The sequence below is a fragment of the Gallinula chloropus genome, assembly GCF_964237585.1.
Source record: "Gallinula chloropus genome assembly, chromosome: 3".
In the NCBI taxonomy this organism is placed as follows: Eukaryota; Metazoa; Chordata; class Aves; order Gruiformes; family Rallidae; genus Gallinula; species Gallinula chloropus.
The window spans coordinates 81,880,637-81,941,584 of record NC_140087.1 but is presented as its reverse complement, the minus strand read 5'-3'; the positions used below and the strand labels follow the sequence as shown (position 1 = coordinate 81,941,584).

Below are 60,948 nucleotides of genomic sequence, written 5' to 3'. Positions count from 1 at the left end.
GCCAGCAGGTCCAGGGATGTGATTGTGCCCCTGTTCTCAGCATTGATGAGGCCAATAGCACTGTGTTCAGTTTTGGGCCCCTCACTACAAGAAGGACATAAAGGCCCTGGAGTGTGTCCAGAGAAGGGCAACCAGGCTGGTGAAGGAGCTGGAGAGCAAACCCTATGAGGAGCAGCTGAGGGAGCTGGGGTTGTTCAGCCTGGAGAAGAGGAGGCTGAGGGGGCAGACCTTATCCCTGCCTATAATTACCTGAAAGGAGGTTGTAAAGAGGTGGGTGTTGGTCTCTTTGCCCAAGTGACAGGTGATAGGAAAAGCGAGAATGGACTCAAGCTGTGCCAGGGCAGGGTCAGATGAGATGTTAGGAAAAGGTTCTTCACTGAAAAGGTTGTCAGGACCTGGAACAGGCTGCCCAAGGAGGGGGTTGGGTCACTGACCCTGGATGTATTTAAAAGATGGGTAGATGAGGTGCTTAGAGATATGGTTTAGGATGAGGATGAGTATGGTTGGACTCAATGATCTTAAAGGTCTCTTCCAACTTAGTGATGCCGTGATAATTTGCCAATTAAGGGTTGGTGATAAGAGAGAGGTTATTGTAATTGCATAATGTTGAACTGGGCATAACACGCTGTCCTCCCCCTGGATGTTGCAAGAAGTGTGACTGGATTGAAGACAAAAACTGGAAGCACCGTTGGGTATTTCTCACCCTGGGTTGGAGGCTTGATGTTACATATCAGTTAAATCCCTTAAAAGGTGGTTTACAGTGTTGCAAGACATGTATGCAACACTGCAGTGTTACTCCAGTGACTCCTGGATTCTGATAAACCTGTGACAACTTGTATGGAAATAATAGTAGGCCATCTCTTAAGTGAAATTCATTGTGGTTCTGTAGCAGATGTGAAGCTTTCTGAAAAGAAAAAACTTGCTGTCCAGTGAGTAATACCTCTGTAGTGTCAATCTCTATGACATGACCAATTCTACAGGCAGATGCTGTCATGAAGCTGTATTTTAATTTGTAACTAATAGTTATGAAGAAAATCTTTTCCTGACTTGACCAGTGGAAAATTGCCTCTGTGGAATGTATAAATGATGGTTCTATGAGACACATTGGATTTTATTATTGTTGTTATTATGAAAATCTGTATTGATCTTCTGCTATTTCTATTTTAATTGAAAACAAACTGCACTCTTTCTGCTCAGAAGAATCCAAAGGGGGAGAAAAAAAGGAGTTACTTGAAAATCCAAATGGAAGAAAGGTAAAGACAATAAGTTCTTAGCATTAAACAAATCATAATTGAACTGTGGTTGGTAATATGCTTTGTGTTCCAAGAAGCAGCAAGCAGGGACGTGCACCTACACGCTGCTTGTGCTGCATTTGAAGAGTGTCATTCTGTGCCTTCACACTGCTATTTCTGACTCTTACTGCTACAGGCTGAAACTTAGAAATGCTCTGTAAGACCAAGGTAAACTTGTGGCTGCCTGTCAGTCATGAGGAGCAAGACTGTATAGAAAAATCAACTTGACTCTGTTGGTGGAGCTTAATTTTATTTTGTTTGGCCTCTCTGGGCCATCTGTTATGAAAATCCTAGTGCTCCCCTCCTCTTCAAAAATGAGAGGCTTGTCCTTTTTTGGTTTTGTACATGTCATCTGTGGAAGATGCTGACTTTTTTGGAGCAGCTGATAGTGACTAGCAGGCAGAGAAGGAAAGGGGGAAGTCCTGTCTTATGAACTGTTTTCCCTGTGGACTATTTTCAGGGGAGCTTTGGACGTGTTCTCTAATGCCTTTTTGCAATATATAGGCCTTTGCAGTTTTGTGGCTCTAATGCTCAGCCAGAAAGGAGGCATTTTAAACACTTGTGTTGCCAGGAGAGGGGGGAATTCACTTTCTGGCATGTGAGCTTTTTCTCTCCATTAGACTATTGCATTATTTTCTTTTTTCAAGAATTCAGGAGACAATCATAGTGTGATGGTGCAGGGATCCTGTCAACGGTGTGCTGAAATGAGTGGAGCTGCACACATGCACCCCTGCTTCTGGGTGAATCGATGTTAATGGAAGGTTAGGAAGGCTGAAGAGATGTTTTCAAAAGCATATTGGTGATTGCAGACTGCAAGCCTGCAGACTACAAGTCTTCTAAATGCTTTAAAAACTCTACCCTGACTTTTGTTCCCAATTAAGCTATGGATTTGCTGTATAGATTGTGGATCTACGTGCTGCAGAAACCATGTGGCTTCCAAGTCTGTTACATGAAAGGAAAAGAAAGATTTTTGTTTTTTCTGCTGTCCTGAGAAGGCTTCTTTAGAGAAACAGGATTGCTAGCTCTAGGTGATTTTGGTGTTTACAAGTTCTACTATTGAAAGTACTAGAGAGAGTAAACCAGAAAACAAATCCAAGTGAGTTGCCCACTTCAAAGATCCCCTCAGAAGGATCCACTGCTGAAGCACTTCAAGGTTCAGACTGTCTGAGGTGTAAGGAGGATAGAAGGATCCAGAACAAGTGTAAGAAATCTTTTTCAGTCCAAAGGAAAAGAAGAGTCCTTGCAGAGAAGGATTGTGGAACTAGAAGCTGAACTGAAAAGATCCAAAACGTGAGACACCTTCAGACTGAGAGAATGAAGAGGTTTGCTTTCCTCTGGTAAGTCTTCTGCCTTTCAGCTGTAGAAGGTTGTGCTTTTCTTAATTTCCTGTGCTCGCTGTCAGTGTACATTAGAGTGCTTTATGGCACAGAAGTGGCTATATGAAGTTCTATATTCACACCTTCTATATGCAATCATCCCCTCTCTGTGGACTTTATGGATGGAGAAACCAGAAAGCCACTGTCTTGCCACTCACCAGAGAGTCAGAGAGAGAAGACTGAATCCTGTTTGCTTGCTGAATAGATTCTGTCAGTTGAGTAGTCTCTGTACTTGGTACTTGAAGCTTTGCATGCCAGTCGCCTGTTCATTATAAAGGAGATTCCCAACTCTTTAAAGTGCCTGTTCTTTTCCCCTTAGCTGTTAGATGCACTCTTGAGAAGGAAAGAACAAAAGAAGGAAATATTTTAAATCTTAAACCAGTCTTAATGTCTGGCATTTAGACAATATTAATTATACATGTATCTGTGTATTTAGAAACCCCATAAAACTCTCTTTTATTTCTCCCTGAACCAGAACAGCTCATTCTGTAAAAGATATTTTCTAACTGTAGACAGGTACCAATTCCTTTATTGACTGAATTGATTCCTTCCTCTGCTAATGCATCTACTATCCTGCACCCCCTGATGAGGTGACTCTAACGTCCAGCTTTACATCTTCAACAGAGGGGATGAAGAAAACTGGTTTTGTTCAGGGCTGTCCACGTACAGCCACTGCACATTGGTGTTTTGAAACAACCAGTTGTTATCACTGTCCTAAAATTTCCATGCTATCTGCTTCCTCAAGTAGCACAGCACTCCATAGCCTAATTTTCCATGGGCCAAGGATATGATGAGAATGATGTCTGTGTGTCTTGGATACCCACCAATGTTCTTTTTGCCTCTGACCACAAGTTTAATTTGTTGAAAGGCTGCTGAGTTTTATGTCCCTGTGGTGACCCACACACCAGAACCAACACTGGGCTCTCCTCGGCTTGGAAATGTTTGCCAGAACTGATAATGCCTTTAAGGAGCTCTGAGGAATTCAAGTGCAGGTGAACTCAACAGGAATATCAAGACTGAAGGGAGTGGTTTGACTGAGAGTAAAGTCATCCTTGGGATTTTAAACATAGGTTTACAAGTTTTTATTTTGAAAGAATTCTTTGTTTTGAAGATGGTTTTAAATTATTGCAGCGGGAAGATGTAGCATCCCATTCTTAAGATGAGACAGGAAATGAGTATTTTTCTTGGCCAGAGTATTCCCCTATGGTGCTGAGGGATGGGGAAGTTGGGAAGGAATCCTAATGGTGAGACAGCAAGAGAGCTAGTGAAACCTCCTGTGGCTTGCAGTTGAGAGATGTAGAGGGCCTTGGGCATGAAACTTTCCTGTGTGTCTGGAGAAAGAGAGGAGAGGTCTCTCCTGTGTTCTGCCCAGCTGCCTTCTTCAGAAAGTCATTAGCTTCAGACTCAGATCCAGGGTTGGGGAAATGTATACATGATTTAATTAATATTAATGGACTTGCTAAAGAAGAGTTCCACATGTTGACAGGATAATGCACAGCTTTAATACAGCAAATGTTTGAGCTGGCTGGGATTCTGCTGTCTTCCTTATGGAAGATACCCAGCCATAACATTTATTGTTATTTAAAATGACTCTGGAGGGAGATGTCGATGAAATCCTGGTCCCAGTTTTGTTCAGAGCACCTGCTTCTCTTACTAGGGCCTGGCCTTCCACCTCACATTTCCAAACATGTGCTCAGGCTCTTGAGGCTGAGCAGAGAACATTTCAGTTGTTCAAAAGGATCATGGAGCATGTTGTGTCGTACCCTCTACCCAGGGCATTTTGTTGGCTAAAATGGAGAGCTCAAGGGCCTGTCTGGAAGGAACTCGGGATGGCAAGGTGGAGCAAAGCCAGAGGGCCAACATGAAGCACAGCAAGCTGGTTTTTGAAATGGAAGAGCTAAAGCCCATGTTCAGAAGGACAAAGGAAGGGAGAAAGGAAAAAATCTTGCTTCTGGAAAATGAGAAGGTACTTAGAGTAAATGTGGATGTGATGATATGGGCATGCCAGCATACAGCAGCATTCTTTCCAGTTCCTGTGCTTACTCTGAAGTGGTCAAACTTTTGAAATATGTAAAAAAGGTGGCTTGTTGCCTGTTTCCTATCTTGGGAGAGATGAAGAAAGAAGAGGGGACAGGTTCTCTTTGATAGTGAAGACGTATTGTTCTGGGCAGAACACCAGGGAAAGCAGTTAATACCCTAATGCAATTCCATGTTCTCCAGAGCTGTGAGTCTGCATGTCACGATGCTGCTCTAAGGCAAACAGGGTAAATATCTTTAAATCCTGAGAACCAAATTCCTGCAGTTCCTGTGAAGTCAGAGATAGGGATATTGCTGGAAATAAGAGTGCTGGGATATGTGTTGCTGAATGCTTTTCTGCCATGTACCCCTCTTTCTATCAAGCTACAATCCAGGCCTGGTCAGCAGTTGGGCGCTGAGCCTGCCCCATTGCAAAACAAATTACTCTAGGAAAACAAAACCATACCCCCTGAAAGAGCTGCTGTAGCCTCTAGCAAGTCCCTTGAAATCCATGCTGCAGTCCCAGATGTACAGTGCAAAGCAGGAGTGGCTGTAGTACACTTATGCTGGGGTTTCCTGGCTCTAAGGGCAGTGAGATACAGCCTAAAATAGGCATTGATATAACAATGCCAGGGTAAAAGTCATGTTCGTGTTATTTCCTTTGGAAAGAAAAGAGTTCTATTTTTAATTTTTTCCTTAATCTTTCTATTTCATTCTACCAGTGTTTATAGTGCAGAGAACAACTATTCTTGTTACAATTGTTCTTTATGTGGCTGGGACACATACAGACGTTCTGCAGTGAAATGTCTGGGAAGCAGAATCCAAAGAGCTTGTGTGGCAGGAAATTCTAAAAAAAGTCCCCCACAATCCCCTCCTACCTACCCCCACAAAAAACCAACCCACAAACCCAAACAAAATACCCCTAAGACTGTCATAGTTTCCCTGTGGAAAATTAAAATATCCTTTGCAATGTAGCTTTTGTATCTGTTCTGGTAGGCCTGTCTGGACTCCTATCTGTCATCTGCCCTAGGGAACCTGCTTTGGCAGGGGGGTTGGACTCGATCTCTTGAGGTCCCTTCCAACCCCTACTAATTCTGTGAATCTGTGATTCTTTTTAAAGCGATACTTTCTTTTTGGAAAATCAGATTTGCTCCATAACGGTGGGTATTGATGTTCTGATTGCTACAAGAAGTCTGCCTTTGGCAATGTTTTTGCTGCTTTGGTGTTGAGTGGTTGGAGGGGTTTCTGTTTCAATCAGTTCTCCTGCTCTCTTGGACAGCCAGAAGACCCAAACAGACCCCTGTGACTGCACGGTGTCGATGTCTTCAGGGAGGCTCAGCGTTAGGCTGGTGTTACTGCTGAAGAGGTTGGGGTTTTTTCCCCTCTTTACTGCTGTTTTCTTTTCTCCCTTGCAATGGCACAAGTAGCATGGCTGGCCAAGGGAATGGATCAGGAAACTAAACCCAATGAAGATTTGTAATATTTAAAAGAATTAAACTGAGTTGAGAAGTGGGGAGAAATAGAAAATCTTTCATTCCCTGCCTGCTTTCCCCCAACTTTTTGGGGAGCAAGAGTTTGAGGAGAGCAGGTAGGTGTTGTGTCCTCCTCTCTATGTTTCAAAGGGCTCCAGCCAGTGCTAGAGGGGAAGCTGGGCTGCTTTCTTGCACCCCAAAAATAGCTTCATCCAAGGCTCTATGGCAGGATAATGTGAGGAGTTTGCAGTCCTACAATAGCAGATGAGATCATGTCCTGTAGATGTTGCAGAGGGACAAATATTGTCTGTTCAGCCTCTTTTGTGTGTACTAAGGCTGCATCCAGATGAGGAATTCCAGAGGCATGCTAGGTTTGCTGCAACATACCCTGTGGCTACTGGCAAAATTGCATTTCACACTAGTTAAAAGGAAAAGAAAAAAGAATACTGTGTGAGAAACAGATCATATTTTGGCCCACACCTCCCAGCTCTCATACATATGGGGAAAAGTAGTGGGTACCAAACGGGGGATTTTCAAAGTGACTGTGAAAAAATTATGTGCCAGACTTACATCAGAGGTGTAGGGAAAACAATACTCAGATCCTTTGGTGTATGAGAATGATTGTTTTATTTTTTTATAGTAAAAAAACTGAGAAATGTCCTTATGTGTCGCAGCTGAGATAAATTAACAGCTCACCGTGTAGTTGTTTACTTCCTCTGCCTTTACTAGGAGTTACCTGATCTTCTCTCCCCTTGTGCTTGCACCGATGCTCACCAGAATGGTGAGAAAGGGCTTTTGTTGTGGCATGGAATGTTTTCCTGAGATGCTGTCTACTGTTTTAACAAGTTGAATACCAGATGCTCAGAAGGACTTCTGGATCTGGACTTTGCAAGCCATGGACCCCGTTCAAGAGTAAGTGGGCAGGAGAGAGGAAAGGGACTGCTCTCTTTCACCTGAGGCAAACTTCATTCATTTCCAACTGTTCTGTGAAACCCTGGGTTGGTTAAGGGAGGAATTTCACAAGTACTTTAACAAGTATGTGATGCTGCTTCAGCCCTTTGTTTTCATTGATGGCGAGTGAATGGTATCTGAAGATGCCTATGCACAAACAAATGATTTATCAAGCTTACAGGGTACCTGCCTGAGGAAAATAGCAGAACTGAAGGACTGTTGAATGGATAATGTGTGAAGGGGTTGTTGGTGGTTGTGAACTTGGTTGGAATACAAGACAGCAGGAAAGGGAAGCTTATTTTCTATGGTATCTAGGTGATGTGTGTATTGAAGTTTGATTAATGAAAAGAAATAACGATCTTGCCACATCATGGAATCTATTTCTTTTCCTGCAAGGTGACTGCTGAATGTAGATGAAAAATTCTTTTGTGCTCCCCTAGGAGAAAGGGTTAGGAATCTCATCTACAGCCTGACTGCCATGAAGACAGACTTGGCTTTTTTTTCCTACTATTCAGCCCTTCCAGAATTTCTACTGCCTTTAGGAATTCCAGGCTTTTTTGCAGGTATGGTAGGAGTTTCCTGTGTCCAGACACACAGGCCTTGTGGGGATGGTGTGGAAAGTGCTTGTAGGCTGCATGGTGGAAGACCCTTGGTGTACGTGGACATTCCCCAGTTGGGTTTCCTTGCCCCTTTAGCCACCAGCCATAGCAGGGGATGGAAATCCCTTTGGGATGTGGCAGCTCTGTCCTGAAGAGAGAGGAGTTATGCAGAAACTAATTTCACAGAAACATCTTCCAGGGCAGATTTTCTTTTCATTTAGTGTAAAATTAAGTGTGTTTTTCAGGTACACAGCGCTGAGTTCAGCTGTGGGGCAGACACCAGCATCTGACCTGCATTTTAGACTTGCTGGCTCTGTATTGGGGTGAGCAGGGCAGGCAGTAGGCTTGTGAGTTGTCAAAAATATTTATATCGAAGTATTTTGTGAGTTGTTTAAAATAGTTAGCTGTTGACTTTCCCAGTTATTTGGTATTCAAAATATAACCCAGTATATTTAGTGCTTTGCCAGTGATCAGTGTGTTGATGCCTGTTAGTATTGGCCAGCTAATCCATCTGGAAACAACGTCTCCAGCCAATGCAAAGTGGAGTATGATTGTGCAATATCCCCATGCTCTTTAAGTAACTTCAGAAACAACAAGCTTGGTGGATAGTGCTTTCCTTAATGTGCTAAAGTATTAGTGCTTCTGTTTTGATAGGTGAATGAAGAGCTACAAGAACCCCTTGAAAAAGTCTCTGTCCTGTAGCTTGGCCCCATCTGCTCCTAAGAATGCAGCGAGGCTACTGACTTCCCAGCATGGACCAGTGGATGTTGGGTCAGGTATGCAAATTGTAGAGACATCATCACCTGTGTTCAGAAACATGTGTGGTCACTGAGATGGCTTTATTCTTCCCCAGACCGAAAACTGATGGCACGTGGTTAGTGATTATTCCCTTCTGAAAGGGAACAGTACCTCTTGGCTGCCTCAGGCTTTTAAACCTTGCTCTTATTTTATGCACATGGACATATATATTATCCAGAGAGGAATGAGTGTACCCAATAGTTCTAGCTATTATCAGCAATTAGAAAAGGGCAGACACTCCTTTCAGAAGGCTCTCAGTGAAGTTGCATGGCTGTTTTGAAGCTGAAGGCTGTTTCTTGGGCAACATCGAGCTGCCTTTCAGTGGGAAACGGAGGAAAGGGAGCTGTGGGAACTGGAGGGCTTGTGCTACAAGGGCAGCATGCTAGTTCTCAGGGTTAGAACCAAGCTGGAGCAGGCAAATGGGTACCTAACCAGCTGTGTGAGGAGAGTTAAGTTCAGCCTCAGCTTGCTAGGCCTGAATCAAATTTGCATTAGCAGAAGTAAGATTTTGCCCAGGAATAAATTCTGAATCTAGTTAACAAACAGGGAAATACCCTCCAGGGTATTAGATCTGAGAGCTCCTGGCTTGACTAGCCGTGGTGGACTGCGTGCTGGCAATGCCAATACCTCCAGGGATAAAGCTGTTGTGGGACTGAGCTCCTCAGAGCAGAACTTAACCAGAAAGAAACACCCATTAACAGCTCTCAAGGCTGACTTTCTATTATTTGCTTTTATCCCTTACACAAGTTACACTTGTAGTATCTTTTATCTGTTTTGGAAAACGTAGACTGCCATGAGCTATATGTGTTCAAGTCTAGCAAGGTAATGGAAGCCTTTCCCGAGGACCATGTGCAACTCTAAGTGTGGAAGGTTATGTCTGAGAACAGAGTAATGATCTGAGTAATGTGGTAACGGGGTTTGTAACAGTTCGTTATGCTGGCAACTAGAATTTCCTAGCAGTGTTAGTAATGTGGTTACTGTTAATCAGTAACCTGCTTAATCTTACTAACCTTCTTATTGTTAACCTGCCTAACTATTGTTAGTAATCAGCTTTTTGTTAGTAAGCCCTAACTATTAGTAGCATGTTTTGAGCTGTGCCAAGTGCAGATACACTTGGTTTTGGTCCTCTGGCTTCTACAGTACCATTTATGTTTGTGAAATTAAATAGAGTCTCATTTACAGTCTTAATTATCAGAAAATTAGGATATTTCTTGCTGGTAAACATCTGTCTTCTCTGCATAACAACCCTTTAAGCATTTGGGGGATTTATATGGCTAATCCCAGGTTGCAGTCCTGCAAGACACCAATTGTAACTGGACTGCACTAAAATGGTGAAGTCCTACTTGTCCCTCATCTAACCTCATCCCCTACTGGTGCCTGGGCTGTTTCAGTGAGTTAACTTGACTCAATGAATGGGTCTCAAAAATGAGGGGGGAAAGAAAGGACAAGGGAGGAGACAGCTTGTGCTTTTTGGGCACAAGCAAGCTGGTTTAGATGCTCAGCTGTCTATGAAGGGATTTACTCTGTGAGTAAACATGATATATGCTGACTGCCCAGTAAGACAGAGTTGGGGATTGATTTCTGTGTGCTTGTGCACACTTAGCACAGAGGGACCCTCTTAGTACCCACACCAGCATGTTGTGTCCTGCGACTTTCCATCTGTCTGTGCAGTTTGCCTTACTTGTATGATCTCGGCTTTCTCTGCTGCTCCATCTGACTTCTTGGTGGACTTAGTATACAATAGGGAAGGGAATTTTGCTGCTACTATTGTAAGTCCTAGTTCTGATGGGGCATTCCTCAAATACCTGTAGTTCCTCCTGCAGAAAGAAGCAGCTTTGAGTTTTGCTGGAGAGTGCAAGGGCTCTTTCTTCTCAATTTTTTCCCTGAAGCCAAGTAATAATCAAAATACTATACAACCAGAGATGTAAGACTGAAATTCCACTAAAGGAATTAAATTTGTGGCCAACTATATAAGATGTACTTTTACAAAGAATGTTTAATATATATTCTTGAATCTTTAGAGTGCCTATTATCTGCTAAGCTCAGGCAAATATTTCACTTTCTGCCATTCCGGAAGCCTGAGGATACTAAATGAGACTCTAATTAAACAATTTCAAAATAGTGATGACTAAACACTTTCTTCAAAAAGTCAAATTCTTTGGTTGTTCTCTTAATTTGGAGCAGCTGGGGAAGGTAATGAGGTAATAATTTTTTCCTCAAAGGAAAAGAGAAGGTAACCTCCTCCTTGATGTTACGGTAACTACGTACGCGAGAAGCCGTTTGAGGAAGTGGTATATAAACCAGGAATGCTTGAGAAATGCAGGTAAACATAGAAGGCAAACCAAAAAATAGAAACTCCCTTTGAAGAGGGGTGGTTTGTCTGCCCAAAGCTTGAGGTGTCCTGTAACTGTGCACAGTAGCAAATCTTGCTCCCGTACCCGCACTAGAATCCAGCAAGGTATTATGTGTTTGGAGCCTGTTTTCAGAGTCAGAGGCTTTGTTTTTAAGTGTGCTCGCTGTTTTAAAGGTCTTCAGTGGTGCTTTCATGTTAGCTTTCAAAACTGGGATATGCCTTTTCCTGTGGAATTTGCTACTGCAAGTAACATGTCACTTCTGATGTCTCTCCTTCAGCAAGTGCAGTCAGCTTATTACAGTGTGCAGGTCCTATGGCCATTTTCAGCCTGGGCTTGACAGGTATCAGTATTTTTCCATAACAAACACACTACATGTGAGCAATAAATCTCCAGAATCTGCACTCCTTCCTTGGGATGTATATCCCCTACAAATTATACACACTTGCAAGCCAGTGCCTTGCAGTCAAGTGATAACACTGCCTGTAACATCAGCCTTCTTTGGCTTGGTGCACATGGCCACAGCTTTTCAGTGAAACTGGTGGCAGGTGTGAGCAGATACACAGCAGTGGAAGTTTTATTCAGAATTTCCAACCAAGGCTGTCTCTTGTATTGAGTATCACAAGAATCACTTAGAACCCTAGCATGGGATCTGCAGGGTTTGTGGACTTGCAGGTACCCTTCTTCCAACTCTGCTGGTAATACCATGCCTGGCACATCCTTCAAGTCAGTCTCTCTTATTTTCAGTTCAATATTTGTGGCTCAACTTGCCTGGGTCTCCTTGCAGCTTCAGGTGATAAATTCCCATTAAAGAAATGTAATTCTTGCACTTTAACTTCTTATTAATTCTACAGTCTGTATGCAAAGCTAGCCTCTTCTTCCCAGGCAGTTTTTTTGATCCATTTTTTTTTTTTTTTGGATACACCTTTCTAATTTTCTTTGCAAATTTTGGAACATGTTTCTACTTTTGTGCTTTGGCCATTAATTAAAATATTAAAGCCAGAATATTCAATACTCTGTGAGAAACTTTTCTATTCCTCTCCCTGCTGCTGGGGTAGCTTCTCTGAAAGTGCAACTGCTCATGGCTTCTCCTTTAACGAGCTGCTCACCTTAAAATGCTTTTATTATATGATATTTTGTGAATCACTTTCTTTTTCCTTCATATTAATGGCACCAGAATGTTTCTGTTCTCCTTCCTCATGGCACTGCTCTGTGTCTTGGTAATTCACTGAATCATTTCACTTGGATTTGGGTTTTCATGTTGAGATTATTTGGGTTATTTTTTCTTTAAATACAGGAAGTTTCATTTCTGGGCCATCACACCATTAGTTTCTGCCTGTTTTGCCCACATTTTAAATCATCCTAACAAAAAAAAAACCTGACTTGTTTTTTAGGCCAGTGTGGTGTTCATCTCATGACAGTGTGGTTTGTGTGCCTTACCCTTTGTTTGAAGGTGTTTTTTTTCACTCCTGTACTCTGCTTCATGAGCTTTAATTCATCCTGACCTGTTTCTCCCCAAACTTTTGTGATATTTTTTTTTGCTATTTATTTTTAATTCCTTATTAGATCTTACCACTTTCTTGTTTGCAATCTGATTTCTGATCAAGGTGGGGTTTTTTTGACTTAAATGTCATGATTCTTGTACTTGGAAAACCTGTGCTGCTCCAAGTGATTTCCATAACTGGCTCCTTCAATATCTCAAAATTCCATCGCACCTTTTTTTCAAATTAAAGAATCCTAGTATATATTGTCCTGTGAAAGCCAAACTACCTTCTGGTCATATGAAAACCATTCTTTATCTTTGATCATTCTTGTTGCCATCTTTCACTTACATAATAAATCCCTTTTAAGACAGAAGGACCAAGACTGCACACACCAGCCAACATGGAATGTCTTTTTATTTCCCTGGTGTAAAGTACTGTCTAGTCTAGCAATACTTTTTCAGCTTCACATATATTTATTTACCATTATTAAAACTGTTCTGTTCTGTCATGGTCATAAGATCCTTCAGCATGTTCTTTGCAGTCTGAATTTCTTTTCATAGCCTGGAATAACTCCATGGCCTCAGCAGACTCTTTGGAATGGATACTGCAGATCCCTTCTGAGGATGCTGAAGTTTTTGTCTCATTGACTGTCAATAACTAAACTTACAGTTTGAGAATTGACTTTTTTCTTCGCTCAACTTTTCATTGGTTATTAATTCCTGAAGACCTTTCTTTTCCTACAATAAGGTTGGTTTCTTTAAGACCCTCTGACAGCAAACCGTGCCAAATGCTTCCTGGAAATCTAGGTAAAGCATATCAATTGGATCCCCTCAGCCCACATGATTCTGCTTGACTTTCAGCAATGCTTAAAAAAAGTGGAGGCATAACCTCCAAAAGCTCTACTTAACTCCTCCCTCTTATATCACATTTATCTGTGTTCATTTATTGTGTTATATAGTAAAAATACAGTGGAAAACTCAAAGTTACACACAAGTCCTCAACTCTTCCCTCTAAAACCTTAAAAAAAAGGGGTTTTTTGCTGCCTTCTTCCTCTTCAAGGGACTTGTAACATTTTTAGTCTTGGTCTTAATAATTCAACAATTACATATTTACATTCTTTTATAACAGTTGAGTGCTACTAAGACTTAAAACCAGATTTTTTTCTGATCTGAATAACCTTTGAGAACCATAATTTAGAGCTCCACTGCTGCCTGTTTAATAAAAATTGATTTACTAGACAAAAATATCAGTCATGGGTGACCATGAACTCAGTGACACTGTACAACTCCTGAGAATTACAGAATGCTGACAAGCACAAGCAAACCAACCTCAGGTTTGTATTGTGGGGTTGTCTAACTAGAGATTGTAAACTCTTTTTTTTTTTTTTTCCTTGTGAAGTAATGATTAATATTTTTGCATATGACATATATAAAAGGGCCATTTTATTTAACTGAAAAAGTTTTAAATTAATATTAGTTATACTCACCCTTCAAAAATAAATAAAAGTAATAATGATAAAAATCTTCCCAACAGTGTTACTGGTTTTTAAAGCCAATAGGAGGAAATATAAGATTTAGTACCCTTCGATGCAGCATGGCAAGAAATTGATTTTAAAAAGTCAAACAATCCTTATTATTGTTAGTCCTTGCAGATGCTTTTGCAAAGTTGGTACTTTTAACAAATGTATTTACTATTCACTGAAGGTGTTTTTAGCACCTGTGTGATGTCAGGCTGCACTCTGTCCTGATAAAGCTTGCTAGAAATCCCTGCTTGTGCTGGGAAGACTTAAGCCAAGAGCTTTAAATTCACAGTTCTGTATTGGGTGCAAAAAGCCAAGTTTTCCTTTGGTTTCTACTTCATGGCCAGAGATGCAATAGGTTCCTGAGCCCCAGGAGGTAGTGTCTGCCTTCCTCTCAGTCATCTTCACTGCTGGGTTTCTCTTCTGAATCATCATTTTCATATTCTTCATTCTCATACCCGGAGGCACCCGCAGCTTCAGGGTCAGACTGCTCCTCCTCTTCATGCTCCTGCAACTGGGCACAACCAGAGCTGGGTCTTGATTGATCATCAGCCTCCTCTTCCTCGTCCTCTTCCTCCTCCTCCCCTTCCTGGGAACAACCAAGTGGCAGACCTGCCTTTCCTTCCTCTTCCTCATCCTCCTCACGGTCCTGGTCAGAGGATGGGCTGGACTCAGCCTCCCCTGCATGGCAAGGCTGATGAGCAGGAGGGCTGGCTCTTGGCTTTTCCTCATCCTCCAGCTCACTGGACTGGCCATCCCACAGGGCGGTTTTGACACCTTTTCTCTCCTCTCCTTCCTCCTCCTCCTCCTCCTCCTCCTCCTCACCAGACTGCTCGGACCCAGGACTGCCATCAGCTGCTTCCTCAAAGGATTCTCTCTGTTTCACATGATCCTTGATGACTCTGAAAAGACAATTTGGGGTGTGAGGTTATTTTCAGGCAGGTTGCTTTCCAGGAGGCATTACACTACCTTCAGGTAATCCAGGACAAATCCTGGTAGGCTTGGCTGGGGTAGAACAGGGGAAGGAGAAAGGAAGGGGGCACACTAGTCTCCCCTTTTATGTTAGAAAGTAACTCAACAGTATTGCTTAAAGGTATATTTTTCCATTTTTGCTAACTTTTAAACCAAGATATAAAATGGATACTAAAAACTATTTTTATAAGCCTTATTTTAAAAGTTGTGTAAAGGCAGGATAGGATGAAGAGACTTAGTAACAACCTCCCAGAATTTTTGGTGGAAAGAACAAATAAACCCCCCATTTTTCTTCATTTTTCTTTGAAATCCATTACATAACACATCCCCTGCTCTCCTCTGTTTTATCAAACAAGATTTAATTCAGGAAAAGCAATAAAAAAGACATACTAATGCTAAGGCTAGTAAAGCTAATTGCATAGTGAACACTTACCTGGGAAATACTACAAATAATACATTAAAAAAAACCCAACCCAAACCTACACATCTAAAATTACTTTCTAATTACTAGGTATGTAGTGGCAAAGCTCTACCTTTCTCTGGCATCACTGGAGTTAATAAAATCTTCAGCCCTGGAGCGTTGTAGCAATTTAGTAGTTTCTCCTTTCTTTGAAACAAACTCTGGGCATATCCCCAGTGCTCTCAGTCTGTCACAATAATGCTTTTCTGCAGCTATCCTGGCATTTTTCTGTAGGAAAACCACAATGGTTATGTTATCTAAATAGATTGTCTGTCTTGTGATGCTTCTGCTTATATTGATGCTTATTCACTGCAGGTAAGAAAGGCAAAACAATACTTGAAACCTTTACACCAGGTTTCACTTTTCTGTGCTAGTTTAAATCCAGCTTGTTCCCTGCTTCTCCTTTATTCCCTCTCTGGGAGCTGCTGCCCTCAAAAAAAAGTAGTGTTGGGTCTCCTTCTTAGAGTGCTATTTAACAATTACAGAGAGATGCATCTCTCTGGGAAACTGAGGGTGTAAATTCTGCTCCTTCAGGTAGTATCTGAGCAAGGAGGACTTCTCCAGGCTACATCGATGCTCCTGCCCCACAGTGATGGCAGACAGGAAACCCACACAGACTGAAGGGACGAGGGAACCAGTGATCTACAGCTTGCTGCTTCTCTGGGTTTGGAAAGAGGTCAAAGATCACACTACCAGCACCCAGTTGTACTGAAATGGAGATAAAATGTATGCTGCCCCTGAGCTTTACAGTAGGCATTAAGAATGCCTGACACTTCTCATCACTTCTTTCCCAACTTAAACCCCTTACATTCTCACTGTGGGTTTTTTGTTCTGCTTAGAGATCCTCATGTTGTGACTGAATTGGACAACAAATTTACAACAGTGATATTAGTTCCCTGTGCAAGTGTGCCATGAATGCTTAGTGACAAAAATTGGCACTGTTTCTGTGGAGGTGTAGCAACAGATTAACCCAGACAAATTCTGGTCTCATATCAGGTATCTGATGTTTGGCTGCCCATGTCTTATGTGGTGTTTGAAGGGTAAGAATACAGAAGCAAGATAACCTGAGCGACTCTTTCCAAAAGCAACGGCTTTTGTTTTACTCTTTCTTCCATTTCTTGCAACTCCTGCAAATATTCTTGCATTCTCTGCTTCTCATAGTCCCTAAGGGAAAATAGAGTACAGGAGAAATTATTATTCATTTATAATACAAGTAGTAATTTTCTATAGCAGCTAAATTGCTTCTAACAAACTACACACACTGTCCTACTTTAAGATATGTATAAGGTAAATGATTTTATGGTGGTTATGGGGCCTGATTGTGGGTTGTCACAGCAGTTGCTTGTTTGTAAGTCCCGAACTCTTTGTGGAGTAGTTGCTTTGGGTAAGAGGTCCTGGCTATTGAGGTGAAGTAGGGGCTGAATTTGGACTCATGGGGGGGTGGGGGGGGGTGGGGCTTTGGATACATTTTAAAAATTACAATTTTGTACAGATATCTTAGTTGTTTCAAGCAAAACTTAACAGAATACACCATAGGAAATTAGCATTATTAAAGAGAAATCAGTATGTTGATGTTCAGTGATGAGAATCTTGCTACTTTAGTGCTGTATCTCACAGGAGAGGCAGCCACTTTCTGCATCACAGGAGGCTTTTTCTCCTAGTTGCCTAGTTAATATACCAGGATGATGAAACTGTTGATTCATCAACTGAAATGGTATCTCAGGTCATAGCAAGCACTAGATAATCCAGGTAGTAATCCCTGGTGTGTGACACAGACACCTCTTTGTGATGTTGCCTCTGTGCCGGGCCAGCTCTAGCAGTGTGAAGTCAGACACTTAAGGGCATGGACAAGACCTAGGGGCTTTTATGCTTCTGTCTCCAGCCTCTTTCCCTTGCCATCCTCTGACTGTCTGGGATATGGCTCTGTCTTAAGGCAGTTATTCACCATTTTGAGGGAGCAAGGTTCATTGTTGCTGCTTGCTCAGTCTCTCAGGCGGCTTTCTACAACCCTAATTAGCTGTTAGGAGAGCGCTTCCATTAATGCACCTTATTACCCAGCCGATGCTGAAATAAGCATTATCAAGTTAAGCACTCATACCAACCTTAATGCATCAGCACTAGCAAAGTAATTGTGCTTTGCCAGAGCTTAATTTTATGTGCAGACAAGGATTAAGCAGGAGTGTTTTACAACACTCCTAAAATCTGATTAAGCTCAATACTGTAATGCCGAGTTTGCTGCTGAACGAGCTCAAATCAAATCTGTAAACACTTCCACTGTTTGATTTCTCTGCCTGGGTTCTGTAACTCAGATTGTTTTCTGCTTCTGTCCTGGAGCCAGCAGATCATCTGCCCAAGGATGCTTATGTTATAAAGCTCCTGTTCTTAACAGTAGCTGCTGGTCCTGTTGTGAAAGTGATCCTGCTTGAGCTCTGACTCTGGCAAAATACTTTGAAAGGACTACTGCACCACTGTGCCTCTGCTCTCCAGGATCTCATGTGGGCCCTGCTTACCCTAGACCACTGCTGTGCTTCCTGCATGTGCTTTGGCTTCCCCCCCTCCCCCCATCATCTTTCTGGGGGGTGACAGGTGGGCCTAAATGTACAGGGCATAGTCAGGGACTGCCCGCACGGCCGAGCAAAATGCTTGTTGCAGTGCTGCTTTGGGCATACCCTGGCTTATACTGCTGAGCCCCACTGTGCTTTGTGCTTTCGCTGTGTGGGGAGTGCACATGCTTTAGCTTCTGCATTCTCTCTTCCAGGTTGCTGTGCAGCAGCAGTGTTGGCAGTGAGGAGCCATTACAAAGTTTGCAAGGTGTGGTATTGTCTATCTGCACTATTTCATCAGACTGCCTTAGGACAGACCAAAGTTAAAGCCTATTAAGAACAAATCTACATCTTTCCATTTTAGCTGTAAAGGAGAGACCCATGTAAAGCAAAAAGAATGATGAAACCTCATTTATTAGGTCTTAACTCCCAGCCCTACCTTCCACCCTCATCTCACAAAGATCTCTGTCCTGGACCATATTCTAAACACCTCCCTCAAACTTTCTGAGGGTAACTTGAAAGCTGCTAGTCCAAGCTGTGAATCTTGTAATCAGGTGTAGCTCTGGTCATCCACCCTGGTACTGTTTTGCCCTACTAGTGTCAGTTTCTGGCAGCCTGCCTGGCTACAGGAAATGGGGATTCACAATCGCTGCCCAGGAATCCTGCCTATGTGAGAAGCAATGGGGCAGAGCAGTTGGTACCTCCCACTGTCTCCAAGTAATGGTTCCTTAATGGATGATCCTGCAGCAGGGCCATCGTGCCAGGAGGTTAAAAACCTCACCCAAACAGGACTGATTTTTTTTGTTTTAGGGTTAAAAAGAACCAGAAGCAGAACTGCTTACATCAGCCACAAACACAAGGCCAAGCACCAGTTTTAGAGTTAAATTGGCATCAGAGATTCTGGAGCCAGCTGGATTGAGAAGGCAGATGATGTCTTTATGTACTACTTTGCTCAGTGGCTAGAAAGAGGGTTGGAATTTGTATCTCTACTAAAGGTAACTTTGAATCCTGTTCCTCCTAAGGGCCAGCAACTTCCTCCTTAGCTGCTGGTACAGCTGCTCAATTAAATTTATATTCCTGATCCCATTTTCCCCTCTTAAGTGGGGAATTGGTGGGATGAAGAGGTGAATTGTGAAATGTTTGCTACTTGAGGACTAGCACCAAAGTAGTACCAGCACCCATCAATCCAGCAGTGCAAGGATAGCCTGCATAATTACACTGTTCCTTTTCCTTCTGTGTTTGAACATTTCCTCTTTAGTTGAGAGAAAACAAGCTAACCTACTATACTATGAGGTGGAATATATAGATCAAAATAATCAGAACAGGCAACAGTTTCCCAGTTGAGATACTAAATTTGGCCACTTTTAGCCTATACTGTAAAGTGAGGGGTTCAGGGGGTGCAAGAAAATACCTGAATGTTTTTAATTTGGATTTAGACATCTGAGCAAGGCTCTGATGTGGGTCATTGGCCTCAGCCCGAGCTGTTACAATTTTCTGGAATTTTTTCATTCTTTGTTTCTTCTTTGTCCTGTTCCTTTTCTGTTGTTCTTCCAGCTTTCTCTTTTCCTCAAGTGAATTCCTGGGTGGAAAAATAAACTTAAGGCTGAATCAATTTTAAACTGAAAACAAGACTTCAAAGGAAGCTTTGGCAAAGGAGATTCAAGGGAGAGAAACAGGGTGGAAGTAGGGATGGTGTAAGAGGACAGGCGGTATGTGCTGGTTTTAGGGAGTCAGGCATGTCCTTGGAAACAACAGTTGTTTGTCCCTTTCCTGTGGATGTTCTGAGAACAATGCAGTACTGTGTTATAACAATCATAAATGCTAATTAAGTTCTATAGTTAAAAATTTTGAGCTTTCAATTGTAATTAAGTCTTTATATTAATACATTCAAGTCCCATATTCACTTCATGGAAGGATTAACTACATACATAGGAATGCACCAGAATTCTACCCTTAGTGAAGCTCTACACCTTCTGTCTGCACTCTACAGTGGTCACCTTACAGCTTGTAGCCGTCGTCTGGTGGATTCTGTGATTCTTGGTGATTTAGATCCTCCAGGTTCTGAGAGATGGGAAGTTGCACTTGAATGCCTCATCTGAGGTTTACACCTTGGAGAAGTGTATGGCCAGCGTGTTTCTTTCAAATTCTCTTCATCCTCTTGGATGTCCTTCAAAATCTTGCCCTTGTTTGAGGGAATGTGTGGGGTACGAAGGTGGAAAGGCTCGCAGACTGTGAGGTGCCTCGTTTGCTTCCGGTGCAGGAGCCGTTTCTGAAACTTCTGGTGTAGCAGCTCAAAATTGGGAACATTTGGTTTGATCCTGAGTGTATGTTCTGCTTCCTTGGGTTCAGGGCACTTGTGTTTCTTCTTTTTCTTGGCATTTGTTAAAGCCAGCCTGCTGTTGGGTAGAGAGGAATTGCGTAGCAACTCTTCAGCTCTCATCCTGATCCTGATTTCTCTGTAGAGCTCTTCCTCCTTCAGCTTGTCGTTAACTGTTGGACTATAAATACGTTTGGGAACTGGTTTTGCTTTGAACAGTTTGCTTTTCTTTTCAGGTGTGGAAAGGTCTCTTAACTGCATTTTCCTCATTTCCTTCCGTTGCTTCTCACGTTCAATGAATTTAAACGGCTTCTGAGAAGCCAGAAGCTTGAGTTTGCTTCTCTCCTTCACAGACCTCCTGCGTTCTTCGTTCTGCTGCATGATTTCATGGTAGAGTGGAAGGAAAACAGCAGCAGGCACTGGATTGGCTCGGAATTTTTTCTGACACTCTGCTTCTTCCTCTAGTTGCTTCTTCAGTAAGTTATTTTCCATTTCCATCTGTGACTTTGATTTGATGTTCTGTTCTTTTTTCCTAGCTTCTCTAATGGTCATTTGGAAAGGCTTGGGCACGGTGATTTTTGGTGACCACGCTTTCTGTTTCTTCTCTATGGTTCTGAAGGCTGGTGAGCTTGGTAAGCTGTGTTTGGTGTGAGAGATGTAGTCTTCCACACAGAACCCGTCCCACATTTTTTCGATCCGTTGCTTAGCAAACACTGATGATCTGGTTTCACTGCTGTTTTCTTTGAAGGATAATTCTCTGTCAGAACCATCAGATGCACTTGAGCCTAAGGGATCACTTAAGTCAGAGTCTGAAAAGGATTTGTGCAAGTTTAGAGGCTGATAGGAGCTCTTCTCCCAAGTTGGCCTTTAAAAATAAAAAGGGGGAGGGGAACAACTTGTTTAGAATCCAGTTCAACATTTCCAGTAACTTCTGCTCTAAGGTGTTGCTGGGTACTTACTCATGTCAGATCTCTTAGTTAAGCCAGCACTTCTTAGGAAATGCACCAGGCTTTACTAAATGTGTTGCCCAATCCCTGCTTGTAAATCTCACAGCCCGACAGCAAGGTGAATAAACCTTTTTGTTATTAAAACTAACTCTTCTGTGATTATCTGCTTCTAGGAAATCACAAGAGGAACACATTCCAGCCCCAGAACAAACCCTGATGTATCACAGAGGACTGCAAAGATGACAGTCTTCAGATGAAAGTTACCACCAACTTACCTACAACACACTCTAGAAGCAGCAGTTTTCTTGACTGAGGGATGTATTCCTTTTAAATACAGCTTATTCCGGTACATGCTCTCTAACTTTGCCATGGTCTCCATGTGGGCGTTCTTCAGCTCTTCCAGCTTCAAGTAATATTCCTGATTGGAATTGCTCATTTTGGAAAAGTCGATCCCAAAGTCAGAGTGTCTATTTAGGGTCTGTTCTCTGCCAGGATTTGAATCCAAATCAGAACCATCCTGAAAAGAGATGTTTAAAATTGCCTTACTGTTAGAAGAAAGGGGGACCAGGTTTTTATTACTGCTTTAAGTCTAATGAACGATACAGTAACAGCACATAGAGGTTCCTGTGTGTACAATGTTAATGCAGAGCTACAGGGAATGACCTTACCTGTGATAATTTCTACTGTGAGTGGCCTACTTAAAGTATGTAAAATTAAAAGTCTGTCCCAGTAATTAATATATTTATTCCAGGAAATACATTGGAAAGGAATTATCAAAGGAAAAGAGTTAAACTCTTTTGTAAAGTGTAACTTTTCCTTGATTATTGCACAGCTCCAAAAAAGACCCTTTATTTAAAAACAAACTAACCCACCCCAGAGCCTTCCCTGCCTCCCATTTCCACAAGCATTCTAAAACTGTCATTCAATACCCTGTACATAAATGCTTATTCCCATTTCCATAACTTACTGTGAAACAACGGGGATTCTGTTCTGCTTATAGTCCCACTGCTCCTTGGCAGCTGTGTGCAGGTAAGCACAGGCTTTCAATATGTTTGGCTCACACAGCTTAGATACGCTTCTGAACCCAGGTTACTCTGCACTACACTACGAAGGCTTTGAGCAGCATGTCTTAAATTGAAGGAGTAGTTTCGTCCAAAAAAATGTTAGAGAGGTATTTTAATAAGCTTTGCCATTCCAACACAGTCTTGGTTATGATTTGCTGTGTTTCCTCTCCAGACACCTGGAGCTCGCTGGTTCCCTGGCACAGTGACCGGCTGGAACAGGCATTACATGAGCAAGGGGGCAGGTTTAAAAAGCTGTTCCAGACCACCCGGCAACAGGCACCGTCCACCTCCTCCCGAATCCGGGGCTCCTGACATCGTCCGTAACCCTCCAGCTCCGTTCGCGATCTGCTGGCGGGTCCAAGCCTCTTCCCTGGTCTGGGGCATGGCCATCTCTTAAATCAGCCCTTCCTGGCCGGGGCGTAAGAAGCTCATTAAGAGATTTGCGTTGCCAGGGGCTGCAGCAGGACCATCTGTCAAGTTTTTCCACGTCTCTGTGTGTGTGTGTGTGTGTGTGTGTGTGTGTGTGTGTGTGTACCGCTGGTTTGCCGTGCACAGCAGGTAGAGTGAGGTTACGGTGAGCCCATCACCCCGTCTCAGGCCTCCCGCATCCACCCGGTTTTCCAACAACCCTTGATGGGGCATCCCTCCTCCTCCCCGCCGTCAGCCGTGCTCTGGAGCCCGGGAGACACAGACACCCCGCCCGAACTCCCTCCCCCTCCCAGCGCGGCGGTACCTGCGCGGCGGCGGGGGGCGGCCCCCGCTCGTACAGCGCGGCGGGCGCCCGGGTGCGCGGGTCCAGCGGGGTGCGGAGGCAGGAGGCGGCCAGCCGCGCCGCTCGGTGCGCCGCTTCCATGGCGCCCGCTGCCACCGAACCCACTGAGGGAGGCGGGACGGCTCGGGCGGAAGGGGAGGGATTTGGCCGCCGCCGCCGCGGCGGGGGTCCGGCCGGTTCCGGTCGGCCCCGGTTTGCCGGCAGCGGCCGCTCCGAGGCGGAGCCCTGCGCACGGGCGCGGGGGTAGCCCAGGTCTGCCGGAGCCCTTAGGACCGGCGGCTGCAGCTCCCCTCTGTTCTCCTGGTAGCAGAAGGGAGCTGAGCGGCCCTTCTCGCAGCCCCGCTCGGCTCCGGCGTGTCCCGGCCTGGGCTGCGGGTGCCCGCGGGGAGGTGGTGAGGGCCTGGAGCTGGACTCTGCTGCCTCGCTGTTTTCTGCTTAGGCAGATGTGTGCAGTCCCCAGCCTTTTGTAGGTCACCTTTTGTGGGATTTTAGTTGGAAGTCAAGATTTTCTCCTTGACAAACAAACAGACTTGTGTTTCACACTGAGTCTCGAGGTTTCTCCTGCTGAGGCGGTTGCAGAACAAGGGGCAGCTGGGAGCAGCTCCCTGTGTAGGGAATCACAGAATTGTAGGGGTTGGAAGGGACCTCAAGAGATCATTGGGTCCAACCCCCCTGCCAAAGCAGCTCCCTAGCTCATATTGCACAGATAGGCATCCAGACAGGTCTTGAGTATCTCCAGAGAAAGAGACTCCATCACCTCCCTGGGCAGCCTGTGCCAGGGCTCTGTTCCCCTCACTGGGAAAAAGTTCTTTCACATGTTGGTGCGGAACTTCCTGTGCTCCAACTTGCAGCCACTGCCCCTTGTCCTGTCTCCACAGACCACTGAAAAGGGGCTGGCCATTTCCCCCTTGCATTCCATGCTTAAGATACTTACAGACATTAATTGGATCCCCCCTTAGTCTTCTCAAGACTGAACAGCCCCAGCTTATTCAGCCTCTCCTCATAGGGGAGATGCTCCCGGCCCTTAATCATCTTCGTAGCCCTTCTCTGGATTCTCTCAAGGAGATAGATCCCTGTCCTTTTTATACCAGGGAGCCCAGAACTGGACACAATACTCCAGGTGGGGCCTGACCAGGGCAGAGTAGAGGGGGAGGATTACTTCCTTTGACCTGCTGGCCACACTCCTCCTGATGCACCCCAGGATCCCATTGGCTCTCTTAGCCACCGAGGCACACTGCTGGCTCATGGCCAACCTGTCATCTACCAGGACCCCCAGCTCCTTCTTCATAGAGCTCTTCTCCAGCAGATCATCCCCCAGCCTGTACTGAAACAAACGGTTGTTCCTTCCCATCAGTGAGGGCCAGACCCATGTAGGGTGTTGAATTGCAAACATTTGTTTCTTCAGTGCTGAGTTGTCAAGAATGAGAAGTGTGTCAAGATGGGGAAGAAAAGCTTTAGTCAAAGTTTATACATAAACCAGGTCATTGCTGGACACAATCCTGTGGGGTAATTGTAATTTAGTCCTTGATACCTTTAAACAGCCAATAAAAAGCTTAATGCAAAGCATGAATGCCTACCTCAATTGTTGAATTTATTTAGTATTTTAATTACTCTGAGTGTTCTACTTAGCTCAGCATGATAGGAACAGAACCAACAATAGCTGGTCAGCAGAGTGGTAAAAGCTTACTCACAAGCTCCATCTCTGACCCATTGTGAAGAGAGGTTCAAGAGTCATGCAAGAAAACCTTCCCTTCACCAAGGAATCTGGTCACCTCAGTATAGGAGTAACAGGCATGGAAGGGTTAATTCACTGTTTCAGGCTAACAATTAGAAGGTGCAGTGTTTATATGTAATGTTAAGAACAAGAAGTCTGGGGCTGCTGGGCTTTTCCCCTGCATTGCAACTTGGTTCACCAGTGACTCAAACACAGAGACGCAGTGACGCCACTGGGGTCACCCACTCCCTTCACGTATCAGCAACTTCAATGTATAATCAATGTGCTATTTCAGAGAAGTGTAATTTTCATTGTTACAAAGTTGTGTACTTGGGCTTCTTGACCAATTTTGGGAAGAACGAGTGTTTGGGAGGGGAAGGGGTAGATTTATTTACTTAAGCTGCCCAAAGTTGCATTCCTGGGGTTTTCCTTAACAGAACCAGGACATCGTCACCACCATGGAAGGGATCAGACTGTTTCAGAGACAGACCTGGTTCTCTCAAAGTGGTTTAACTTGATCCCTTCTACTCTAGGTACTACAACTAGGCTTAAACTTGTCTTTTTAGAGCTAGGTTTAGTTTTGATGCATAAGCAGCTCCATGTGAAGGCTGCCCTTTGCAATACTTGGGCTTGTGCGATGGCATCAGCAGGAACAAGTGGAACAAGGCATGTGAGGGCACGATCCGAAACATGAGAGCAGCCTGAAGTGCCATCGCTGCACTGATGCTCTTTGAGTCCAGCCAGATTTAAGGGAAATAATACTGCTCTGTTACCCATAAGTCCTTACAGAAGATGCTCTGAGCTGCTGTGTTACTCAGAGGGTAAATTCAAGGGTGGCTGGAGGCTGCACTACAGGGGCCAGTTATTTGGTGTTGGCTCTGAAAAGTGTGAAGTAGGAACATAAAGCACAGAAAAGCCCACAGAATGAAATTTACCTTATTTCTAGTGAAATCACAAAGCAAAGACAGTGGTAGACTAGTGCCTGTTTATTAATAAACAGCATTTCCTGTCTGAAACCAGAACCCTTATTAAATTAACGTGACTGAAGTACAGTCTTTGTGGAGTTTAAAACAATTCACACAGGCTCTTTCCGTAAGGAAACCTTACTCCAGACTACAGGGCAGGAGCACAGGGCACAGTCCCCAGTTCCCCTCTTCAGCTTACCGCGTGTTCACCTGCAAAGAAGAGTTCCCACAGTCAGGCACAGGAAACCCCAGGGTGCTGAGAACACCACGGTAACTGTGTTCTGAAGCACAGGGAGTTTGATGACCCCAACTGACTGGGAAAGAAGACAAGACACAATGCAAAGCCTACTCACCACATCATCTATCTTCAGAATACTGCGCACGGTTTCCGTTGCCAGAGTCAGCGCACTCAACGACACCAGCAGCGGCTGGACAACCAACTCCTCCAAGATGTTGGAAATGCCACCCTGGGAGAACAAGGAGCTTTTACTTTGTGCAAGTCAAGACTCTCTGGTATTCTAAGCCCTGCCTGTACAACCCCTTGTTACCTTCCTGACGTTAATGCCGGCTGTTTTCTCTCCTTGAGCGTGTCGATTCCTCAGCTCCGTTACCGTTGAAATGGGGTTGAGGCCCGCGTTTTCAGCCAGCGTAGAGGGTATGACTTCCAGCGCGTCTCCGTACGCACGGACGCAGTACGAGTCCATACCCCTCAAAGTGCGGGCGTACTCGTTCAACCGCAGTGCCAGCTCTATCTCCGGTGCTCCTCCTCCTGCAATTAAAGCTCTGAGGAAAGAAATTAAAAGCCAAACCTCATTTAACTGCATAAACTAATGTTGTTTTTTTTTTTTTTTCTGTAGTACTAACATTAAAATTAACCAGAGACATTACCTTTTCTTAACTAAGCATCTTATGACACACAGGGCATCGTGAATTGAACGCTCTGCCTCTTCTAGCACAAGTTTGTTGGATCCACGTACCACGATGGTTACGGTTTTTCCAGGGTTTGTGCAGCCTGTGATCTGAAACATAAAGCCAAGTAACAGGACTGGAACAAAAAAGGTACGGACAAGGACTTCAGCGGGTATCTGCAAGCTCTAGAACAGTGCTGATATCTGGCTGAGCACACCTACTATGCTTCCCATGTCAGTGGCTACACTGGGATTTGAAGTAGGTACTTCAATGTAGTAACTCTGGTAGTAAGAGACATTAAAGTGAGCAGTTCTGCCAATTATTTTACTAAGTAGGTCTTAACAATTTGGGCACGCACTCACCTTTATTAGTTTCCCAGAACCGTTCAAGTTGACCTCCTCTGCCAGCTCAGCAGACCCCAGCATGTCAGGAGTGAACTGGTCAATGTGAGCAACAGGTTTGGTTCCAATTGTCTGAAAAATAATGGGGGAAAACCAAATTTAATCCAGAACCTGAACTGCAGCATCTCTAAGAACACCATGTAACTTCTTCCAGTGTATTACAGTAAAACACAGACAGGACTATGGCTGTTACTCATCCTGAATCTTTCTAGAAATGTGACTGCTCTTTAGGGAAACATCTGCTCTTATGTTATAGTCAAAACATGAAACTTGTGAGTGTCAGAATAAACTGGCATGAGCCACATGCTTCCTTTTGGGGTGAGATCCCACCACATCTGCTGCTTTACCAGCCACTCGTGTTAAATCACTTTACCTTACAGATGAACTCGATGTCTTCTCGTTCAATGTCTTTAACCACCATGATCTTAATTTTGTTCAAGAAATGGAGGGCCAGGTCACTGAGAGCATCCCTAAAACCAAGAGGGAACTTGTCAGTCCACAGTGTTATTTCAGTAACCTGGTCATACTAGCCAGCTGCATGCTTCTTACCAGCAGTGCTAAAATGCTTTAACTTTGGAAGTAGGGAGGGCATTAAACCAAAAATACAGATGAGACAAGTGCTTTTGGAAGGTATGGTCACCCACACAGCCACTCTGCCAAGTGTGGCTTAGTGTTTGGCTTCAGTTTTCCAGGTATTTCAAACAATTCCACGTGTCTCCGCAAACACACCAGTGTACTACTGGCCTACTACGTGTGAACGTACCGCAGAATAGACTTCTGGATCAGCAGCACGTTGCATCCAGCCTTCTTAATCTGCTTCACTAAGTTTAGAATGTAGGCTCTCTCTTCACGTAGGACTCTGTCCATTTGGGCATAATCAGAAACAACTATTTGGTTGTCCATCTATTTGGGGGGAAAAAAGCCCAAACAAGTCAACAAGTATTAGGAACAACTACTGACCTGCATAGCAGTATCGAGATATTTTGCGTCCTGTAACTCAGGAGCCTGCGATTCAAAGTGAACAAACACGACTATAAAATGTGTCATCTCAGATGATGAGAAGTGCTGGACTTCTCTGAACTATTCTCTTAGACAAACAGTAGGTTCTTTAAGAGTATCTGTGTGTACCCAGATTACAGCTGTGATCCCACAACATCCTGAGAAAACATTTCCCTTCCATTTGCAACTCCCAAGTGCTACATCCCAGGGTTTCACTCTAGTAACAGTTGAACTTACATCTGTCTTTGGAGCAGACAAGCAGAACTGAATGAGGCCTATTTTGGCTTTTTCCACTCTGGTTACACCGGTATTTGCCACCTTCTGAGTCAAGACAAGTCCTTCAACCAGTTCACAATCGTCAATTGTGCCCCTGGAAACAAAACCAAACCAATCCATGACTCTGGAAAGTTCATTCCACAGAGACAAAGTTCATCCAGTTAAAGACTGTTTCTTACCCCAACTTCTTAACAATTTTAATATCTCTGAGATCCACGCTACTAGCTGTAGTTGGGTCAATCACCTTCATCACTGCATCCACACTCATTGGAGAAAGCAAACTGGAATACTGACACACAACCTGAGGAATTTATCAGTGAAGAAAAAAAAATGGTGAGAGATAACACTGATAAACAGTAATTTCATCACAGCATCATCATTGTGTTTTAGTGCCTGACTTGCAAATTTTGAAACAAACGCTCTTTTCCATCCAGATGTCTTACTAGGGGATTCTTCTGAAGTGCTACTCAGTTTCAAGGAAAGAGCAGCCACACTGGTAGGAAAACCTTTGTCTCAGAATTCGGGCGAGAAACCCATCTTTCTCTTTCTTAGAACCTCAAGACAGGACTTTTGAGAACTTCCCCGACTATTCTGCACGTTTCTCCAGATTCCATCTCTGGTTTAGTAGTTTCTGCCACATGAACAACAACTGTCTACTCATAAAATACCAGCAAAAACTCTTGGTATCCCACTGGATTTTTTGTTACTGTTTACAGTTGAAACTCATTTCCAAGATTTACTGCCAACATTTCATCTCACTGATTATTTCAAATTCAGAGTGCTTCAATTTAACCTCAACCAACCACGGCTTTCTGCAAAGCCTGTCTAAGAGGAGGCAGCCAACATCTGAAGACCAAGCACGTTTGTGGTGTGGGGGGTATTCCTGGCGACTGAATGGGAGCAGGGACTGGGAAAAGCTGGAAGCTCAGTCTGAAGTCTCAAGGTAGGAAGTTCAAGTGTGGGTTGTACCTTTGAATTCAGTGAAGTAGTTGCACTATTCAGCAAGGTTTCTCTGTCACTCAGTTCCACCGGCTGCGCCATGTTGGTCAATACTTCAATGCCTTTATCCAAAGCTTTCTGGAATGACTCTGAAATGATGGTGGGGTGAATTCCTGTGGAGAGGATGAGTAGGTTGTTAGACAGCTGTGTTTTCAAACCAGGCTGGTTGGATTTTTTGTCACCTTCTCTTTCCATTTTAAGATCAGGGACTCTGGTATCAGCGCTTTAGCAAAACGTGTTCTTCATGAGCACGTGACCTCCCTTATTACTTCCCACCATGGAAGATAAGGACAAAAGCAATGATGTTCCCAATAATCTGTCCTCACAGACAAATACAAGCACACTTCCCTGTGATACATCCCATGAATATGCTTTCTCCAAGCTTTGTTTACCCTTGGAACTCTTGAAAGCTGCCACTGCTGAGGTAACACCCACAAGGCGCCCTTCAGCTATGGTATTTCAAAGGCTGGTGACCCGTGTGCGTGTGTGTGTGTGTCAAGTTCCTTGACTTCTCTGGAGCGGGTGAGAGATCCTTTAGCTTTTCACACCAGGCAGCTTACAGGCAAGATGTTAGACCAACATCTTCCACCTGCCTCGGGAGCAGAGGACACTGGGCCACTGGTCCCACAAGACCACCAGCTCTGGGAAAGGAAGTGAACCCAAGTGAACCACTGGCAGGGGTCAAAGACAAGACAACACACACAGCGGTGTGTATCAAAGCGAGGACAGTGTAAGTAAACCACTATGAAGTCCTGATCCAAGACAGGATCAGATGGGACTCTGCAAGTCCCATCATCCTTCCTTGATTTCCAGGCCACACAGAAGCCTAAGTGTCATCTGGCTGGACCAGCTAAAAAACTCCTCAACTTCATGGACACAAGAGAGAATGTCCTGAGCTGATGGAGCAGAACCTACACCAACTACTGCTGTCCATAACCCACGTCTTTCTCCTGACCAGCCTTTCTCAAGATCCCTATATTCTGAGTGATGGGAGGTGATAAATTTGCGGAGTTTACATTGTAACCTGTAGAATCACTGGTTCCAGATTTCACTTACACCTTCTGAAACGATCCCTCTTCCCCCAGATCCCTTTTCCCACACACAGGAAGTTGTGTGGTGAATTTTTACAAGCAAACATTTAGCACAGCACCTAGGCACCATTGCCTACATCAACAGTAAAGCTCTGTTTAAAACAAAAAGCTACCTACGTTTTTAATCAAAGTGGGACATGAATGAAACCTGAATGTGAAGACTGGAGTCAAAGAATCATAGGGGTTGGAAGGGACCTCAAGAGATCACTGAATCCAACCTGCCTGCCAAAGCAGGTTCCTTAGGACAGCTGCAAGCAGCTCATTTAAGCTTCATTATACACGTATAAGCAAATAAAAACCTCAACTATGTCTAGCCATGGTTTTATACTAAATATATTTATTTACCTTTCTGAAGAAGTCTGGAACAGGCATCCAAAAGAGCCCCAGCAATGACAACAACAGAGGTAGTGCCGTCACCAGCTTCGATATCTTGCGCTTTTGAGAGCTCTACCAACTAAAGGACAGATGATGACAAACATTTACATGTAAAGCTACTTAAATGCAAACACTCATCATTGCCAGGAAAGATATTCTCAAGAATGCAGCGCTACTGACAGGAACCAGGGCAGCAGGAATCATGCCTTTTCCAGCTTGAAGCTGGTACCTTTTAAACTGACTTCCCAGACTCGTGCCCCTGTTCAGCTAAAACACAGCTATGGTAAAAGAAATCGCTTACAGAAGCAAAGCAGCTTTTCTCCCAAGCTCAAAACCCATCACACTTAACAGGTCCACCTCTTCTTTTCCTGTTAAGGCTCATGGGAAGCTCATTTCCAGTTCCAGCCACAATCAAATCTAAGAGGTTTATATTTAACATCCCAAACAACCCAGTCTATGTCCTCAGACCACCTGAGCACAACGCAATTCATTCACTTCTGTCCTAGCAGTTTGGGACAGCGCTGGCTTTTCTTTCTTTAATGAGAGATGAAGGTTCAGGCTTGATTCTTTTATGTCTAAAAACATGTCCAGAGGGATCATGCGTAAGGAATACTGAGTAAGGAGTAAGGCCTCTGAACTCTTCAGCACCACTTTACAGTCAAAAGAAACAATCCTAGAGTACACTGCACAAAATCTCTTACACTATCACTACTGAGCAGCATTCCTCAAATCCACATGAAATGTGACCTCTTTTTTTTGTTCAGAAATTAAGTGCTAACAAATACTGCCTGAGCAATGGGGGCGGGGAGGGGGAAACCACCCCACTTACCATTTTGGCTGCAGGGTGCAGAACTTGCATCTGTTTCAGAATAGTAGCACCATCATTAGTGATTGTCACGTCTCCTTTAGCATCCTGAATCTGAGAGGGAAGGAGAACACAGCTGTGATTGGTAACCACAATGCTTTAATTTAACCTGATGCTAGTCTCATTTTTCCTGACATGATTTCTCAAGCCAAGCTACACGTTTATTTCATGCCTCTGCTAAAAGTTTGGTGAAGAATTTCAAGGCAAAAGAACGAACCCCGTGTAAAACACGCTGACTTTTCATACCCCCGGTAAACTCACGCGAGAGGCTTACCATTTTATCCATTCCCTTTGGTCCCAGGCTTGTTCTAATTGCATCGGCAACAGCTAGGACGACACAAAACAAGGCGTTGGCAAACTGGTCTGAAGAGCTACGAGCGCTCGTCCCTTACAGACCGATCAAACGCTCCGACCAGCCTAGTGCCCAGCGCCGCATCCCTCCCCAGACCCGCAGTCCCCTCCCTGCCGCCAGCCCGCAGGGCCGCTACCGCAAACCCACCTCACACCGGGGCCCACCTGCCCCGGGGGACCACGCAGCTGCCAGGCCTCGGCCCCGCCCAGCCCCTGGGGGCGCGGGGTCTGCTGTCGCGGGACTGAAAGGGCCCCCTCCCCCGCCGCCGCTGCCGGCGGCTGGCACGGACCGGGCCGGGCCTGGCCGGGCCGTCTCGTCTCCCCCCCTCAGCGCCAAGCGGGCGCTCCCGCCGCGCCTCACCTTTGCCGGCGGAGATGTTGCTGAAGCGGATCTGGGAGGGCTTGTCCCGGTCCTGGTAGGTGCCCTTGCCGCGGTTCCCCGCCCCACCATGGGCCTTGGCCGCTACGTGCTCCGGCATGACGCCCCGCCGCCGATGGACACGGATAGACCCGCGGTACCGGCCGCCGCGCCGGAACCTTCCAGAACGCGCCACCAGCAGCCAGCGCACGGGTCCTTCCGGCCGGCGCCGGGAGTGATGTCACGCGGTGAGGGGCGCCCGCAATGCGCCTGCGCCCTGGTAACCGAGAAGCTGCTGGCTTGCCTTCCGGCGAACGCCGCGGACACCTAAAGGCATCCTACGCCGCTTCTAGAATGAGCCGCGCGGGGGCTTCAGCGCCCCGTTTCCCGTCGCGGGGGGGCTTCGGAGGTGGCGCTGCGCCAACCGCGCGGCCGGACTCGCGCAGCCCTCGCTAGGGGGCGCGAGGGCGCTGCTGGGGTGGGGGTAACGGTTCCGCACGCGGAGGCGCCTCAGCCCTGCGTGAGGGGAGAGCGCGAGGCGCGCCTCAGCTCTGCCTCAGTCCCCTCAGCCCCGCCGCGGGGCCTCACCCGTACCGGGGTCGCCTCAGCCCTGCCGAGGAGAGCCCAGAGTGGAGGCGTACGCAGTTGCCTGCTACAGGGCAGGCTCGCTGAGGGGAGGCGGCTCGGGGCACTCCTGGGACTGAGGAGAGGAGGTGAGCACACCTGAGGTGGAGAGGAGAGTTGCTGGTTGCTCTTCCCTGTCACTGTGTGAAGTTCAGCTGCACGGCTGCATCAGAACCATTGTGTTTGGCTGGCAACCGGTGCAAAGCAATTAACTTAAGCACAGTTTTTCCCCATGGAGACTGAGACCTGCTGCTGCCAGCGGGCTCTGAACACCTCGTGAGTTTCTGTGATGTGCAACAACCTCGTAACCAAAAATGACTTTAAGCAGCAGCTTTATGGCAAGTGAAGTTAGATTAGAATTTCTGGAAGAGAGCAGAAACTGTATGTTGTAACATCCCTCAGGTGTCTGAGGGACTCTTTGTTTTGCCTTGTCTCACCATAGTGAAAAGGTAGGCCTTAAAATCAGTACAAACAGCCCTTGGGTTGAAAGACAGCTTGTACCTCTTGGGATGATCTTGCCTCCACTACTGTATTGATAAAAGAAGTTGTCTGTGCTCTTCTTTTTTTTTTTTTTGGAGGGGGGGATATTTCCAAACAGCTATTTAAATTGTTTTCTTCACCTTGAACAGAATGCAAACATCACATGGTTTAGATACAAAGCCTGTACATGAATCCACAAAAAATGAATTCTGTACAGTGTGCAAAGCCAGGAGCAAAGTTAAGGTGCTAGCAGCTCACAAGAGCTCTGTCTAAAAGACAAACACCCAAGTAATACCTAAACCGTGTAATTGTTAAGGTATATCTCTGGCTGGATGTGAAAAGTGAGGATTTATAGCATGCCAGAGCCAGTAAAGTGCTCCCATGTTGAGAGAGTCATGTGAGTAATGTGTCCCTGTGCCAGTAAGGAGCCACTGATGTAAACTGGTATGTTGCAAGAAACAAACAAGACAAAGGATGTCAGCTCTTGAGCTTGTTTACTGTTTCCAAGTACCTACATCAATATCAAGAGCTCATTGCAATTGAAACATGACCTCATAGTGAGCAGTTTTCAAATGCCAGCATCAGCCCCGTGTAGTGATACAGAAAAATCAAACACTGGGGCAGTTCTGGTATCAAAATAGGAAAAAAGATACTCCAATAGTCAAGTGATTCCATCATCTCTCCAGCATTTTTAACAGTTGCTATTGCTGGTTTTTTTTCTGCTGGATTTCTGCAACGTTGAAACATAGATAACTGCTTTTTGCCCATTGGAGGCTGTTTAGAGAGGGAAGGATTTGGAATTGAATGATTCTTGCCTTGTTATGTTCAATTTTTAACAGGCGGAGAAGAAAACAATTTTAAGTATAAGGGTAGAGATACATCCATCCAGGTCATGGAGGAAAGGGCTACTAGAAAGTCTTGACCTGGATTTATATCACCTTCAAAATCATCAGTAACACATTCTAAATGACTGAGATCTTTGGGGTCTCTGACATTGATCTTCAAGTACTAAATCACAGAATCACAGAATATCCTGAGTTGGAAGGGACCCCTAAGGATCATCCAGTCCAACTCCTGGTTCCACACAGGGCCAGCCAAGTCAGAGCATGTGACTGAGGGCATCATCCAGATGCTTCCTGAACTCAGTCCAGCTCAGTGCTATGAACCCTTCCCTGGGGAGCCTGTTCCAGTGCCTGACCACTCTCTCAATAAAGAACCTCTTCCTAATATCCAGCCTAAACCTCCCCTGTTGCAGCTTCTCACTGTTCCCTTAGGTTCTATCCCTGGTCACCAAAGAGAGGAGATCAGTGCCTGCCCCTTCACTCCCCCTCTTCAGGAAGCCATAGACCATGATGAGGTCTCCCCTCAGCCTCCTCTTCTCCAGGCTGAACAAACCAAGGGGCTTCAGCCTCTCATCCTAAGTTTTACCTTCCAGACCCTTTATCATCCTTGCTGCTGGGCAGTTAAAGCTAATGCAGTTACCTAACGCTAATTGGTACAGAGCTGAGTTTTTGAAGAGCTATTGGCAGTATGGTTTAGGTGGTTGTAGCCAGCCACCTCCTTGTTGCCTCATGTTGGGGATCATTTAGAATTTGTTGTGGTACCACAGGAGGTTGCTGGTTTCTCTGTGGTGTGTGTAATGAGTGGTATAGCTCTCTTTAAGGGTACTTAAATTTGGGCGGTGGCAGATGTTGCGTCGCTGGTGCTGAACTAGGCTTCAGGTTCGGTTATGTCATGGAGTGTCAGAAAGTACCGGGCTTTCTGTCAGGAAAACAGACTGTGTGCCATTACCATCAGTGAGCACGTGCTGCTCAGTGCTTTGGGAGGCTTGGGAGCAATGCTTTTCCAGGATTTTTAAGGAAATGGAGGTTAAAACCGATGCTGTCACAGCCACCTTGTTACACATAGCTCTCTGGCAAAACCAGCCCCTACAGTGATGAGAATAATCTGGGGGTGGAGTTTGTTCCACTGCTGGGCGGAGAACCTGGATTTTTGCTTGGTACATGACACCCTGCCCAGCTAAATTTAGGGCTGCTGTGGTTAGCGGCTACATTCTTACTAATAATTTTGGTCTGGCAGGTTGGCTTCTCTGTCCTGGGCTTCGGGGCAGGGTTAAGAGAGGAAGGGTTTTGTAAGCGTTACCCTGTGCGATCAATTTGTGCTGGATTTAAAAGGAGCTGTCAGGCTAATTTAAAGGCTGTTGCCGTGAGCTGTTGCTTCCTTCAGTTCAGCATCCCATAGAAACTCCTTGGCTAGAGTTTGGTTTAACATGAGATCGATGCAGGTTTTAAGGTGTCGCTGGGTGGAGAGTGACCTGGAGCATTGTGGTTTATTCCTTGCCTCGTGCCTGCTCCCTGTAATTTAGATGAGCAGATATGTCAGGCTGTCAAGCTGTTGAGTTTTGTTTGGGGCTTTGGCTCCTACTCACTTTTCTGCTTCATCCCATGTGAAATAGAGGCTTTTATTTATATTTTATGTTTTTACTAGTGCACGTTTAAGGGCAGCATTATGATTTAAGCATCCTTCTGCAACATCCCATTTAGTTGCCTGTCGGTTGTCAATGTTGATACCAGCAGAAGGTTGTAGATAGACGTTTCTTTGATGTTCAGAACTTGGTGTCGCTTGTGAGAGAGTTATCTGAGGTAGCTTAACATCCAGCAGACTTGCTCTTCAGCTTCATGTCAGGGTGAAGGCTGAGGTTTGCGATGGCAGATCCGAAGGACCAAACTTGTTGTTAGTTGTGTTTAGAGCCAGAACTCGCAGTGTCCTTCTGGACTTGTGTGAGGGTTGGGTTTAGGCTTGCAGTTGCCTGCACATTATATTGTTTTTTTCCCCTTTTATCCTCATTTCTGGCTGTTCTGACCTTTTCCAGCATTTTCAAGGAGCAGGGTGACGATAACAAATCATACAGAAAACACCCACACGTGATTTATTTATTCATTTTAATCTCAGTTCCTTGAAAAAATGAGATTTGTGTTTATTACTCTGTCCTTCAAGTAGGACTTGGACCTACAGCCAGTTTTGACTTAATGTGGTGGAACCTCTGCGTTTTCTGGCAGCTGCACAGAGGAGAGATTTTTAGTGAAAGACATGCCAAGGTGTGCTGGTTGTGGCTGGGGGGAGAGTGACAAAACCAGCACATGAGGACAGAGCTCAGTCCCTAGGGAATGATTGGTGGTGGCACAGTGTTTCTGTGCTTATGGTTCTGGGCAGATCGTGTCACCTCTCTGTCTCTTGATTTTTCTTCCCCAACTGTTTCTGATCTGGTTGGGTAGATGATGAACTTTTACTTTTGCTGCTCTTTGTGCAGCACCTCATCAAAATGGAGTTCTAACACCGAGAGGGCCTTGCTAGATCTGCTGCAGCATTAGCAACCTTCACAGCATCAATACTGTGACCTAATCAAGGGGTTAGGACAAACTGAGGCTTTTTACAGGATGAGAAAAACCCTGGGATGTGCATCTTTACTACTTACTGCACTTATGACACGTCGGATATGAGCATCAGTCTCATATAGTGTTGTTTTTCCTTTTTTTGTGTGGAGATAACTTGCTCAGTGTTCTCAAGGCAGTAGTGATGATGGCATGATGAATGATTGGCAAAAAGAAGGTGACATCATTTCATGTGAAGATAAATTATGAAGTACCATTACTTAATTATGCTCTGATAAGAGTGAGTAGCTTCTAAACATTTAATAAATGCAACACTTGTGCTTTCCCAGCACAAAACATTTTGCACAGCAAATATTTTTGGTGTGTTTTTTTAAAGAAGAAGAAAGTCTCTACCTAGTGCCAAGTGTGTCATTTCTGGTTGGATTTTATTTTCCTCTCTTCTCTATGGAGTTTCATCCCAGAGGTTGTGGCTCTGGGTATCTGAGCGCAAAAGAGCCCTGAGCCCATGACAGGGATAAATGCATCAATTTCCTTTGGTTCTCTCTTACTCTGGGTGTATCCAATGAAGTAGGTATTGTGAAGGCTTTTGGGTTTTTTTTTCCCCCACTCCCTCCGTTTCTTGTTAGTATTTTCTGATGCTTTTTCTGCCTTATGTTCCTTTAGAAATGCCGATAATCTGAGAGCCGTGGTAAACAGTGGAAAAGGCTGCTCACCCAGCTTTTTCAGCCATGGGTCCAGCAAAAATGAGGTGGTGCCATGTCAGGAAACACACAAAGTGCCATACAAATACTGTACTAGTAGTTAATGTCATCTAGCACTGAAGTGTGAGGATCAGGTAGTAGCACAAAATACAGTGCTGCACTGTGGTTTGCAAGGGAAGAAAAATACTCTATTTCTGTGATTTTTATTCTGCTCAGACACTAGGGGAAAGAAACGTTGCTAATGAAGAATTCACTATAAGGGATTCCTATGGATTCAAACCCTTTTTTTTTTTTTTTTTTAAGACTGTAGTTTAAAGGTTGCTATGTTGTCACAGGACTTCTAAAAACATGTTGTGGCATGGGAAACATCAACTCCAAGTTATAGGATGGTCATCTCTAGTAGGGTAAATGGAGATGATTAATGTCATGTGTCCTTGGCAGCCTCTGAGTCTTCAGAGGTGGAAAAACCCCTGTGCAGTCTCCATATGGACAGATGAGTTATGCTGATCGGTGGGCCCACAGACTGATCTGCCACGTACCGAGTAGCCAGATGCTGGGAAGCCACAGGACATGCTGCCTGAGTACTGAGGAATGGCTTGGCACGTGGTCTGTTTGTCAGTCCACAGCTGGACCAGTGTGGGTCTACAAAATCCATTAGCATCAGTTGTGACTCATCAGTGGCCTTTGAAGCAGATAAGAGTTGCTTAGAAGATCCATCTCCATTATTGTAATACTCCACAGTAATACTATATACAAAATGAGCTTCAAGATATCAGAAAATGTAAACGAACTGTCGCCAATCTTTCTGTGCTGAATTAAAAAAACCAACCAATTCTTCCTTTTTTTTTCCCAGTAAGTGCAGTGAATGTGCTGTGGTCTCTGTTTCTAAAATCTAAAGTATTTTAAAAGATGTTATTGCATTCTTAATCAGATTTACCAGTTTTGGTGTTCCCAGACAGTAATCCCCTCCTTGCTCTTGAGAAAAAGATTACAGTTTTCCTTATCAGTGTCAAGTTGGGAGAGAAATTCCTGCTCATAAAGCTCCAGAAGTCTGGGACTGGGTCTGTTGCTACTGTTAATTCCTAGCACTTCTGTTTTCTTTCCCTTTGCACGTTAATAGCTGAGGATACGCAGACACACACAACACACGAGCAGCATAAGTTAGCGAGCCTTGGTTTGTAGGGCCGGGGTGAGGTTCTTTGGTGGGAGAATGAGCAATTCCATGTTGGAGAGTATCTGGGGAGATGATTCCACCCTCTCCCCCTAGATGACAGCAGAACACCAGCCTTGCCGTGAGGGATTGTTACCTGAATGTATTTCAAAATAATATTATTTGTTGTCCTGCGTGTTTGGTTTTTAAAGAAGCTGGAATTACTGGTGTAATATATTGCCCTGCTTCAGAACAAATTATGCATACTTTGGGCAGCTGATAAAAAGAAAAAGCACCAGGAGTTTAAACATGTTCTTTTATGAATATCTGTTTCCACAAACACAGAACATGTTCACGCCTGTGATCAATATCTCTGTGGTTTACAGGTAAAGTGCAGATCAGATGCTTCTTGACAAGCAAGGCCCTGAACCCTCAGAAGCATCCTCATTTCAAACCCAACGTGAATGCGTTTTTCTGGAGCTCGCTGCAGAGGAATACACTGATGCCAGTGCAGTGCCTGATGAATGAGCATGGTGGTTTGATTTTGCTTCCTTCCACGAAGGGACTGATAAAGCCAGAGGTAAGATACGATGTGAGCTCCCTGCGTTGGGCTGCATCGTCTCCCAGCCAGCCCGTTAAACACTGCTCAAGCCCGTGGCCAGGGACAGCTCTCAAGATGAGGCTCCCTTCTGGCACCGAGATGGATCAGGCAGAAACACCCTGTCCTGCAGCTCTGGGCTTTCCCACCCAATTGCTTCAGCCACCCAGGACAGGGCTCTCGCTCATCACTTCTCTAAATGGCATTTGTTGGACCAAAGACAAGGCAGTCCCTCTCTGTTCCCCCACAGCCAGCAAGGCCTTTGCCTGTGTGGCTTCTGGCCCCTAGAGAGCTGCTTTTTGTTCCTGTGCAGAGACCTTCTCAGGGATTGACTCCTTTTTCCAGAGTGTTTCTGGTGGGAGACTCCATGAGACTCAGTAGCTGATTTTCAAAGGCCGAGTTAGAGACGGAGCAGGGTGCACATCTGCCATGACACCCAGGGGATGCACCCACATGCTCCCTTGGCTGTTCTGGACTTCCTTTGCTTGAACTTGGTTCTGTAGAAAGAAGGAAAACATGGACAAATGACTGGAGAAGGTACTTAGGAAGGCAGATAACAATTCCTCCTTTGGAAGAAAAGCCAAGAAAAAAATTACACCAGCTCTTCAAACAATGGCTTTCAGTGCTCTCTGTGCTTCTCCCGAGTAATCTGCCTCTCACAGTGAAAGAGGACAAGTTGAACTGCGGAACAGTAAGTGGATTATTAGTGATCGGTTTTTTAATGGATTGGCTTTTCTTAGCTTTTAAGTTTGTTTCAGAGATGTTCGGGTATCCCAGTCACACTGCCAGAGGTTTGTGTCTTTGGAGTTGGAGGTACCAACAGGAAGAGGGTGAGGAACAACCAGGCGAAGCAGAGCTGGGGTGCTTTTTAGCATGGCTTTATGCATGGGTGTGAAAGTTTCCATTTAGCTCCATGGTTCATGTCCTTACTGACCCAGTCCCAAGCAGCGCTGTGAGAGCTGGCTCTGCTGCTTGTGTCAGCAATGTAAGTCAATGAAACATCCAAACTGGTTGTTAGTTTTGTTTACAAGGATGACAGCTCAGAGTTTTGAGGTTGAGGAATGGGAATGACATCAGGTTTTTTCTACAGTCACACTTGGATTATGTAGAAACCAGAAAGATTGATTGATTAATCAACTGTATTGATTAAACTATTGCTTGCTTTTTAGGGTTTACTTTCTAAAACAATAGGTGCAGCGGTGATAAAAAATCCAGAAGGGATAATGTGGTGATTCAGTTTTTCTACAAGTATACATGGTGTAAAAGCTAGCAATCAGCAGTGCTTTTGAGAAGTTTTATATCTGAATACTTTGAAAACACTGTGACTTAGTCAGATGAGAGTTGCGCTTTTGAATAATTGCCGTTTAACCCGTTCTTGGGTATTTAAGAGGCACTTGAGTTCTGGATGGTAATTCAGGGAGGGAACTTTTTATCCAAGATGGGATTTTTGAAGTATGGCAGAATAAAGCTGTTAGTTGTCTGAATTTGAAATAATTTCTGCGTGTTTACAAAGTAGAGAGTAGAGTTGGTTGTTGTTAAATGAACTCTGGTGAAATTGTAAAGTGGTAGTGGGGGAGAAAAACCCCAACAAAACTTCTGCCCCTGAAGCACTGATACTTACCACAGGTGTTGATAAATAAAAAAACAATGTTTTGAACTCAGAAGCTAAATCTGTTACCTCCTACTTGTGAAAGGTAGCATGTGATCAGGCAAGAGAGCCACTACCCCTGCTTGTGGGCTAGGTGCTTCAGGATGTTGTCAGCCCAGGTGGAACTGGGCTGTCAAAGGTTACTTTGAGTTGGAGCAAAGGGGGGACACGGGAGTGGGGTATATGTATTTGTTGTCTCCCAGGAAGTGTGCTTTTAAAGAACAGGAGGCTCTGATGTGTTGCCTTGGCTTGAGGAGAGCGAAGGCCTGTGGAAATTCAGGAAAGGCTGGTGTGAGAACTGGTTGGAGAAATCCATTGTGGCAAGCCTGCACCTCACAAGGGCACAGATTGAGGAGTCTGAGGGTGGCAGGAGCTTATGCCTCTGGGTAGTCTGAGGTTGGAGTGTCCCCTGGTCGCTGACCCTCAGGGAAGTTTGGCAGATCTCCAGCTGAGCTTTGTGGCTTTCTGACATGGTTTGCGGTGCTGTAAAGGGGAGTTAGATGTATCCTCTCAAAATCTCCGTTTAAACAAGGTCCTGTTGCTTTGGACTAACTCATAGTTAAGCTGGAACAGTATTTTCAGTTACAGTATCTTTTTTGTTCTCCTCCTCTTAGATCTAATCTTCAAGACTACATAATATGCTATTTACAAATCTCTTATTTTGTTTAATTTTGTTTCTGGTAATACCAAAGACCCCAGTCAAGGTCTCTTAGAGATATGTTGTACAGAGACAAGGGGAGTATGTGATCCCTGCCCCAGTGTGGAATACCGTGAGTCTGAGACTGAAGGTTCCTGCTCACTTCAGATGCAGTTAAAGTCTCATCTGTGCTGTGGGAAAAAACAGGGGGGAGAAAAATACGAAAAACTAAGAAAAGGTGCTGAACTACCAATGGTATGAAAATGAATGAGATTTGCAAATGGTAGGTGACATCATCCCAGCTTGCTCATTTGTGGTTTGCCTTGGCTCTTCCAAGCTCCAGGCAGGAATTTGCAGAGTGTCTGTCCAGTGACAGTGTCATTCCCAGCAGTGGCATAGGGGAAGGGACAAACCTTCATGAAAGGGCTCCAAGCCTGTAGTGCTGAGGATGGCACATACAAAATGAAAGCTCTTGATGTCAGGTAACACAAATTTACAATGATAAAAACCTGTTACTTTATGCTGGAAGTTTGTTCCAAAACAACAAATTGTTTGAGTCTATTTCTTGGGCTAAACATTGTGGATGGAAAAGACAACACAAAGATCTAGGTCTTTAACAAAGAACCAGAATTCAACTCTGTAGCTTTTATTTCCATTAATATTGGAAGCATTTAAAAAAATAAAATCAGAGAAAACAGAGACTCTTTCACATCATGTTATAGCACTTTTCATTCTCTGAGATCTGGGGGGATTTGTTTTACTGTGACTATACAGCAGCAGAAACACAGGGCTACTCGAACCTGTGGAGTTCTAAATAGCAAGTATTTGGGACAAAAGCCTCTTCTTACAAAAACAACTTTTTGGATTTTAATGGCAAACTCAAAGCTGCTGAAGAACCAGGATCCTCAGCCTCTGTTATTATTTTATAGCAGAAATTAACAACCCAAAGTAATAGAAAAATGTCTGCCTAACTGTCTGCTGCTTGTGGCTGGGATTTCAGTTTTACATGTCTCAGAAACATATGCATAAATTGTTTCATGACTTGGCTCTTTGGCTCTGTATTAAGTAGACCAGCACCCTGCTAAACCTGCAGATGGGACTGCGGGGCCATCTCTGCTTAAAATCAAGTGTGAAGGAAATGCCAATTGAATTTCCCCCTTCTGTGTGCTACTGCTGTACTCCAAACTCCTCACTGCCTCTAAAGTGGTATCGTGGTAGCATTCAGAAGCCTTGTTGGGGAAAACATGGAAAGTCAGAACAAAACAATTATCCCTGCCCAAAGGATCCTGCAGCATCTTGCTCTCCCCTTTTAAAAATTAATCTTCATGTTGCTTTTTCCTGCTCCGGAAGTTGGGCTGAGCAACTGCAGACACTGGAGTTATTTACTGAACAGTACCTTGCCACCGAGCCAAAGGAGACCTTTCATTCCTTTCACAAATGCTCTCTTTTTTTGGATATTACCTTTATAGAGAGATTAGAAGAAATTGAAAACCCAGCTTCACTTACAGGGATAAAAGCGATGTCTATCTGGCTTAGCTAGATGTGTCCTGGATCCTGGCTGTCAGTGGGCAGTATCCATCAGAGACAGACAGCTGGCAAGGCAACCTCTTACTATGTGAAATGCACCCTAGTATATTTGTAGATGATTATAAAAACTTTTCAAGGTTCATGTCCAGGTTTGCTGCTGCTTAGCACATGAACAGGAGTCGAAAGACTTCTCTGTTTGGCAACCTTCATTGCTAGTCTTTCTTTTTGTGTGGGTTTTTTCTCTCCCTTGGAAACATGAGGGCTGTGAAGGCTAATGTTTCATAGTTTCACTGAAGGACTTTTTGAGCGTCTCAGGAAAACATACCAAGTGGATAGAGAGAGAGTGAACTTTGATCACCTAGATCTAATTACTGGTTTGTAGTTTTAATGGATAATCGAATGCTGGGTTCTTATAAGAGACTAAATGTGTACCAAATTGCTCGCCCTGAGGCTTTTTACATGCCTTACAGAGACATACAGACAAAATAATTGTGGAAATCAGGAAGAGTCCGCTGGCTGCAGCCAGACCAGCAAAGACAAACTTGTAGCTGGGTTTTGTTTTAAAACTGGTGCATGGATCACCTGGGATTCCCTGACTTTGATATGCTGTTTGGCTTGACCCTGCTTTGTTCGACGCGGTCACACAAATGTGGTAAGTGGTGTATGGTAATAGATTATACAGTGTATACTGCCTTGCTGTGGAATAAATATTGTCCAGGACAAGCTGTCTGTCCTCGTTGCCTTGGGCATGAAGCATCAACTTGTAGGTGCGAACAACTGAATTTGGGGCACACCAGCGTATCTGTGCAGAGCTGTCTGTAACTTCGGACACCTCTCTGAGCCTCGGTGGATCTGGAACCTCATCTTCCCTCGACATGCCAGGGCATAAACATTGGGATGCACTCTGAAGTTCACTGCATGGCCTCTGAAGGTGCCTGCAAGGGTTGTAGTCACAGGGGATGTGTGCCTGTTGCACTGGGGTTTTCGTTGATTGTTCATAATCATAGTCTTCTACATAGTGTATCAGCGACTTGGTGGATGCAGGCTCTGATTCAGTGGTCATCCTTGTAAAGTTCAGCTGTGGTAAGCTTGTTTGTGGTGTACCTTCCACGGCATGGGTGGCAAAAGAGTGGATGTAATGGTCAGTGGCATCAGGGTTTCCTGTTGTTCTGGTAGAATAATCACTAGTAGGCTGGTTAAATGTGCCTTCCTGGGGAAATGTCGCATCAGTTGTACTGAACTCTCTCTTTGGCTGATCAGTTTCAGTTTGACTTGTGGAGCCATAATCTGAGGATGGACTGTAGAGCTCTTGGAAAAGAGACAGGGGAGTGGTTACTGCATCAGTTGTGCTGAGCTCTCTCTTTGGCTGATCTGTTTCAGTTTGACTTGTGGAGCTGTAATCTGAGGATGGACTGTAGAGCTCTTGGAAAAGAGACAGGGGGGTGGTTACTGCATCAGTTGTGCTGAGCTCTCTCTTTGGCTGATCTGTTTCAGTTTGACTTGTGGAGCCATAATCTGAGGATGGACTGTACAGCTCTTGGAAAAGAGACAGGGGGGTGGATGCAAAGGAAGATGGACTGCTCGTGAGTTCAGGAACTACCTTGTCCTCGTGGGAGGAACTGTTGGCCTTTGTGAGCATCAGCTCAGTTGGGTTGGCTGCCGTCGTGCTAATTACGTTCCTCTGAATTAGGGAGGTGGTGTAAGTGTCTTCAGCTAGTGGAGCAGAGTCTGTTGTTGTTACTATACTCATGGCGTCGTAACTGCTGAGGCTGAAAGCATTGTCTTCGGGAGAGGGCATGTGTGAATTGGACAGCGTAGTGTTTCTCTCGAACTGGCATTTACTGTAGAGCTCCCGCAGTGAAATAGATGTTGGAGGTCTGTCCCAATCTTCCTGAGATGTGTTGCAAAAAGTCTGTGAAGCCCTGCAGAGGGAACAAGTTAGAATAGACAACATCCACAAGAACATTACAGGCTCCTATAAGGCTGTTTGGGTTGGAATTGGTGACCTGCTGGCCAAAACCAGTCTTCATATTAAGGAAGACATGAAACCTTAAGCAAAACTAGGTTATCTTAATGCTAGTCCTGTCATTGGCAGATGGCTTTATAAAGCACTGCGAACTTAGCTGACCGGCTTTTTTGTTTCGTAAGATGCAGGAACATCTGCCTGAGAAGCATCATCCTTTGATACAAGAATGTAGGAGAGGATTCGCGTGCAGAGAGATGGAACAGGGTCTCCAAGATCCTTAAGTCCCGCTGGTTTAGGCAGCTGGAGCTGTGCTGACAAGCATGTGCTTTTAAATGACTAAACTGGAGTTCTTTCTTCACTCAGGCAGTATGTTTCTTAAAGAATGCAACTGCTAAGCCCGTCCTGATGAGATGCAAATTAATTTTAACAATCCACTTCCCTGCTTTGGCTGCTACTGATGACACATCTACTTGGTGGTCTTTCAAAAGGAAGACATCATATATATGCAAAGTACTTCTTTTTAACTACAGCTTATCGCAATTGGCTTGTAAAACCATAGGAACCCCTGGAAACAATAGGTGACAAACGGTGCTATTTGCAAGGGGGTTTCTTGACGGCCTGTGCTGATCTAGGCTTGGGAATGCCAGGGCAAAGAGTAAATAATTTGCTAAAGTTCTTGCAAAGTCTTCCAGTTTCTTCTCCCCTCCCGGTGCCCTCCCATCAAGGCCACTAAGCCAGCTCATTCTTTATCTCCAGCTAATAGAGAAATACTAACTGAAACTGAGGAAATAACCTATTCTCACCCTAAGGTTGAATCCCCATCCATGGCTAGCACCACTTTAAATGTTCCGCATGTGCCACTCACATTTGTTTACATTCAAGTATGCTTTGTCCCTGCAGGGACCTTATTTTGCATTTCTACCTCTTTTGGAAGGGAAAAGCACACAAAGAATAACTTAAATGACAGTGAATGTTTGGTCTCCAAATAACACATACATTGAAACTGTGTCTGAAGAACGTTACTCCTTGAACTCACTTACTTTTGCAGCACAACTGTCTTGGGCTTGGAGAGAAGCCAGGAGAGCTGGCAGTCGCATATCAGAGGATTTCCATACAAATTGATGATGATATTATCCGATGAATTGATGTTCCAGGGATTAAAGGAACTCAGGTTACAGCTGCAAGATGACAAATGCAATAATTAGCAAACACTGAGCTACCTTCCAAGGGCTGGAGCACGTTTAGCGTCCCATGCATGTGAGACAGACACAAAGTAGTATTCCCAGTTCCTGATACCACTATTCTGCACTGCAAATCCAAGCTAATACCTGCCCCTCTTTCTAATTTACAGTGTAGCTGGCTGCGTGTAACAGCCAAACAAAAGCATCGTGAGGGGATAAACCTTCAGAGATGGCAGCTGGAGGGGAAACGACATAGCATTTGGCAAGGGTCTTCTGTGAAAGATGGTCTCCTTTGCCATCATGTATTCAGCAACACTTCTCTTTTATACTACACCATTTCTCTAGCTTCTTTCTTAGTCTGTTTTTAATGATTTGACTTTCTCTATGCCAGTCATCCCCTCCATGTTAGTTGCCTCTTGCATAGATACAGACTTCTACCTACCAAAGTCAAAGGATGAAAAGACTGTGCTTGTCTTTACTGTTCAGCTGTCCTACCTGCAGAAAGAGTGCAATAATGTGACCTCCCTGCAGTCTGAGTGCTCAGAAGATGCTGCCTTTCATCTGTGACTTAAACTGCTACTCCTTTGGCTTTTTCTTTTTTAAGTTTGGGTCATGATTTTATGCACTCTGAACTGGTATTTTTGCAGGTACTATAAAGTACTGTGTAAATTCAGTGGGGTAATCTAGTGGGGAATGGAATTCATTGGGATTTTTTGCTTAAATGAGTTTATTTTCCTGGAGCTGGTGATCTGGTGTTTACTAGCCAATGATCTAGTGTTTGCTTCCTGATACAGTAATAATCTGGGCCTATCTTGTAGAAATCTTAAGGCGCTCTCCTGATCTTTTGCTTCATGCTGACTGTTCTGTGTGCAGTTTCTCTCTCTTATTCTGATAAATCACTTTCAGACTTTTGTTTCCTTTAGGTATTTCAAGAGGTGCATGACATATCAAGCAAATCACACTGAGGTGTTACCTCTAAAATAAGAACTAAACTTGCTAACTAAACTATATTAACCTCTCACACTAGAAGCAGGAGTGGACAGTATTTTCAAATGCTTCCAGGATGCGGATTTTAGGGAACTGTCAGCACTCATCCTTTGCAGAGCAAAGAATCCTTGTCTGGTTGCCGTTGTTGATGTTGGAAGCATAGTTTATATCACAAGTGGGTTTGGTTTCAGCAGTCTGTGCTGATCTTAACAGAGCTAGACAAATTCACCCTGAAGTCAGAGAGGTAAGGCAGAAGAGTGGCAGCATGATGCTGTGAAGCAAAGGCAACACTGTGTGGAAGAACAAAAAAGAAAACAACTCACTTTTCAAATGAGAGATGCGTCAGATGAGGAGCACTGTCAAACATCTGTGTCCTCACAAATCCCAGCGAGTGGGAGTCTTGACAATTCAGCTCTTGGAGATCAGGCATGGACTTGAAGAAATCAGTATCGAGGCTTCTTAATCGTGACATCTTGGTCAGGTGAAGTGATCTGAGGTTGGACAAGTCTCTGGTCCACTCTGGTTGAACTGAAGCAGAAAAAAAGTTATTCCTGTGATCTAAAAATAGAGCAGTTCTGTGGATTCCTGCCTTAAAAAAAAAAAAAAAAAAAAGATTTTCATAGAGATAAAAAATACGTATGGTCTTTGGCAACTGTTCTCTTTGGGAAAGGAATAGAACAAAAATCCATGTACCAGGGTATAAACACTCACGTAATCACATTTTTAGAATATTACCTACAGGTAATGCTGTCATAGAGCAGAGGAAGGGAAGATAAGACAATAAAGCTGATCAGAGATACAGAATATCTTTCCTGTTAGGTGAATTAAATGAACAAGGATTTATATGCTCAGGGAAGTGATGGGTTGGTAGAGAATCAAGGGGTCTGCAAGGTCCTGAGTGGTGTGAGAAAGTCAAATAGCTTATTTTTCCTAGCACAGGTAGAAGAGGAGCTGAGAGATGTGAAACTGAAAGAATAGGTCTTATACAAAAGCACCTTTCCACCCCACAACTGGATTGTGCAACTCACTGCCATAAGAGGGATTAGGCAAATTCACAGGGGAAATTAGGGGAAATTTGATGGTATATCCATTAAATGTGAGTTGAGGTGAAACCTCTAGCTTGGGGGGGGTTTCCCTAAACTGCTGGTAAGTGGAACCAGGGCACATACAGATGGAAAAAAAAAAATCCCCCTGTGCTGCTTCTCGTTCTTCCACCTTCTCCATGAGATGAGAAGTGCCACTGTTCTGTGCTCATGGAAGGATGACACCATGCTGTGTGGTGTCAGTGAAATCTCACGGAACCTCTAGGAGATGAGAATTGTTTTATATGAATAGAACGGGTATGAATGAGACAGGAAATAATTGTTTCATATAAATAGAACTAGTATGAAATGAGACAGGAAAATACATAAGCTGGCTTTACAGATGGGCCAGGAAGGGTTCGGATGAGGCTGAGACCTTGTGGCACGTGGGTGAACGGGGAGCACAGCCTGGCTCTGCCCCAGGCTGAGGGGGGCTGGGTAAGGCATCTACCGTCTCTCTGTCTCCTCGGCACCTCAGTTATAAGCTGAGGCTGGCAGGGCAGGCAGCTAAAAGAAAAAAAATCACTCTGTAAATTGCTAGGGGCAGGGATTGTCTCACTCTGCGGAAGTACTTGGAAGTATTTGTCTGTTTGTGGTTGACACAAAAAGCCTCTCTCTGTGCTACTTCAGTACAGCAGTATAAAGCAGAATGTAGCTGTGGGGACAAAGAAAGATTTCAGCAGTGTGTCTAGAAAGAGAAATTAATTGCCTCCTGCATATCCCAGAACTAATCTTGGGGCTGACAGCAGGGTGACTGCCAGTAGCAGACAGTGGAATTGTGATGGAGGTGGGGGACTGTAGTGGGGCAGATAAAGCCCTGTTTGGTGGGCTCGTCTCTGCCCTGCCTTTGGGAGGCTGGTCTTCGTGAGAGTTTCTCCCCAGCAATTATGTGATTATCTAGAGTGACTTGCACACTTGGACCACCTTCAGCACGGGGTGTTCCCCATCCACCCTGGGCTCGGCCAGGATGGGAGCCATCATCCCATCAAGGTTTCTGCTCCCCCCGGTATGACCAAGCCCTGTGCTTACAAGTGAGAAATCCGGGAACTTACTTTTCTCAAGAAAGGTCCTGCTCAGATCCAGCATGCTGATGGTGTTTCCAGGCCCACTTGTGGCCTCACTGGGAGATGTGCCAATGGCAAAAGCAGACTCCCTAATGCCTCTGCTGTCATCCTGCCCGAGCAGCGTTGCAGAGAGGTTCAGGAACTGTAGCTGAGGGTAGCAGGAAAAAGCGAACGGCTGGATTTCAATCAGCGGATTTCCAGCCAGGGACAACCACCGTAAGTTAGGCAAGGAAGAGCTGTGGCATGATGGCACAGTTGACAGTTTATTAAAGCTTAAGTCCAGGGAATGGAGACTGGTGAGGGCTTCAGATCCCCATCTGACTGTCTGGAGGTGGTTCTGCTTCAGCAAGAGGACACGCAGCCATGGGAGGTTTCTTATCGTTGTGCCGTTCACCTCATCCAAGAGGTTATTGCTGAGATCTAAGGTCTCCAGTGTCTCTGGCAGGCAGACAGGGAAAGCTGTCAGGCTGCTGTTTGTGAGCTGCAGGGTGACCCAGGTACTGTTCTTCTGATCCTCACAGGACATGCTGGTGAGATTAACTTTCTCCCACGAGTCTTGAGCCAGCTGAAAAAAGGTGGTGATGAGTCTGGATGCTACGGGCTCTGCTCTGCTCACTGGGCCTGTCGCTGTGTTCCCCACCAGCAGTGAGAGGATGATCAAGCTTGAAAGCATCCTTCTCCTAAGTAGCTTGCAATTAACTTGCAAGATGTGTTTAGGAATTTTTCTAGAGAGGGAAAAAACAAAACATCAGCATTAAGAGCTAAATTAAATCCCTCCAGGCAGCTTTAAACTATTTTTAAAGTGAAGCATTTCTAAGTCTTTTCCCATTGCACCCAGACAGCGGAAATGATTATGTTGCTTCCGAAATTAAGCCTAAATAAACGTGAACGCTTTGGGACGTTAATACGATATGATCTTAATCTAAGCGTACCTACAGTTTTCCACACAGAAAGCAGTCAAGCTGTATCACATACCTGGTCCCCACCCCAGTATGCCGGTACCAGCCTGGGACTCAGAACAGCAGCAGTATGGGAGGCGAGGTCCCCCGCATCTCTGCCGGGCTGCCTCTGTGCAGCACGGGTGTACAGGGAGTGCTGCTGCCCCTCCAGTATAAAATACCAGTTGCTACTGTACTGGGTAAGCTGCAGGACAGCAGCAGTTTGAGAGTCACCCTCTTCCTCTGCTCCTGACCCACTGTCAGGGTGCTGCTGCCTATCTGCCAGGCAGGTGACTGCCGCGTCCGCGGTACACACTCCAGCTCCCGGGGAAAGGACGTGTGAAAATGCAGCTCCTTGAACCACACCGAAACCGAGTGGGCTCAGGGCCCCAAAGCTGGGAACCGAGGAAGCATCTTAGCCAGTGTTACAGTTCCCTCTGCACTCCTTCCTCGGCCCGTCCCACCTCAGATTTCTCTTTGTCATTTAAAAAAAGTCCTAAACGACTTGTCCAAGGCTGTGTGCAGGTAATCTGTGTCAGAAGAGGTAATTAACTGTAGCGTGAAACTACTGCTTTACTTACTGAGCCGTTTTTTGTGCATCACAATGATCATTCCTTATCTGAAAATGTATCAGCGTGTGTGTGGTGGGTGTGTGTGTGTGTGACTGAATCCCATCGTAGTATGGAATATCTCAGATCTATTCCAAACCTTAATAGCTACTTTCTGTCCCGTGAAGAGCGCTAGGTGTTGCCCAAGCCATCATCTGTTGCTGCTATCCCACGTTTTAAGTAGGGACCAGCAAAAATATCGAACTGGGGTTGCCTGTATCTTTTTTGGCATCTGGAACCGGGCAAGAGCTGAGCAGCCTCAGGGCTTGCTGGTCACCGGAGCTGCTGGATTCCCAGCACATGGCAGGGAGGGGATGGGAGGAATTGGACCACTGGATCCCGATCTTAGATTTAATCGTAGTCCCTGGCTCTAAACCGCATCCGATCGCACGTACCTCTTCAGAAGTCCTGGTGATGCCTGGTGCCTCCGCTCTGCGTGCTCCAGCTGCCTGGCCTTGGTTTTATACACTTGGGTGACTCAGCCGAGACCGTGAAACGCTTCTTTTCTCTTCCCAGCCTTCCCCGCTCGCAGCTCTGCCCACAAGCGCAGGCGAGGTTTTGTTCCAGGCTCTCTCCCCCGCATCCAGCTTTCTCCTGCCTGGAGAGGGGGTGGCTCCAGGCAGTTTTCCCGGCTCCCTTGGCCCTAGCAGGAGGTGGGTGGGTGGGACGGAGGGCTCTTATTTCTCAACTCTCCGGCAGGGCTACTCTGCAGCCTTTGTCTAAGCAGAAGGGGTAAAGAGGGGAATGATCAGTGTCTTTAAGTCCCAATTCTCACGTCTTCCACGGGCTGGGGGGGAAGGGAGACGAATAAGTGTGTTTGTCTGCTGATGGGTCACGATAATGTAAAGCTAAGGCTTTGTCTGCTGACCGGGGCTTTAGGTGCCAGTAAAAGGCTTTAAGTGTTTGTATTTCTCTCTAAGACTTGGGAGTAAAACCTGGAAATGTTCACACAGGACATTCCGTCTTAAGGGGGCCCTTGAGAAATGTCCAAAGCAAAGCTCTCACCTGCGGCTCCAGCAGAGAGGAATTCTCTTGGCACAAGGAGAGGCTGGCAGCATTTTGTGCGTGATGGGCTTGGGAGGCCTCTCCCAGCCCTGCTGTGCATGGGTTGTGTTCTGTCTCTGGCATCTACTGTACCGCGTGGTGTGGAAGAATTCTCGTTCAGCTCTTTCTCTCATCCTTTGCTGGATAAGTAAGGCTGACCGTGTGAAACATCCCCCACCAAGGGACCTGCCCCGAGCACAATTCAAATAATAATTAGGCTAGTCAAGGGCTGAGAATAAAGTCAGGAACTGGAAAAGGGATGAACTGATAGAGATTGTTCCACAGTAAAAGCAAAGGGGTGGGTTATTTGCTTGCTACTGTAAAACAATGATTACAGTTTTCAGGGGGATCAGCAATCAGTGCTTTTCATTTGTCAGGACAATAAAACAGTTCCATGACATGAAGGCAGTGCAGACCTGATGCTTTGGTGCTTAAGTGCAGATATAGGTCTTACTTTCCCAAAAACCTTGAGTCTGCATGTACGCAGGCCTTATCTATTGACCGTGTCATTCATTATCTGTGTGGGGAGAGAACCTTGAAAAACACCAGAACATCCACAGAACAAGATACCATCTTTTGGTAGGACTCCCTGGAGCCATTGCGGTTCCCTTGGAGGTTGGGTGAGATGCACATATTGTTCCCGTGTGGAGCAGCTCTAAGGCAAGACAAATAGTTTCCTAGATGCAGGGCTAATCCCACAGATTAATCCCGGGTGGAGCAGCTGTCAAGCCTGCCTGTGCTCAGGGCAGTGTCCAGGCCAGGCACGTGCACACCAGCAGGTAGCTCCCAGATCTGTACTTTCTTAGGTTCAAAGGGCAAATTGGAGCAGGATAAAAAAAGTGGGAAGAATTTGGAAATCTGAAGAATAGGAGGAAAATCCAGGCATTTCCAGGCTGGTGGAAACCCTGCCTTCCCTCTGGCTTTTATGGATCTGTTGGCTGCAAAGCTCCTCTTCGGGAGAAGCTGGGGAACAGGGAGGTGGGCTCGCTTTGCCTTGGACCGTTGAGTGGGGCTGTTGTGTTTGCTGCCCTTAGCTCAGTATCTACAGACAGTGAATTTTCATTGGTTATTGCATGGGCTTTAATCTCTTAAAAATGTACCCCATGAATCCTGGAAAGCCCAACGCTGCCTTTTAATGTGTTCAACCTTACTGACTTCATTTTGGAGGCTGAGACAAGGAGCCTTGTAAGACTGGAAGTGCGGCCCAGCAAGCGGGCCACCCACTTCAGTGAAGGTGGAAGGGAGGTGGAGTCTTTGCCCAGAGGTGCTTTATTTCCGAGCCATGGAGAGAACCTCTTGTGAGAAACAGAGCATCCTTGGAAAATGAGTTTTTGTTATTTTTATTTTCCAACTTTGCTTCTACTTTTTGCATACTCAGTTTTTGAGGCAGGCATTGTGTTTTCCCAGCTCTTTGCCAAGCTGCAAACTCCAGTCATCTGGAGTATTGCTGCTATGGTGCTATATCTGAAACAGCTGGCCAGGTATTTGTGAGCGTTTCCCAGGGCAGACAGCAGCCTTCTCTCACCAGGTTCTCTAAAATAATCAGGTAGCAGCCGGCAGAGGTTTCCCCTCCATAAGTCACTTTAGTCACTTCTTACGTCCCTGTATTTCTTCAAGTTATCCTTCTCCTTTTTTCTACTTTTCTAAGAGTTTCAACGGCAGCCTGGGGGAACGTTTAGTAAGGGCAGGCATTTTTTTCACAGCCTTTTCACAAAGAGCAGACCCCCCTCCCCGGGGCTGATTCAGTGCTGCACAAAACCCCTGTGCCTGCAGGAATGCTGGGGGTGAGCCCTGCATTCCTTAGTGACATTGAGATAAGCAAAACCATGGGGAGAGCAGGAGAAGGTGAGGATGGTACCAGGCTGTAAAATTCAAGAGATGAATGTTTCTCACTGGGCCAGGATCCAAGTGATGGTTAAGAATGAAAATACCCTGAAAAAATTTGGAGTATGGCTTTTAAGGCCATCAACGAAAAGAAAAGAAGTATTTTGCAGGTCAGTCCACAGAGCAAGCACCAGCAAGGCATTTTCCTAATGGAGAATGGGGAGAGAATGCAAGAACAGGATTATTTACCCTGAGGTTTCAGAAAAAACTACCTAGTGGGTGTGTTGTCCGTTGCAGTAACACATGCTGAAGGCAGCAGTGAAATCCCCTCTGGAATTTGTTGTAAGAACAGACAGCCACCATCTGACATCTGTTTTACCCTGACCTGACTTTGGTTTCATTAAGCGCGATGTACAGGTTAATGATAGGGTTACAGCTGAGCCGAGGTATTGGTTTCCTAAAGGTTTCTGTTTTCATCTAAACAACATTCCTGTCCAGGATTTTGTCTCTGCATTGCGAAATTTCAGGGCAAACACCCTTGTCCTGCTTTTGCTCTCTCTCTCTAAAACATACACACATCTGGCACTGTGTAATTAATAACTTGATTACTGTACTAACCCCATGTACAAATCAGGTGGCACGTACAAGTGAAAGCCAAGTTTAATCAAGTTATTGCATGAGTAAGGGAGGGTGTGGTACCCCATGCGCATTAAGGGGAATGTCTGGAGTCTGGCTGGGACACGCTTGGTGATGTGAGGAGGGATGAAAGATGACTTGATGCTGCGGAGGGTCCCAAGCTGGCTTGGTGTGGGTACCAGGCAGAGCAGGCTGGTGCAAGCTTCCTCTCGGGAGCAGAGCCCTGTGTCGTGCTTCTTGCTCTGACCTCTCCAAGGGCCGCTTGTAGGAAATGGATCTAGTGTCCCTACCCCTGTGCAGCACTGAAGGAAGATGGGTAAAAATATATTCCTTTCCCAGGTGTCCCTTAGCTGTCATGACAAAGCCTTGTGAGGTGAGTGGAGTGAGAAGAATAGTAGGTGATGATCTGAAGAACCATGGAGACAGGACAGCAGCAAGGAATTGTTCCCATAAAACTAAAATGACACGGGTGGGGCTTGCAGCCAGCTGGGATGAGCTGGCAGAGCTCCCCTTTGCAGAGCCACGGGAAGGCTTTACTTGAAAGGCAGTGACACATGGAGGAAGATTGAGGGAGGAGCAGGAAAGAAAACAGAAATATTTGATCTTTTCTCTGAAATTCCAGTCTAGACAACTTGGACTGCAAGTAGGCAGATTTGCTTAGATGGGAAAATGAGCCACACACTCCACAGAGGAGAGCATTCAAGGTCCCCTTATCTCTGCCTGCATGTGGCCAGGTCGTTTAGATGACAGGTGGCAACTACAGAGCAATGGTGGTGTGAGCAGCTCTGCTCCAAGAGGGGCAGGCTCGGGGCTGTGCTTCACAGTGAGTGATTTATGGGAAGCTGTCATTATTACATGAGAGACTCCATCCCAACTCCAGCTCAGTACCCAAAGTAGAGGCTGATTCTGGAAGAGGGCTGCTCTGGAAGAAGTGCTGGCACCAAGATGTGCATTCAGCTCTCCCACAGCATCCCTGGGCGGGTTTTAAATGTTCTGAATATCTGGATTTGAACTGTTATAGATGGTTCTCATACTATGAGGAAAATACTTGGCCTGTGTCAAGCAAGTTATGAGTAAGTCCTCTACTGAAGGAAAACTGAATGATCCCTTGGCCTCTGTGTGCTGGGGAGAGGGAAGCACAGAGGGCTGGGAAGCAGGCTGTATTGGCTCTTTCTTTTGCAAAACTTAAAGCTATAGTTAAACTGGCACAAATTGGGAGTGATTCCGCTGCAGCCTACTGACAGGCACTGGAGGAAGCAGAGGACATGACAGAAAAATCAGGGCTATCCAGTCCCTGTGAGAGTTAGGAACTATGCAGTGACTTCTGTGGCACCTCTGGGTGACATGACAGCAGCCGTGCATTGTATTTCTTTAGATATGCGAAACCAGTTTTGGTTTGTCCAGCAGTTTCACAAATCATTTCATTCTCTCTGTGCTTTACTGATCAGTATGCAATGCCAGGCAGAGCCAAATGCCTTTACACTCAATGGATGCTGTGGCTCTGGCCCACCAGACAGAGCTGGCTGCTCCAGGCATAGCATCACCAAGTAATCTCTTTGTAATCGGCATCACATATGTGAGTAAGATCATTACTACAAGCATTCAGCTCCTTACTCATGAGCAAGTTTAGTTTAGAGTTAGGTGTCAGCGTGGGACAGAGTAACTGGGACAGAAAACAGGAATGTCTACTCTCAGAGGCCTTTTTGAACAAGCAAATGATTTTTAAGTAGTACCTAATCATTGTTTTTCAACCTGGAAATCAACAGAGTTCATCTAAAGATCAACATTTTGGGTCCAGATTTGCCAGTATCAGTGTTTTGGTTTCGGTGTCCAGTAGCTCCTTTGGCTTTACGGAAACTACCTAAGTGGATGAAGGTAGAGAGGGGTGCTACACTTCTGAACAATTGTGTAATCACAGCTTGGGGTGTGATAGCTCAGCCTGCAGGACCTTGCAACACTCATGGAATGTTTTCTGTTCCTTGTCCAAATGTTAGACAAGTAACATAGCTTTTAAATATGTATTTAGTCAGCTTTAGTTCTGCTAGCTGCTGGCCTTCTAACATGGGAGTTGTACAGAGAAGGAAATTTGCTGTAAAATGTCCTCAGTATATTTGTTCAGGATGCTTAAACAGATTGTTGCAATTAAAAATACTAGATTCAAAAATTCCCAGTGGTTAGACACTGTTTATTAAAAAACTTCCAGCTGTACAAAAGCAAAACAAAGATGATTTAATTTTCCTGGTACTGATGATGGAGTTGTCCATCCAGTGACCTCAGCTTCAGTCCAGTCATGTTACAAGATGGATTGACATGTATAATATTTATTATCCAGTGATTACCAACCAGAGATTTTTTGGTTGTTTAATCTCTGGTTTTCTTAGCTGTGGCGAGAGTCAGGCAGAGGGAACAGAGTTTACTTCAGCTCATTCCTGACCTCCAGTTAGTTTAAGAAACAGATCTTCATCCAGTGTTTCATTCTGTTTGGAGCGGGTTGACAAGAAGATGTAACCCCCAATGTACTCATGGATGATTTTGCAGTCTGCGCTCAGGCACGTGAAAGCGATAGACACATTCTGGTCAAACTCGATTGCAACCTAAAGAAAATACATATGGCAGAATCAGGAACCGAGGTAAGAGCAAGCATCAGAGCACAGCATAGATACTGCGGTAGAGCAGTACCTGTCTGATAACCAAGATCTCCGGGGTTTGGCTGCTCGTGGCTTTATTTCCTGCTCCGTCAGGGCCCTCTCGTGGTCAAAGTCTCGTTGCTTGATTAGGCATGCTAACATGCTTCTAACTACGGTTTTTTTCTAGTGGCATGTTGAGAACGATGTGAACAGCAGGAATGACGCTCCTGACTCTTTGTACGCTTAATAAATAATGTTTAATACTGTTATGTGCTGACCTTAAATCTGCTTTGGGGGAGGGCAGGTTTAGATTTCCAACTACTGTCAGTTTTAAAAAACAGAGCTTAGATGCCGAGGGTGGATTCTGCTTTTTTTGAGAGGGATTTAATGCAAACCCAGAATGATGGGCTCTGGCACGGGGAGTGCTACAGGAGCGCAATAGGGATTGTATCTGGTCTGCCCTGGCTCCTGCCAGGGATGCGGAAAAGTGTATCAGCAGGAACAGTTTCCTGGCTGGTTGAATTTACATCAGGTCATGCTAGTTCCATCCCAGAAATTTAGTTTACAGAACTGGCTTCACGTTTTCAAACCCAGACTCTCCAGCAGACTGCTGGGCATACTCTGTCAGGGTCAGGAGCACCCCGGTATAAATCACACAACAGAGCTCCTTCCTCAGGACCACATATTGATAGAGAGGAGCTCACACTGTGGCCTTGGAATCTCCGTTTGGGATTTGAAAAACAAACTGGGTTCCTGTATCCTCAGTCTGTAGTACAGACTGAATCACCACAGTTTAAAGGATAATGCATGAGCTAGACTATACAGAAAATTAAAATGAGGTTTTTACTGACAAGAGGAATAAATATAATGGGTTGGAATTTACCTTTGAGTCTCTGCATTTCATCCCTTCAAAATCAAGGGCAACTTGTAAAGAATAAGCCTGGTAGGAACTTTAAACCGGAGATCTTTTACTTTCTGTATTTTTACTACAGACTCCATTAAGAAAAATTTTAGACAGATTATTTAATAACATGTCACAACGCATTCAAAATATTTTCAATCCGAGGTTTGAAAAGAATATCTGAAAGCATCCTCCAGTGTCTGAAAGGCAATGACTGAATGCAGAGAGCCATTCCAGTTTTACCTGGCGTATTTCCCAGTTGACATTCCACTGCTTCATGTTGGAGAACCTCCATGTTGTGATAGGATCTCCAGTGGCTAGATCTATTCGTATAAGCCTGTTATAGGACACCCCGAGCACATCTTCCTTTTTGCTTCCTTTAAACCTGAAAGAGAAAACCCAAACAGCAAAGCCTTTCAGCAGGTCTGGTTTGCAGTGTCTAGAGAAACATTTCACCTGCCCTCCTCTGAAAGGGCAAAAAACCGCGGGAAAAGTTACAACAACCTGGGACTGAGGAGTGCTCGGACCCTTCTTTAGAACAGTATCTGTTACAAAGCAAAAGTGCAGGCTGGTGAGCTATGGTATGAGATGGAAAAAAATTAGGCAGGTAGACTTGGCTAAAACCTTTCCAGTTCATTGTTGTCTGCTCTAAAATACTGTCCTGCCAAAATGCATGAATTTGATTATATTTTCACTGGAAAAATGTCAACAGGAATTTCCCTTGCTTCACTTCCCTAATGTTGAAACGTGTTCTTTTAGTTATATTCAACTAAATTACATAAGCATATAAAGGTATATGTAGTATTTTATATCATATATCACCATTAACTTCTTGAAACAACTGTTAGCAACATATGCATGTTTCTGAGTACAAAAATATTGAGCCATTTTAACATTTCAACTGTCTTCTGATTAGAGATGAAAAATAATTATCAAAGTATCAGAACTTTTTGGGGACAGAAATTTCCAAGTTGGCTATTACTAGGAAAAGATTACTTGGGTAAAGAAGGTACCTGCCTCTACCCCTATGCTGAAAGATGGAAGAAATCTCATCTGACTGATGTTAATATGTTCTGTTCAACTGTTAGAAGAGTCCCAGGCAGAATTCTGGCTTCAACCAAGCAGCGCCCTCTTAAATGACTCCCAGGTATGGCTCAGGAGCTGGAACATCGTGGGCCAACAAGATCTGGTAGTTCACCTGAGGCTACTTGGGTTTTGAGAAGGTGGAGAGTTTAACAGAAGAGATGTGGCCTCTAGGTCAGAGATGGTTCCCTGATGGTTCAGTTTATGCCACACAAGGATCCCCAAGTACCCCTGGGAGAGGTGTTAAGCACCAATGAAGATGCCTCCAAGTATGGTTGTGTCAGTACTTTTCAGGTTTTTTTGTGGTTTCTCAAGTGAAAAGAACCCAGGTCAGAGCACTGCCCTATTCCTTGTTTGCTGTTTTCTCAATGCAAGCTCAAAGAAATTACGTTCAGCAAAACAAAACGTGGTCTGATTTCTCGTTAAATTTATTATAACATCTTATCTAAAACGCCAAAATCTCATCAATCCAATAAGCAAGCGTTGGAGTGGACAGATCTGTTCCAAACCTGCGAACACCAACAAGGCATGCATGGTTTACATTCTAGCCTGTTTTTGTCAATAAGGGTTTAATCCTAGTGATAAGTTACTTCAGGCAAAACCCCACAGGTCTGTATGAAGTGAGACATAATAGAGATTATCATTCCAGGAACAGAGCTACTGACTGCTATTGCTAAAGAAAAAACAGCAATACGGAAGTTACTAGTATTAAAAAAGGTCTGTGTTCACTGACTACGAATACGTTGTGGCAGCTTGACACGGCTGTAACAGTGTGATTACCTTACAATGTAGTACGATAAGCCAAACTCCGGCAGGGACTGCCATGCTTGAATGAAATCCAGCTTGGCCTGCACTAGACTCATATGGGATACGTTTTGATGGGCTTCCAGAATACGAGCAGCCAACTGGGAAGCAAACAACAGGAAGAGAGAAATATTTCAGTTGGCTGGAGAACAAAAGTACCTTTGCTTTTCACTAAATCAAACAGCATTAGCTCTGATACTACGTTTGGACACTTGGTCATAACTGTTCATGCAGATGAACAGCGGAGAGCACTTGGGAACACATCCTGAGCTACTGGGGCAGAACAGTGCAGGAAGGTCTCAGCATCTGGGTTTGTGCTGCGCTGGGTCTAGCTCTAGCATGCTGCTCTGGAGGCTGTCCTGAGGATGGGTAGGCTGAACTCTTCTGCAGCAAAAGCAGTGGACAAGGGGTTAGGTAGAGCAGGAGAGACACCCAGGCCAAGAGGACAGGAAGCCACTGTTGTTTAAGATACAGCTAGTAACTTAACCTTAAAAAGCTTTCCCTTCTAACTCTCAAGAGACTTCCAGGGTCAGCGTAATCAGGAGGAGAACCTGATGAGTGACTTGGAGGTGGTGTGGATGTAGGAGGAATACTTGGAACAAGTGCCAAGAGACCTCTCCCTGTGTTTGATTTAAACAAAAGGCTCCTTGCAAAGGGACAAATGACTACTGCAAGATGATTCTACTGTATGGTTTCCAAACACTGCTTCGATCCAGCCTCACACCCAAGCAATCATTGTAACCACCTATCTCCATCCATCAAGCCACGCTCAGGATACCTGCTTGGACTTGTGTTTTTTGTTATAACGTAACGAGATGAAGCATTCTGGTTTCATATCTGTGTTTTCTGGATCACATGCAGCCTGAGGAGACATGGTCCAGTTCTTCATCTTTAGAAATGAAAGAATCTTCTGGACCTCAGATTTGTAAGAGCTATCGGCCATTGTTTTGCCTTTTGAAGCTAAAACACAAGCAGCCATCCATGAAGCATATTGATCCTCCTGTAACAAAGAGAATTGTTCCATATTTATGGACAAACCATGTATGAAGACAGCAACTTCTCACACGTCTTTCACTCCAGAGATCCTTTGCTTAATCTGCATGGATGTATAAATACCACAGCACCATTGTCCTTTTCAAAGGAATCCAGTACCTTGGAATAGATTCTCGTGGGAACTTTACTGCATGACTATTTGCCACCTAATGAACCT

At 44.8% G+C, this 60,948-nt stretch overlaps 4 protein-coding genes across 4 annotated transcripts in view; all 4 read right to left on the bottom strand.

The window, feature by feature from the left end:
- Positions 1–13,687: 13,687 nt before the first annotated feature.
- On the bottom strand, positions 13,688–23,014 carry FAM161A (FAM161 centrosomal protein A; the record flags this gene model as incomplete). Its single annotated transcript, XM_084261499.1, has 6 exons — positions 13,688–14,760; positions 15,364–15,518; positions 16,355–16,454; positions 19,831–21,015; positions 21,373–21,614; positions 22,895–23,014. The coding sequence occupies 6 exons, from the start codon at positions 23,012–23,014 to the stop codon at positions 14,253–14,255; spliced, it is 2,310 nt and encodes a 769-aa protein (XP_084117625.1). The 3' UTR covers positions 13,688–14,252.
- A 2,604-nt stretch (positions 23,015–25,618) lies between these two features.
- Positions 25,619–32,434, bottom strand: CCT4 (chaperonin containing TCP1 subunit 4). Its single transcript, XM_084261849.1, has 14 exons — positions 32,240–32,434; positions 31,802–31,854; positions 31,492–31,581; positions 30,633–30,741; positions 29,167–29,309; positions 28,377–28,498; positions 28,159–28,291; positions 27,686–27,825; positions 27,296–27,392; positions 26,884–26,994; positions 26,501–26,631; positions 26,161–26,395; positions 25,966–26,079; positions 25,619–25,822 (listed from the first exon to the last, which is right to left on the bottom strand). Exons 1-14 carry the CDS (start codon positions 32,355–32,357, stop codon positions 25,808–25,810), a joined length of 1,611 nt encoding a protein of 536 aa, XP_084117975.1. The 5' UTR covers positions 32,358–32,434; the 3' UTR covers positions 25,619–25,807.
- Positions 32,435–43,357: 10,923 nt separating this feature from the next.
- Positions 43,358–49,946, bottom strand: LRRN4 (leucine rich repeat neuronal 4; the record flags this gene model as incomplete). Its single annotated transcript, XM_084261945.1, has 5 exons — positions 43,358–44,328; positions 44,572–44,915; positions 46,000–46,137; positions 47,451–47,655; positions 49,262–49,946. The coding sequence occupies 5 exons, from the start codon at positions 49,944–49,946 to the stop codon at positions 43,358–43,360; spliced, it is 2,343 nt and encodes a 780-aa protein (XP_084118071.1).
- Positions 49,947–56,487: 6,541 nt separating this feature from the next.
- The window catches only part of FERMT1 (FERM domain containing kindlin 1), a 20,813-nt gene continuing 16,352 nt past the window's right edge, over positions 56,488–60,948 (bottom strand). Inside the window, exons 12-15 of the mRNA XM_084261520.1 lie at positions 60,517–60,738; positions 59,715–59,839; positions 58,095–58,236; positions 56,488–56,917 (exon numbers count right to left, since the gene is read on the bottom strand). Of these exons, the coding sequence (XP_084117646.1) occupies positions 56,747–56,917; positions 58,095–58,236; positions 59,715–59,839; positions 60,517–60,738 (660 nt within the window). The 3' untranslated portion in view covers positions 56,488–56,746. The remainder of the gene's footprint in view (positions 56,918–58,094; positions 58,237–59,714; positions 59,840–60,516; positions 60,739–60,948) is intronic.

Coding starts and splice junctions, on each gene's coding strand:
- CCT4 (XM_084261849.1), bottom strand. CDS start 32,357: ATGCCGGAGCACGTAGCGGCCAAGGCCCATGGTGGGGCGGGGAACCGC. Junction 31,582..31,801: donor CAAAGGGAATGGATAAAATG/GTAAGCCTCTCG, acceptor CTTCCCTCTCAG/ATTCAGGATGCTAAAGGAGA. Junction 28,499..29,166: donor CTACTTCACTGAATTCAAAG/GTACAACCCACA, acceptor TAAATTCCTCAG/GTTGTGTGTCAGTATTCCAG.